The 72089-nt window shown below is 33.5% G+C and overlaps 1 protein-coding gene across 1 annotated transcript; it reads left to right on the top strand.

Moving 5' to 3' along the window:
* The first annotated feature begins 26370 nt into the window (after positions 1 to 26370).
* LOC136041720 (uncharacterized) lies at positions 26371 to 39105 on the top strand. The gene is made up of 2 exons (XM_065726464.1): positions 26371 to 27474; positions 39085 to 39105. Exons 1-2 carry the CDS (start codon positions 26371 to 26373, stop codon positions 39103 to 39105), a joined length of 1125 nt encoding a protein of 374 aa, XP_065582536.1.
* Positions 39106 to 72089: the final 32984 nt, after the last annotated feature.

The following is a 72089-nucleotide window of genomic DNA, read 5'->3' as shown; positions in this document are numbered from 1 at the left end:
AAAGTATTACTAAAAAGTAATAAAGTAAATAAAATATAAAAGTAAAAAGTAAATAGATTAAATAATAAACTTAATTTTTATTAAATATTAGTTACTAGTAATAACCAAATACTAATACCAACTAGTACTAATTACTATTAGTACTATTATTAGTAATTAAATTATATATATATATATATATATATATGAATAGTTAATTATATATATATATTATAGTTAATATATAGTTAATTATAGATAATTATAGTTTATAGATATAAATAATAATAATAATAATAATTTATTTCTTACCCACAACAACACTATAAAAGTATTAAAATGTGGAGTACAAACAATTAAATACACACAAAAAAGCAAAACATACAAAAAATGAAAAGTAATGACAATAGAAATTTTTTACGTTAATGCAAAAAATTAAATAAACACACAAAATAACGAACTATGAAAAAAAAATGAACATTAGATACACACAAAAAATGAAATTCAAAAAACACAAAGAGAAAAACAAATACATACACAAAGTCAACGAAAAAACGGATAAGACGGTGGTGAGGGGATAGGCGCGCAGAAGCTGTACCGGAGAGTTGTCTGTGAAGAATCTCCAACTTTAAAGTTATGTCAGGAACTGAGAATTTTTTAACAAGAGTCCAGTTTTTTGTCCAAGGTGGAAGATACAGAAGAAATTTGCAAAATTTGAAATAATTTATCCGAATTCTTTTTAAATTACCATCATTAAGAAGGGGGAAAAGACCTGAAGCATAAAAGACAGAATGATCACAGAAAGTAGAATAAAGTTTAGCCAGCGCACGTCTATTATACTTCCCTCTATTTGCAACAATTTTTGCATAACCAATCTGAATCTTTTTACTTATATCACAAACAGTACGCTGACGTAAGCTCGAAAGATTGTTATTAATAGAGATACCAAGCCAACGAATACAATCAACAAGCGGGATAGTGAAGTTATTACAGTGAAGGGGAGTAGCGGTAATGCAGTTATAGGGAAGAAACTCACATTTATCTATATTAATTGAAAGGCCAATATCAGAGAAAGCATCAGAAACTATAGAGACCATATTGGAAAGACCCTTTTTGGAACGGCTAATCAGAAGCAAGTCGTCAGCATACGCAAGATAAGAAACATCCGCAAGACCAGAAAGGTATGTACCTGAAATCTTAGCCAGCTCACTAGAAATACAAATCTTAAAAAGCGTAGGGGACAGAACACCACCCTGCCTAACACCTCTTCGCATTCTTATAATAGTGTCTGGTGCAGATCCTAATTGAAGAAACGAATTTGAATACCAAAACCTAAGAAGTATTATAATAGAGAGATTGACCCCGGAATTATACAAGGAAAAAATGAGCTGACTATGGACCACACTATCAAACGCTTTCGAAAGATCCAAAGCACAAATATAAAGACCATTTCCCTTGGAAGAATTATCAGCCAATAGAGAAGACAGAATCTTATGCGCATGCTGACAACCCACCCCACTCCGAAAACCAAATTGGGTCTCATCCTCAATAATATTTTTAGTCAAAAATGGTAGAAGGATATACTCAAAAACCTTACTAATATTACAAGATACAGTAATAGGTCGATAGCAAGAACAATCAATCGGTGACTTTCCCCTTTTTAAAATTGACGAAACAGTGCCACACAGAAAACTCTCAGGTACGTATGAAGTACATAGACACATTTGAAAAAGAAGCTGAAAGTGAGATATAAGGGGGGTGCATTCAATCGGCATATGTATCTTAGAAATACCATCCTTATCTATTGAATTAGATTTTAAACTTTAAACAGCATTAATTACGGAAGAAAAAGATATGGGCACTATATGGCGTTGCGAAAACGTTGTACTAAACAGGGGGGTAATAAGGCGAGTATACACAGAATGCACTGAATAATTAATCACTGAAAAAATCGAAGAATAATGTTTACACCAAGCTGAAGTTGGAAGGCAATTACTTGTCATAGTTTCATCATTTATCTTGTCAGAATTGATCACTTTTCGCCAATCCTCCCTACTTACAGGGAAATCCATACCGCGGTAACGTGCCGACCTAAGATAACGTTTATAATTGGTTTTAGTTTTACGTTTGATATCAGCGACACACCCAGAATTTGGCCGACCACATTCATTCCATATCTGTAGCCATAATTTTGCTTTATTTTTCATCGACTTTAAACAAGGGTCCATTGACCAGATAGGTTTTTGTGTTCTTTGACGAATACGTTGTCGAGGTACGGCAGCTTCTTCTGCCCTTTTCATACACATCACAAGTTGGTTATAATAACAGTCAATTTCGGCTTTACCATTCGTAGGTACCTGGCTCTGAAGAAGATGATATGGAACACGTATGGTAGAAAGAAGGGTTGTCAAGGTAGAGATGTAGTGTGGTATATTGGCTTTGCTCCAATTACTTTTTTCAAACCACTTCGATTTTTCTCGCGAGCAATTGGTTTCCGATAGATCAATATCCATCGTAAATGTCGCTGAAATTGGCATGTGGTCTGTATCTTGCTCGTTAACATGAACAGAAGCAGAAGAAGAGATAATACCAGGAGAGCAAATAATATGGTCAATATCGCTTGTGCTTCCAGAATGATGAACATATGAAAAATTGTGGGATTTGGGCACAACGCGGTATGAAGGAAGACACTCAAAAAGTAGTTCCCTTCTCACAGAAGATCGATTAATATCAGTATTTAGGTCCCCAATTATTATATACTGTAGATAGTTTAACAGTACCTCATTCACAAGATTCTTAAGCAGACCACACGCCTTTCCGAATTTAGTTAAGGATCTGATCGAGTATCCTTCATATGGGAGATAAGAGTTTATAAATACAATACTGCCGACACGCACAGCCAAAAAAAATTCGTCGGAGTAGAAGAGTACTGGAGAAGGTAGATGAATGTCCCGTTTAAAGACACAGGCCAGTCCACCGGAAGGGCGACCGCCAGTAGCTTTTGCTGGACTCAGGAACGCAGTATGATGCTGACTTCGACGCAAAAAATTCAAACTTGAAGCAGTGAGAAGATGCTCCTGGAAACATACCAAATCGTAGGAACCGTACAACTCATCAATAACAAAATCCTTATCTTTGGTGCCATTTGTATTGAATGAAATAACTGAGATTGATGCACTCATGGTTGAAAGGTGGATTTGCACTTTATTCGATTCTTAATAACGGGGCAGGAAAAGCTATAGGAAGGGTGTTTTTGGCCGCAATTTGCGCAATTGGGATCAGCAATGCATGGCTCATCTTTTGTTGATACGTGTGGCCCTCCACAACGAGCACATTTTGGGAGAACGTTGGGACAGGAGTACTGTAGATGGTCTAGTGATCGGCATTTAAAACAGCATTTGGGTAGGTCCTTAAAATCGTAAACAGGAAAAATTTCATAGCCCACTCTGAGGTCATGCTTGAAAAACGTAGATTGCGCAAAAGAATCCAAAAACTCGATTTTCACAGACTTAGATAGACCCAATCTCTTAGCATCTATGATACCGTGTTGGCTTCCGAGTACCGTAATGTCAACGTCGGTAGGAATATTACGTGATATACCAAAAAACCGCTTGGAAACCACTTTTGTTGTAGTATAGGAGATTATGTTCTGGATTGACGAGCAGAAGTCCTCCGTAGCAGACTTGTCCATATTAATAAAGCACTTGTCATTGATGGGCTTTACGCTACGTACTAGCTCATGTCCAGTAATTTGGTCTATAGCAGCTTTTCGCTTAAGAGGGTTAGATAAGGCGTCCGGAACCTTTGAAACGATAACTGTTGCATGCGAATATAGCACTGAAGCTGGCTTGGGTAATTGGGGAAAGCTCAATTCATAATTGTCAAGTTTTGAAGAAATTCCCAAAACAACTTCATGGAGCTCATTAAATTTTGAGAATAAAGATGTGTAGGCAGTGGCAGGGAGGCAGGGTACTTCCGTAGGACGCTTTATTACGAATGTCGGAACATCAGTGTCAGTCTCGTCAAGAGATTTTAATAAAGTAATTATGTCGCTGAAATGGCTAACCAATGCATTAGTTCCCTTCCGAATAGGGCAATCTTCATGACCCGGACAAAGCTGCCACAATGACGTCTTTGCCACCTTGACCGAATTAGAGTAAAAAAACTCCACTCCATGCCTTTTAATCACGTGATCCTCTGCTCCAATTAGCAAATTGCTCTGTACAAAATTCAATACCGGCGAATAAACAAGGACAGGATTATCGTCACTGGTAACAGGCATCACGCTGGTTCAATTTTTTTTCTACAATTCATGCACAAATAGTTCTTTTGATAATCCTCTTATGTAGGTCAAGGTTACACGTCACTTTATCCTTAACCAGTTATTGCGAAACCTTGAATTATAATGAACTAATTCCCATTCGATGAGAGCTTATAGCTGAGTTTTGAAATAGTTCACAATTCTTAAGCTAAAAAGGGCTTACTGAATTAATAAGTTCATAAAATATCCAATTTAATCTATGACTATATAATATATATATTATCTACATTACTATACTTATTAACTAATAAGTTACTGTAGAATAGAATATGATTTATTGGCTAAAATAGCACACAAGCTAGCATAAGCACGTCAGGACAATTACAATTACAATGATAAAATAAATGTTAAGGGATAAACATAGTTAAAAAGTTAAATCAATTATTAAAATGCGAAACAAAATAGGGAACGAAAGAATTTTTGTACCTCATTGTCAACATTTGGGGACACAAGTCAAGTTGAGTATTTGGAGCTCTACAAGCATTTAGTCTTGTATTGGGAAGGATTGGGGGGTTTTCTTTGAAGGGGGGAAGAAGACGTCGATGATAGTCAGAACTAAGGCACTTGTGCCCAAAGTTCATGGTAAGGAAGTGACATCGTGATTCCAATGTAGTGAGTTCAAGTCTAGCCAAACCTTCATCATAAGTAGTATAGGACGTCCCCAGTATAATTTTTATAGCTCTTTTTTGAATGCTTTCAATTTTAGAACATTGGGGTTCGGTCAACCCAGGGTGCCAGACAGGCAGGCATATTCAAGACAAGGTCTTATATAAGAACAATAAATTATTTTAAGGTTCTGGATTGATATGGAGAGCCGTTTAAGAAGGGGGAAAGATCTAAGGAGAAAACCACCTGTTTTAAATAAGTGAAAAGAGTGAGATTTCTATTTAAGGTTATTGTCCAAGTGCACACCAAGTAGCTTAACCATGTTTAAATTTGGAATGCAAAGGTAATTATTGATTAGGGGTATATTTTTTAAAAAAGAGAAAAGCATTAAACTGCTTTTCAGTATGCTCAGATTGAGTTTAACATTGCCAAGATCATTCTTTAAGTTGTTAATGAGTGAGTCAAGTTTAACACCCAAAGTATTTGAGGTTTGACAAAGGTTAAGTAATGTCAAATCGTCCGCAAATTAAAAAGTGTAGTCAAAGTTTGGTAAAACCTTGTTAAAATCAATTAAGAATGCTAAAGGACCCAATTTAGCCCTTTGGGGTGCTCCACAGGAAATCGAGGTAAAACCTGATGAATCTCCGTTAGGGGGGACTACACATTGCTCACGACCAGATAAAAAACTAGCTACCATACGTAAAACAAAATCTCTTACACCTTGCGTCATCAATAACTGTCTGATGATCCAAGTTGTCAAGGGGTTTACTAATATCAGCAAAAACAGCCTCAACGTAGGAACTACTTAACTAAAGATGTTTGAAAACAGTGTCAAATATATAACATAAATAATGGATGGTGCAATGATTCGGCCTAAAGCCAAACTGATTTGGGTTAATTTTATCTTGAATATCGTCAAAGAGGAAATTGTAAATAAAACTCTCAAAAATTTTAGAGAAAATAGAGGTTTTTGATATTGGTCTTAAGTCAGAGGGAACTTTTGGGGTCTTGTTTTTCGGTATAGATGATATAATAGCTCGTTTAAAACACACTGGAAAAATACCATCTACCAAACATTGGTTAAAAATTGCAGTTAGAGGTACACTTAAATAATGGGCACATTTCACAATCAATTTGGTAGGGATTTCACCTGGGTATACTGACTTATTTTTATCAAGATTTTCGAGTTTAAGCTGGGCTGATGTATTTCAATCACAGGAATGTGACTTACTGCACTGTTGGCCGGCATATAGATGTACTAACCTACCTAGTTAGTATTTAGTAATAGTAACTAGTAACCAACTTAGTTAGTAAGGAAGTTAGTTAGTAAGTTAGTATTTAACTACTACTTAGTAAGTTGTAAGTAAGTTAGTAAGTACTTAATTAGCTTAGTACTAACTAAATAAGTTAGTACTTGGTAAGTACTTGGTAGTACTTATAGTAATATAATAGTAACTAATAATGGTTATATTAATATTACTTAGTGTATTAATATTATAGATAATATTAATTATGTAAAATATTTATAAGTAAGGTAACTATTACTTTTATTACTATTATTATTATATATAGTTAATTAATTATTATTATGGTACTAAGTTATAATCTACTTGGTACTAATAATAATTATATAATTATTAGCAACTAGGTAACTAAGTACTAAGTAACTTAGTACTACTTAAGTAAGTTAGTACTTTGTAAGTACTTTTAATTTCGGTTTTAATTTTAATTTTATTTAATTTTAATTTAATTTTAAATTAATTTAATTTTAATTGGTTTTATTTTAATTGTTTTTTTAATTTTGGTACTAACTTACTTTTTTATATTATTCTATACTAGAATATTATACTATGTATTATACTATAATATAGAATATACTGTATAATTATATAATATATTATACTATATATATTTAGTTAGAAAGTTAGCTAGTATATAGTATACACTATACTGAATATATATACTATATAGTATTTAACGCACTAGTAACTTAGTAGCTAAGTACTAAGTACCCTAGTACTAACTAAATAGTTAGTACTTGGTAGTACTTTTAATTATATAATAGTAATTAATAAAAGTTATATTAATATTACTTAGTATATTAATATTATATATAATATTAATTATATATAAATATTTATAAGTATAGTAACTATTACTATTATTACTATTTTTATTATATATAGTTAATTAGTTATTATTATAATATTAAGTTATAAGTTGCTTAGGAATAATAATAATCAATTAATTATTAGTAGCTAAGTGACTAAGTACTAAGTAAGTTAGTACTTGGTAAGTACTCGGTTTATTCATTTTAGTACTAACTTACTTTTTTATATTAAACCTATACTAGTATATTATACTATATATTATACTATTATATTATGTAAATATTATAAAATGTATATTATATATACATTTTATGTTATAAAATGTAATGTATACATTTTATATTCTAAAATGTAATATATTATGCTATATATATATATATATATATATATATATATATATATATATATATATATATATATATATATATATATATATATATATATATATATATATATATATATATATATATATATATATATATATATATATATATATATATATATATATATATATATATATATATATATATATATATATATATATATATAATATATTAAATTTGAATTTTTAAATTTAAAATTTTTAAATTACTAATCACTAACTGTACTTGGTAAGTGCAGTTGGTAGTTACTAAGCAATATACACTTATAGTAGTTACTATATATAGTACATACTTGGAAAGTACTTGGTTTTTTAATTTTTAATAACAAATTTAATAATAAATAATAATAATAAGTTAATTAGTAAATAGTATAGTAAATAATAAGTTAATAGTAAACTCAGTAACTAAGTACTAAGTAACTTAGTACTTAGTTACTTAGTTACTAATCATTATATAATTATTATTATAACAGGATATATATAATTAACATAATACTTATAACAGGTTGTAGAGCCTGCGGCGTAATTTGACTTAACACGGGAAATCTCACCAGGCCCGGACACTGGAAGGATTGACAGATCGAGATCTCTCTTTTGATTCAGTGGGTGGTTGTGCATGGCCGTTCTTAGTTGGGGGAGTGATTTGTCTGGTTAATTCCGATAACCAACGAGACTCTAGCCTGCTGAATAGACGATGGATCCTAGTGGTGGTTCGCTCTTCTTAGAGGGACAAGTGACGTCAAGCCAAATGAGAGTGAGCAATAACAGGTCTCTGATGCCCTCAGATGTCCTGGGCCGCACGTGCGCTACACTGGAAGAATCAGCGCGTCCTCCCTCTCCGAGAGGACCGGGTAATCACTGAACCTCTTCCGTGGTTGGGGTTGGCAGCCTCTGGGCCGCTCGTGGTGTGGTTGAAAGCTGTTCAAACTTGATCCTCTAGAGGAAGTAAAAGTCGTGACAAGGTTTCGGTAGGTGACCATGCGGAAGGATCATTAGCGTTTGATAAGCGAGAAGAAGACTCTTGGTCATTTCTGGTCAGTAGTTTTTTCCGAATCGTTGTTATCGATACCCGTCCCCGTGTTTGATGTTTGAGGTGCACAAGTAGGTTTCTTTTGTGAGGGGGTGGTACCCTTGTGCAGCATCATTCATGGGGGCCATTCGCTGAACAAAGGAGTGCTCAATGGAGTCTTGAGGTATGGTGGGCTTTGAGGCAGTCAATTGTGGTGGATTGCCAAAAAATTTGGTTTGTTTACTGATGGAGACACGATGAGACCATTGACTGACTGTGAGGACTTGAACTGGCTCTGTAGTTGGGGCTCTCAGAAGAGCTAGAGCATGCAAAGCTTGTGAAGGTTGCTAGTCAATGGATTCACTTTGACGTCCCTGTTGAGAGAACCCAACACTGTGGTGAGTGCTGCTGCCTATTTTTGTGGGGGATCACGAGATGATGACTGAGTGTTGTCTCGTGATTTTGGTATCTGTGGCCGTCATTCTAGGTATGATAGTGGGATTTTCGGCAGCAATACTTGTTTGGGATCTTGCTCTGCAGACGGAAGCTCTCGTGAGGAAACGAGAGCCTGCAAAGCTTGTGACAAATCTTGAGTTTTGTATGGGGGCCAAAGTCATGCCATCTTTAAAAAATAATTGACATTAGTTTACTAACACTGTGGTAGTTGCTGCCCCAGCAACATTTTGGTGGGGCCCGGGAAGCACTCTTTACGCTTCTTGAGGGCCCAAGTGGTGCGAGACGAAGGGATTGGCTTGGTCAAATGAGAGGCACGGAAGTCCTCAGGTGAGCCACAGTCTTGCACTGGGACTGCAATAATGTAGCATCGATTTTGCAAGCAATATGCCAACATGCTCTTGAAATCTCGATGTATATTTTCTACGTGTGAATTCGTAGTGAAAAATCGTCATATTGGGGACTAGAGTGGCTCTGTGATTCAAGGATCATGGATACTGCTCCGCGAGACAAAAGAGAGGTGAAGCTGAGCTTGCCCCAATAGAGCATGGCTTGAGGCGTGTAAGCGTGAAATTGCATTGGTCTTGTTAGAGGGAGAATTTGAAACATTCATTAGAATGACCCTGGAGGATGGACCACTTGGCTCATATTTCGAAGACGAACGAAGCTAGACGTGATTGTATTTCCAGCCTTTGAGCTTAGACTACGTCTGGCTGAGAGATGGATGTTTTTATCATACGGTATTTGGGCACCGTCATTGCGAGGCTCCTTGCTTCTATACGTCGGTTGATTTCAACGCCTATAGAGAATGCAAACGATCTCGTCTAGTTTTTTGTCAACTGTTAATGTTGAGAGGATTTGGTGAGAGGTATTTGGTCTTGTATACTGGTCTCATTTGCCTTTTTGTTGTGCGCTATTGGTTAAGGGAATCAATCTTACAAGGAGTGCATGTGATCTCATCGGATAGACAAGGCCCAGGGCTATGCCTCTTGTGTATCATCCTTTTACTTGTAACCCAACTGGGTAATGGTGACTGAGCTCCTTTTTGGTGGAACTAGAGGAGGTGTTACGCATTATAGGTGCCAAGAGTATTAAGGGCCCAACGAGGATAAAATCCAATTCTTCTTGGCTAAAACACTTTGACTTAATTTCTTTTTGGCACAGGAATGGACTACTATGACTTTGGTAGTAGGAAATTAGTTTATTTGATGTTGAACTGTTGATTCCAAGGGGCATGCTGGCATTACAGGTTTTGTTGTGACCAGGTGTCTTTGTTGATTGGTTTGAAAAACAAATGAACCTGTCAGCTTATGAACCCCCCCCCCCGGTCTCAGCTCAGGCGAGACGACTTGACTTAAGCATATTAGTCAGCACAGGAAAAAAAACTAACTAGGATTGCCTTAGTAGCGGTGAGCAAAGAGGGAAAAGCCCAGGACTAAGGGTAAATTATATCCTTCGGGAGGCAATTTCGATCGATGCAGTGTTTGGGAGCCTCGTAAGACTTTCGCTTGTCCAGGCTAAAGTCGTCCTGAATGTGGCCCGATTGCCCAGAGAGGGTGTCAGGCCCATAGGATGGATGAGCGCTCGGGATATCAAGGTCTCTCTAGAGTCGTGTTGCTTGAGAATGCACCGCTAATCAGGTGGTAAACTCCATCTAAGGCTAAATATGATTGTGACATCAATAGAGGACATGTACCGCAAGGGAAAGTTGAAAAGAACTCTCAAGAGAGAGTTAAATATTGCGTGAATTCCACCAGGGGTTTAAAACGGAAAGACTTTCGAAGTTCCAGCCATCTTCGGGATCAGTGTCGTGGGTAGCGAGTGCTGATGTGATTGGCCGAGGGCAGCCTTGGCTGTTCTCTAGTCATATTGGTCATCTACGTTGTTCATGGCGTGTATTCCCGGGTGAATTCGTAATCCGCACGCGGCTGGAACGGTGTCAAAGGACCCAGTGCTTTTGTTGCTTCGGCTTCAAGACGCTAGATTCCAGGCAACGATTCGGCCCGGCTTCTATTGCTGGGAGCCCTTTTGTGGGTCTCCTGGGTGAGCTTAGAGTAGGCGAGTTCCTTCCGACCCATCTTGAAACATGGACCAAGGAGTCTAACTTGTGTGCGAGTCGTAGATCAATGAGAAGACCGATGGTGAAATGAGAGTTAAGGTATTGCTTGCAATGCTGATGGGAGATCCTTCTCCTCTATAGAGGGCTCAACCCAGGGGCGTCATGATCCCCTTGCAGATGCGAAGCACCTAGAGCACAGATGATGGGACCCGAAATATGGTGCATCTATGCCCGGCCAGATCGAAGTCAGGGGAAACCCTCATGGAGGACCAAAGTGATTCTCACGTGCAAATTTATCGTCGGAGCTTGGTAAAGGGGCGAAAGACTAATCGAACCATCTAGTAGCTGGTTCCTCCCGAAGTTTCCTTCAGGATAGCTGGCACTCAAGCAAAGGAGACGGGAGTCTCATCCAGTAAAACGAATGATTAGAGGCCCTGGGGCCGTAACGGCCTCAATCTATTCTCAAACTTTCAATGGGTAAGATGCCTTGCCGACCGTGGTGTTATTAGCGGTAAGGATTTCGGATCCGAGTGCCCAGTGGGCCCCTTTTGGTAAGCAGAACTGGTGCTGTGGGATTAACCAAATGTCCAGTTAAAGCTCCAAAACCGATGTATATTCCCGATCCCACGGAAAGGATTTGGTTGGTCCAGACAGCAGGACGGTGGCCATGGAAGTCGGAAACCGCTTAGGAGTGTGTAACAACTCAACTGCCGAAGCAACTAGCTCTTAAGACGGGAGGCGCTTTAGCATTGTGCTGATATTGGACCTCCGGTCATAGAGCTCGTCGATCCTTGGTGATCGTCGCTGACGCGCCGGTGAGTAGGGAGGTCGCACTGGTTGTGTTGATGGTTTTGGGCGTGAGCCTGCCTAGAGCGGCAAGTTGCGCAGACCGTGGTGGTAATAGCAAATACTCGAGAGAGATCCTTGAGGCCTGACTTTGAGAAGGGTTCCATGTGAACAGTGGTTGGACATGGGTCATTTGGTCCTTAGCTCAACCTGTAATGGTAGCACAAGACGAGCGTTGAACGAAAGAGACACGAAGGTGTTGATCGCAAAGCGTGGGGCTCGTGGAAAGGGCGAAAAGGGAATCCTGTTTTTTATCGGGAACCTGGTTGGGGTAAAGTTCGGATCCTCGTATCCGTCTCAACAGCGAGAATTGGCCATGGGAAGCTGGTGGTAGTGCCTGGAAGAGTTTTTTTCTGTGTAAGGGGATACGAACCCTGGAATTCCTCCGCAGAGAGATAGGGTTAATCTTCCGAAGAGCTTTACACTTGAGCAACGTCTTTGTATTCTTGTTGGTTCTTGAGAACCATGGTGAGGGCCACGCCTACTCCTCCCAGTAGACCATACCGATAGTCACATCAGGTCCCCAAGGTGAACAGCCTCTAGGTGATAGATGAATGTAGGTAAGGGAAATCGGAAAATTGGATCCTAAACTTTGGGATAAGGATTGGCTCTGAAAGTTGAGGCTCTTGGCCTTGGATCAAGATGCAACTGGCTAACGAGTTGGGCTTGGGTGCTCGCAAGGGTGCTTGATCCTTTCTCAAGCTGGTCGTGGGCGGCCCAAGCAGTGCTCTTAGTGTCTTGCTTTGGCTTTGTAAGGAGCCTCAGCACCCAATGATCGACCAACTCAGAACTGGCACGACCCAGGGGAATCAGATTCTCTAATTAAAACAAAGCATTGCGACGGTGCCATCGCGTGTTGACGCAATGTGATTTCTGCCCAATCCTCTGAATGTCAAAGTGCAGAAATTCAACGAAGCGCGGGTAAACGACGGGAGTAAGTATGACTCTTTTAAGTCTTCAATTATAATTGAAAATTTTCTATTATAAGTGAAATGCATGTCACTCCACAATGCCAAACTAGAGTCAACCTGTTGCCGGTTTTAACCGGCTAATTCATGCTGGGTGAGCTAATTTGCAATTATATTGACAAGTTGCAAATATATTTGCAACTAGCCCCGGCTTGAAGGCATCCGTGCTTTAAGCGGTGAACATGGGCATTTGAAAGGACTAAATTGTTGGTATATGTTTAGCGATTGATTGCCAGTAGAGAAATAGTCTAACCATTCAATGACTTTTAACATCCATACTTTAAGCCGTGGGCATAGGCTATATGGTATCCCATGTGCAAAAAAGACTCTCTATTGTTGGTATGATTGTAGCGCAGGGGTTACCGCGAGAGCAAAGGTCTAAACTAGCCACGGCATCAGGCATCCGTGCTTTTGAGCAATGAACATGAGCGTAAAAAAAGACTTTGTTGTTGGTAAATGTATAGAGATTGATTACCACTAGAGAAATAGTCAAAACATTCAACGGCTTTAAGCATCCGTGCTTTAAGCAGTAAACAAGGGCCTGATGGAGTTCGATATGAAAAAGGAAATATACTGTTGGCCTATGTGTAACGCAGGGTTACCGCTAGAGCAACGCTCTAACTAGCTACGGGTTGAAGGCCTCCATGCTTTTGAGCGATGAACACGGGCATGAAAAAAGAACTATATTGTTGGTCTATATTTAGGGATTGATTACCGCCAGAGAAATGAATATGGATGGAAATAAGAGTCCAGTCTAAAGCCTACAAGGGCCTTCTATCTGCCTAGACTCTTATGCAAGTGAACTTGCAATTATAAACCAAGAAATTTGGGAAACAAAAAATAAACTGTCTGGGCTTGAAGACAAAAAGTGCACTTTAATTAATTAAAATTATAAATTTGCAACTGGAACCCCTGCCGATAATCCCCAGACCTTATATGAGGGGGTCACTATCGTAAAGAAAAACTAGTGAAAAATAAAATTGGCTAAGAGTGATGGACTCTGCTGAAGCAATAAATAGATACTATGTGGAAAATGATTGGAGACAGCGGGCACCCCCTCCCCGCCTATCCCGAAGAGAGAGAGAGAAGCTTGAATGCTATGCAGTGGACATGGGCTAGAGGGGAACCCCATATGAAAAAGACCATATGATTGGTATGCGTGTAGCGGATGGTTACAGCTTGAGCAACGGTCTAACCATTTACGATTTAAGCCTCCGTGCTTTAAGTGGCGAACATGGCCTTGATAGAATCCCTTATGAAAAAGGAATATAGTGCTGATGTTTGAGTAGGGCAGGGTTACCGCTAGGGCAGCGGTACAACTAGCCACGGCTTGAAGGCATCCGTACTTTAAGCGGTGAGCCCGGGCACCTTGCATAGGCACCTTGGTGTGTATAGCGCAAGGTTACCGCTAGAGCAATGGTCTAATTAGCCACGGCATCAAAGCATCCGTGCTTTTGAGCAATGAACAAGGGCGTGAAAAAGGAATATATTGTTGGTGTATTTTTTAAGCGATTGACTACCGCTAGAAAAATAGTCCAATGATACTCCAATGACACTGAAAAATAGTCTTCCGATGAGAGAGAGAAGCTTAAATGCTATACAGTGGACATAGGCTAGATGGGAACCCCACATGAAAATGACTATATTATTGGTATGTGGGTAGCGGATGGTTATTAACGCTTGTGCAGTGGTCTAACCATTGATAGCTTTCAGGACCCTGCTTTAAGCGGCCAAAAGGGGCTCGATGAAATCCCATATGGAATAGGAATTTTAGTGTTGGTATCTGCGTAGCAATGGGTTACCGCTAGAGCAACGGTCTAACTAACCTCTGCTCGAAGGCACCCGTGCCTTAAGCGGTAAACATGGGCATGAAATAGGACTATATTGTTGGTATGTGCTTAGCAATTGATTAACGCTAGAGAAATAGTCTAACCATTCAACGGCTTTCAGCATCCATACTTTAAGCGGTGGGTATAGGCTAGATGGGATGACTGCTTGTCTGTCTGGTATTTATTAATCAATTAATTAAAATTTGCAGCCAGCACCCATGCCGATAATCCACAGACCTTATATCAGCGGGTCACTATCGAAAAGAAAAAATAGTGAAAAATGAAATTGGCTAAGAGTGATGGACTCTACTGAAGCAATAAATAGACACTATGTGGAAAGTGATTGGAGACAGCGGGCACGCCCTCCCCGCCTATCCCGATCAGAGAGAGAAGCTTGAATGCTATACAGTGGACATGGGCTAGATGGGAACCCCATATGAAGATGACCATATGATTGGTATGTGTGTAGCGGATGGTTACCGCTTGAGCAACGGTCTAACCCTTCACGGCTTTAAGCCTCCGTGCTTTAAGTGGCAAACATGGGCTTGATAGAATCCCTCAACAGATTAACCCCAGCGTGAATTAACATGAGAGGTGGACTCTAGTTCAGCATTGTGGAGTGACATGCATAAGAGGAAAATTTTCAAATAGTCAACCCGTAGTCAACCTGCGGTAATCAGTTGGTAAATATATTGCCAAATTTGTCAATATATTGCTTCCCCCACCGTGAATTAGCCTGATAGAACCTCAACAGGGTCTTCGATCCCCGTGGACGTTACCAAGCCCGTTCCCCTGGTAGTGGGTTCGCTAGACAGTAGATAGGGACAGTGGGAATCTCGTTAATCCATTCGTGCGCGTCACTAATTAGATGACGAGGCATTTGGCTATTTTGTGCGTTATCATTGGTCCCCAGGCCGCAACCTAAACTAACGCCTAGGCAACGCCTAAGGAAGAGTGTCCGCGCAGCCCACTCGCCCACCTATACTTCACACCCCGTTTCATAAGCCTCATTCTCCCTTGCAAGCAAGGGAATTCTGCGCTAACGACTCAAAAGCCTTGAGAGTCGGTTTATAACATCCACGCAAGTTGGAATGGGAAAGTCCCAAATTAATATCTATCCAGTCCGGCCCAGTCAAAATGAGTGGACCGTATCTTCCTAACGCTTACATATAGAAACGAACATAGATAGGACAGAGACTATCAAAACTATATAGAAGAATGGCCTACAAAGCCGCTAGTTAGGTGAGTTGACACTGGTCGTTTCCTCCCTTCCTGGAGGATTGCCCTGTCAACTCCGCTCTCCGGAAGCTAGGTTCCGGCTATAACCTTCCAACACCCATGTGTCTACATATAATCCCACCCTGGCTACGGGCTTGACAGACGAGGACCCACAGTGAGCAACTCGACCCCTGCTCTTGGAGGTGAAGAATTATCTCCCTGGAGCTGTCCTCGAAAGCCATGGGCACTCACGCCCGAATCTCAGATCCCGAATCATCGATTCAGCCCTACCTGGGCGGTCACATATATAGGAGTGGAGCAAGCTCATAACCGGCTTGTTGGGTTTAGCGGAACAGGTTCGTATGAAACAAATCCGTCCAACATCCGGGGGTCTCGAATGAGATTCGCAATCACCTGTTGTTGCGGTTTAACTCTGAGTGAATCCTCGTTGAACACCAAGCGTACTTCGTAACTCCTGCGCAGTCCTTATTCCCCAAAAACATATGATAAAGGATATCAATCATAAACAAAATATTCGGTCTGCCCAGGGTCGCTAGTCTCTACCATTCATACCACATCACGCACCACCGTTCACACCGGCTGCATTTCGAGATGCAGGCCCAACATTCATACCATTTATACCAACATTCATACCATTCATACTACTAATGCGAGACTGTGTGTTGTTGGTGTTGCCGTATCGGGAGTTTCGTCTCTGAAGACTGCTATGCAGCCTCAACATAATGATTGATTCCTTGATTGTCTGAATGATGTTAATTTTTGCAAAACTACGAGGTAATTTGAGCACCTTGTCGAGTTTCGTATTGGCCCTTCTCCAGCCACCTCGTGCCCCAAGAACAATAGGGATGACCTCCACAGCCTTGATTTCTCCTAATCCAGGAATGTCGCCCGGAGTGAGAGCGCTGTACTTTCGTACTTTCTCTTCAGCAGCTCGTTTAAATACTTCAGGGTGGTCATAAGCAAATGTCACATCCACCACATAGGCAACCCCTTCCTTAACTATTATTAAATCCGGCTTGAGCCGTTGAGTTCCTTTTGTCAAGTAGGTTTCTTTGAGGAATTTAAGTCAATTTTGCTGCACGTACTCAGCCAGAGAATTGACCACTCTTTCGTGGCGCTTGATCCTTGCACCTTGAACGAACGGGCATGATTGCAGTACATGTTGAATCGTCTCTTGCGAGGGATATCCGTGCCTGCACATGTTTGTAGCGGAATCAGTATTATACTGAATGAGTCTAGTGGGGAACAATTGCGTCCATAATTGAACCGCCTGATTATAAAATCGTCCCTTAAAAAACTTAATCTGGCCTGGAAGCCAGAAGTTGGCTACAATATTTGCTTTGAAGGAATCCGCCCCGTGACCCTGCCAGGTTCGGGAGAATTCCTGCTGCCAATTACGATCATTAAATTTTTCTATTCGGCGCTGCAGTTTTTGTACCAACTGGGTTTGTGCTAGTGCAATGATCCATAAGTCCGACGAAGTCTGAAGGTTGCGCAACTGACCTCTTAGGAACTTCATTACTCTTTCAAAGATACAGGGCAGGCCAAGGCCACCATCCCTGGTTTTCATGTATAGGAAACTGGTAGCAGTTGATTTCGGAAGTTGCAAGACCTTCTTAGTGAAAGAGCGCAAGGCTCTATCATACTGCTCTATCCGCTTCATGTTGAGGTCCGCCACAGATACGTGATAAAACTGGCGTTGAACAAGTAACTTCGCCAGACGTGTTTCCTGTGCCCCTTTTAGGGGGTCCTTCGTAGCTTAGCTAACGAGGACGCGAACTCGGCCTCTTTGACCTCACAGTTTCCATCCGGTCGTATCTGGGTCCCGAGATAACTCAGAGACCCAGTCACGCTAACGGCCGGAACATGTACAGAGCCTTCCCCCATCGAGGACTCCTGCTCTCTATCTTCACAACAGCTAACGATGCTCCCCAAAACTTCATGGCTCTTGGCCTTTCCCTGCCATTCTAGGCACAATGACTGACATTTACTTGGGTTGATCCGTAGGTGCCGATTCGTACAAAAAGTGGTCAACCCATCCATTAATAATTGAGCCCCATGACGTGTCTCCGCAATTAGCAACAAATCATCGGCATATCCTGTAGCAGCAACTTTTACTCTACCATATTGGAATCCTATGCCCTGTGTAACGGTTGGGTCAGAATTCACGTTGGTAAGGAATTCATCTAACACCAGGTTGAACAGGAACGGACTCAACGGGTCCCCCTGCTTTACGCCATTTCGCATGATAATGTGACCTAACTGCTGGCGACCAACACTCAGCCGTGTGTCTACGTCCGTGTAGAGGTCTTCAACAATTCGACGCAAATGATCACTCGCTCCAAAACGATTCAAAGCCCTCTGCACACTAGTGTGCTGTACAGAATCAAACGCTTTTGCCAGGTCAATAGCCAGAATGGCAATTGACCTTTTTTTTCCGTGCTGCTTTGATCAATGTTCTGACTGTGTATATATTCTAGAAGCAGCCTGGTCTTCTCACAAAACCTCTTTGAGCAACACTCAACAGCTCATAGGCATTGAGCCTATTTACAAATATTTTGGTGTATAAGCGCGAAATTGCACTTCCAATGGTTATGGGTCGAAATTTCTTGCCTGGTAAACCGGGGCCCAGGTTTTTTGGGACCAAGGTTGTCCCACGTGGCTTCAGGCAACTAGCAATCTTACTACATCCCGTGAAGGCATTAAATAGAGCTGCCGAGACGTGGTTATCTACTCCTTTGAGGGTAGAATATTTGATGAGGTCCGGCCCGGGGGCCGAATTCTCATCAAAAGAGTTAAGGGTTCTACTCACTTCCTTGGGCGAGATTGGACATGTCACCTCCGTCCCCAGCTTGTTAACTGAAGGGACGAATCTTTCCTTATCCTCGAGGGGATCTGACTCGAACAGATCCTTGTATTCACCGAGAAGCGCATCCTTCTCGGTGCTTATGAGAGTCACCTCTTCTCTTTCAAACCCGTTAACGCTTAGGATTGCGTCGAGACAATCCTTCTCACTGCGGTTGAACATCGCCTGAGCTAGTCTAAATCTTTTCTCTGCAGGTCGCTCCTTCGTACTTTTCGTTTGGCTTTGGTGTCCTTAGCAGGTTCTTGTCTGTTACCAGACCTTCCCCCACCTCTACCTCCACCGCACGTCATACGCTCCTCCCTTGCACTTTTGAGGTATCTCTCCGAAAACTTCCTAAAGAGTGTATCGACAGATATTTTCCCTTCCACAGCTAGGAGGGCGGTGGTCCTGAAGCTTTTTGCTTCGAGGGTCGCGGCTTCAAACTGTGGAACTGAAACCTCGGAGTGGCTTCTAAATAGTGCCTCATCTCCATCTTCAATTTGCTCCATTACCTCGCTTGCATTCAAGGGCTCGATGGTTCTATACCTTTTATTTGGAGGAGATACTAGATTGGCACCACCGTCAGTTGCCCGACGACGCACGTCCTCTAGTATCTCAAGGTAATCATGTAGTTTGCGGAATTTCTTTACTCCCTCACCCGTCCTCCCTGGCAGTTTCGAAGCAATGTATTGGTTTACGTTAACTAAATCTCCGCATTCTATCTCCAAGTGTGCGACACGTTGCAATTCTCATCCTTTCAACGAGCCCTTTTCACTCCCGCAAATCTCTCATTATGTACGACCGGGTGCTGGTGCCGCATATGCTGCCCCTTCGCAGATGTGAAACTCCTGCCATAGCCATCAACAACACACAATAAACGTCCCTCATTATCATTCATCTCACTGGCTTGGATAGTGGGCCCCGAAGGACCCGGCGTTCCAATAACAGCAGTGCATTCATTCCTCATTCTCTTCCCATTCATCCCTTCATTCGCTTCTTCACTTTCACTCCTCATTCTCTTCCACTTGCAGTACACTCCGGGTTCAGAGGCCTATCGCGGGGAGGAACCTTTGCAGTGCGGGAGATGAACAGCTACCCCAGCCACAATGGCGAAGGTCTTTGGACATATCGGGCACCGCAAAGTCACACTCCCTACTTGGTGTCTCTGAACCATGTGCTCAACTAGGAGCTTATAACTTGAGCGTCTCGATTCACAAAATGAACACTACTTCACTCTGTAATTAAGATATGGGGCGTGGCTGTATCCGCCCTCTCTCTAGCTTCACCTCGTTCCAACAGTCCGAGCGCTTCCTCCGAAGAGAAAGCCTGTTGGCAATTATCCTCTATATTTGCTTCCATCATTTCGTACAGGTGATTTATTACGGGTGCAACACTTTTACCTGTTACAGCCGGGCATTTTAAGGTATGCCAAACCCGCCAAGCCAGACCAACGGTACGCCTTTGGTAGTTGCTATCTTTGACTGATAACATTTAACCCGCCCTCTAAGATCATTCGAACCCTTCCGGTGGACCCTTCCACTGGAAGGTCCGCCTGACTAGACCCCGGTGGACACTTCCACCGAAGATAGAGAGTTTGGGACTTCCGCGACTACCCTTCGTGGAGGACAGAGCTGGGATTTGCCACAGTTCCGGGCGTCCGGGGGGGACCATGTACCCCGACAGGCCTTTCAACCAGTCGGGGCCGCGCATCTTATGTGGAACCTTTTCCCTTGATATGAGATCCATCAATCTAGTCGCCTCGGCAGGTGAGTTGTTACACATTCCTTAGCGGTTTCCGACCTCTATGGCCACCATCCTGCTGTTTGGAGCTCCTAAACCTCAGGTTCCCGGGAATGGCTGCGCCTGCTCCTTCCAGAGAGTCTCAAGAGAGTCATAGTTATTCCCGCCGTTTACCCGCGCTTCGTTGACTTTCTTCACTTTGACATTCAGAGCACTGGGCAGAAATCATATTGCGTCAACACGCGATGGCGCCTTCGCAATGCTTTGTTTTAATTAGACAGTCGGACTCCCATGGATCGTGCCAGTTCTGAGTTGGTCGTTCATTGGGTGCCGAGGCTCTGCACCAAGCCGAAGCAAGGCACTAAGAGCACTGCTTGGGCCGCCCACGACCAGCTTGAGAAGGGATCGAGCACCTTTGCGAGCACCCAAGCCGAACTCGGTAGCCAGTGGCATCTTGCTCTAAGCCCGACACCCTCAACCTTCAGAGCCAATCTTTATCCCGAAGTTAAGGATCCAATTTGCCGATTTCCCTTACCTACATTCATCTATCGCCTAGAGGCTGTTCACCTTGGGGACCTGATGCGGTTACCGGTAAGGTCTGGTGGGAATGATTAGACATGGCCCTCACCATGGTTTTCAAGGACCGACAAGAATGCACGGACGTCGCTTAAGTGCAACACTCTTTGGAAGATTAACCCTATCTCTCCGCGGAGGAATTGCAGGGTTTGTATCTCCCTTACACAGAAAAGAAAACTCTTCCCGGCACTCCCGCCAGCTTCCCGTGGCCAATTCTCGTTGCCGAGACGGATACGAGGATCCGAACGTTACCCCAACCAGGTTCCCAAATAAAAGCGGGATTCTCTTTCGCCTTTGCCACGAGCCTCACGCATTGCGATCAACACTTCGTGTCTCTTTCGTTCAACGCTCGTCTTGTGCTACCATTTCAGGTTGGGCTTAGGACAGACTGACCCATGTCCAACCACTGTTCACATGGAACCCTTCCCAACGTCAGGCCTCAAGGATTTCTCTCGAATATTTGCTACTACCACCAAGATCTGCGCCAGTGGCCGCTCCAGGCAGGCTCATGCCCAAACCCTTCAACGCAACCAGTGCGACCTTCCTACTCACCGGCTAGTCAGCGACGAACACCAAGAATCAACGAGCTCTGCGACCGGCGGTCCAGTATTAGCACAATGCTTAAGCGCCTCCCATTTTAAGGGCTAGTTGCTTCGGCAGGTGAGTTGTTACACACTCCTAAGCGGTTTTCGACTTCCATGGCCACCCTCTTGCTGTCTTGAGCAACCAACTCCTTTCTGTGGGATCGGGAATATGTATTGGTTTTGGCGCTTTAACCGGTCATTTGGTTCATCCCTCAGCACCAGTTCTGCTTACCAAAAGTGGCCCACTGGGCACTCGGATCCGAAATCCTTGCCGTTAACAACACCACGGTCGGCAAGGCATCTCACCCATTGAAAGTTTGAGAATAGGTTAAGGCCGTTACGGCCCCGAGGCCTCTAATCATTCGCTTTACCGGATGAGACTCCCGTCTCCTTTGCTTGAGTACCAGCTATCCTGAGGGAAACTTCGGGAGGAACCAGCTACTAGATGGTTCGATTAGTCTTTCGCCCCTATACCAAGCTCCAACGATCGATTTGAACGTCAGAATCGCTTCGGTCCTCCATCAGGGTTTCCCCTGACTTCGACCTGGCCAGGCACAGGTCACCATCTTTTGGGTCCTATCATGTGTGCTCTAGGTGCGTTGCATCCGCAACGGGATCACGACGCCCCTGGGATTAGCCCTCTCCAGAGGAGAAGCATCTCCCGTCAGCATTGCAAGCAATACCTTGGTCCGTGTTTCAAGACGGGTCAGAAGGAACTCGCCTACTCTCCGCTCACCCAGGAGACCCACGAAAGAGCTCCCAGCACCAGAAGCCGGGCTGAATCGTTGCCGGGGATCCAGCGTCTTGAAGCCGAGGCAACAAAAGCACTGGGTCATTTGACACCGTTCCAGCCGCGTGCGGATTACGAATCCACCCGGGAATACACGCTGTGAGCAACGCAGTTGGCCAATATGACCAGAGAACAGCCGAGGCTTCCCTCAGCCCATCACATCAGCACAAGCTACCTACGACACTGATCCCGAAGATGGCTTGAACTTCGAAAGTCCTTCCGTTTTAAACCCCCTGGAGGATTTCACGCAATGTTTAACTCTCTCTTCCGAGTTCTTTTCAACTTTCCCTCGCGGTACTTGTATTCTTTGGGTCTCACATTCATATTTAGCCTTAAATGGAGTTTACCACCTGATTAGTGCTGCATTCTCAAGAAACACGACTCTAGAGAGACCTCGGAATGCCGAGCGCTCATCCGTCCTACGGGCCTCACACCCTCTCTGGGCAATCGGGCCACATTCATGAGGACTTTAGACTGGACAAGTGACGGTCTTACGAGGCTCCCAAACACTGCATCGGTCGAAAGTGCCTCCCGAAGGATACAATTGACCCTTAGTGCTGGGCTTTCCCCTCTTCGCTCGCCGCTACTAAGGGAATCCTTGTTAGTTTCTTTTCCTACGCTGACTAATATGCTTAAGTCAAGCGGGTCGTCTCGCCTGAGTTGAGGCCGGGGGGATTTTATAAACTGACAGGTTCATTTGTTTTTCAAACCAATCAACAAAGACACCTGGTCACAACAAAACCTGTAATGCCAGCATGCCCCTTGGAGTCAACAGTTCAACATCAAAGACGATGAGTGGAATTAAATTTTATTGAGTGAGTGCGTGTACAAATGTGGATTACAATTTATTTTGAATACTTGCTATGCTACATATATGATTTTAGAAGTGATGGAAAAAAATAAAAAGGTTAAATAGGGAACTAACCCACCCCTAAATACCTGAAATGCCAATATAAATATCATGTTGTTTATTCAACCTCGAGTGATATTTTACAAGTGACTCGACCGCTGTACAGTTGAATATCTATAAAAAAGAAGCTAATTTCCCAGTTATCGGAATTATAGTTATCTAAAGTTATCGGAATGTATAAAACTATGAAACTAGGAAAATAGCTTCTTTTCTATAGATATACAACTGAACATTGGTCATTTTGTTCTCAAAATTTGAGAAAATTCCGATAGAGTTATCGGAATGTATAAAACAATGAAACTAGGCAAATAGCTTCTTTTTTATAGATATACAACTGTAAAGTAGTCATTTTGTTCTCAAAATTTGAGAACATACTGATTAAATTATCGGAATGTATAAAACTATGAAACTAGGAAAATAGCTTCTTTTTTATAGATATACAACTGTACAGTGGTCATTTTTTTCTCAAAATTTGAGAACATTCCGATAGAGTTATCGGAATGTATAACGCTATGAAACTAGAAAAATAGCTTCTTTTCCATAGATATACAACTGAATATCGGTAATTTTGTTCTCAAAATTTGAGAGCATTCCGATAGAGTTATCGGAATGTATAAAACTATAAAACTAGGAAAATAGCTTCAATTTTTATAGATATACAACTGTAAAGTGGTTATCCTAGTTATTGGAATGTATAAAACTATGAAACTAGGAAAATACCTTCTTTTTTATAGATATACAACTTTAAAGTGGTCATTTTGTTCTCAAAATTTGCAAACATTTAAATAGATTTATCGGAATGTATAAAATGGAATGTATATTGACGATTTCTATTTCCTATGAAACAAGGAAAATAGCTTCCTTTTTATAGATATACAACTGCAAAGTGACCATTCTTGTTCTCAAAATTTGAGAACATTTCGATAGAGTTTTCAGAATGTATAAACCTATGAATCTAGGAAAATAGCTTCTTTTTTATAGATATACAACTGTACAGTGGCCATTTTGTACTCAAAATTTGAGAACATCCCGATACAGTTATCGGAATGTATAAAACTATGAAACTAGGAAATGAGCTTCTTTTTTATAGATTTACAACTGTACAGTGGTCATTGTGTTCTAAAAATTTGAGAACATTCTATTAGATTTATCGGAATGTATAAAACTATGAACTAGGAAAATTGCTTCTTTTTTTATAGATATACAACTGTACAGTGGTCATTTTGTTCTAAAAATTTGAGAACATTCCGATAGAGTTATCAGAATATATCAAACTATGAAACCAGGAATATAGCTTCTTTTTTATAAGTATACAACTGAACAGAGACCATTTTGTTCTCAAAATTTGAGAACATTCCGATAGAGTTATCGGAATGTATAAAACTATGAAACTAGGAAAATAGCTTTTTTTATATATATACAACTGTACAGTGGTCAAAATTTGAGAACATTCCAATAGAGTTACCGGAATGCATAAAACTATGAAACTAGGAAAATAGCTTCTTATTTATAAATATACAATTGTACTGTGGTCATTTTGTTCTCAAAATTCGAGAACATTCCGATAGAATTATCGGAATGTATAAAACTATGAAACTAGGAAAATACCTTTTTTTTTTATAGATATACAACTGTAAAGAGGTCATTTTGTTCTCAAAATTTATGAAAATTTCGATAGATTTATCGGAATGTATAAAACGGAATGTATATTGACGAGTTCTATTTCCTATGAAACAAGGAAAATAGCTTCTTTTTTTATAGATATACAACTGCAAAGTGACCATTCTTTTTCTCAAAATTTGAGAACAGTCTGATAGAGTTATCGGAATGTATAAAACTATAAAAGTAGGAAAATAGCTTCTATTTTATAGATATACAACTGTACAGTGGTCATTTTGTTCTCAAAATTTGGGAACATTCCTATAAAGTTATCGGAATGTATAAAACTATGAAACTAGGGAAATAGCTTCTTTTTCAAAGATATACAACTGTACAGTGGTTATTTGGTTCTCAAAATTTGAGAACATTCCGATAGAGTTATCGGAATATATAAAACTATGAAACCAGGAATATAGCTTCTTTTTTATAAATATACAACTGTACAGAGACCATTTTGTTCTCAAAATTTGAGAACATTCCGATAGAGTTATCGGAATGTATAAAACTATGAAACTAGGAAATAGCTTCTTTTTATAGATATTTAACTGTACAGAGGTCATTTTGAACTCAAAATTTGAGAAAATTTCGATAAACTTATCGGAGTTATCAGAATGTATAAAACTATGAAATTAGGAAAAAAGTTTCTTTTTTATAGACATACAAAAATAGCCCTAATTTTTATAGAAATACAACTGTAAAGTGGTCATTTTGTTCTCAAAATTTGAGAACATTTCGAAAGAGTTATCGGATTGTATAAAACTAGGAAAATAGCTTCTTTCTTATAGATATACAACTGTAAAGTAGTCATTTGTTCTCAAAATTTGAGAACATTCCTAGTTCTCAAGAGGCAGACTCAGTCTGCTGACCACTTGCCTCTGGATATGGGGTTTCTCCCCTAACTAAACACTCCGACCAGGACGGCCGCAACCTCATGTGGCGGGTGGAGCCCACCCCGGGAATCTCAGTACTTAGGTTCAACCTAGCTCTAATCAGATTCCAGGCCTAGGGTCGGTTGGGCTAGCGACCCTCCACCCGAGAATTAAGTGCTACGAAAAGTGACAGTATAGCCTCGGACCCGGATTCCCTTTTAAGACCTCGACCATCGCGCGTCAATGGACATGCTGACGACGTCAGAAAGGCTGACAGACTAAACCTTATGGACCGAAGGGGGCTACGAATAGCCACCTGGAATGTCTTGACTTTGAATGAACCTGCGTCAAAGAACTTACTCTCTGAAGAACTTCGCAAGAATAAAGTGTCTATTGCAGGTCTTACAGAAACACGTCTTACCGGAAGCGGAGAAGAGCGAATAGGTAACAGTGACTCATTGCTCTGGTCTGGAGGAAGCTCGAGAAGGAATGGTGTTGGCCTTGCACTAAATAGCCTTACAAGAAAGGCCTTACTTTTCACGAAGCTGTATCGGACAGATTAATGAAGGCCTGCTTGGGACACAAACATGGCAAGATGACTGTCATCATATGCTATTCCCCGACCAACGATTCTGATGATGCAACTAAGGAGTATTTCTACTCTGCTTTGTCCAGATGCCTTGCAACAGTTCCCCCCCATGATATAACGGTTCTCCTTGGCGACTTTAATGCGATAGTGGGCGATGATATGGGTTTATGGCGTGGCACAGTTGGTCCTGTATCCCCCGACCCACTTAACGACAATGGGCTTCGCTTACTTGAACTGTGCCGATCTCACGACCTCTACATTGCAAACACCTACTTCCAACGCAAAATTATTCATCAGTACACGTGGTATAGTAATGACGGTCGTACAAAGAAGATGATTGACTACGTCATTATTTCCAAACGCTGGAGATCATTGGTGAAGAACTGCAGATCTTACAGATCAGCAGAGCTTGGAAACGCACAACATAGGCTTGTGTGCGCCGATCTTCGGCTTCGCCTCCATGCACAACGATCGAAAAGAAAACCCGTCGCTGCAGATATTGGGAAACTAAAGGAACCAGATACTCGCCAGAAGTACAGTATCGAGATATCGAATCGCTTCGAGGCCCTTGGCTCACTTAATAGCAGCGAAGATCTCTGGAAGCATTTTAAATTGCAGACCAGTGAAGCAGCACAACTAGTGCTTGGCAAGAGGAGTTATCCAAAGAAATCGTGGCTAACTAATGAAACACTGCAAGTCATAGAGCAAAGACGGAAGGCAAGACTTCTTGGGGATATGACCACATATCGGAGGCTCAATGGAGTGCGGAACAGACTCATTCACCGGGATAGAACCCAGTTTGTTGCAAGGAAAGCCGAAGAAATTGAGCTAGCTGCAAAAAAGAAAGACATGGGCAGCCTATTCAAGCATCTCCGAGACCTCACTGAAAATAAAACTCCCACCTTGGGTCCCGTCCTGTCCAGGGATGGTGCACTTCTCTCTGACGAAGGTTCTTGTCTTGAGCGGTGGAAGGACCACTTCTGTTCGCTCCTCAACAATACTGGTCCACCTGCGCCTCCTAATGATAGTCCCAGGCAACCTTGCAGTCAAAGACCTGGAACAGATGTTCCTCCAGATGAGCCTTTCAGCCCCTCAGAAATTGGACATGCAGTAAAAAGACTCAAGAATAATAAAGCTGCGGGTATCTGTGGCTTAAACTCAGAGCTGCTAAAATATGGAGGTCCTGCAATGCTCCTGTTTCTACACACCCTGTTCTCTACAATCTGGCAAACAGAGATAATTCATGAGGATTGGCGGAAGGGTGTCATCATCCCCTTATGGAAGAGAAAAGGCTCGAGAAGCGACTGCTCCAACTACCGGGGAATAACTCTACTGTCAATCCCTGGCAAACTGTTTTCAATGGTCCTGCTGGATCAATGTCGGAGCATCATTTGAAAAATCCGGCGACCGGAGCAAGCTGGTTTTATGTCGGATCGTTCAACCATCGAGCAGATTTTCACGATTCGACAAATAGTAGAGAAGACCACAGAGTTCCGACAGAAAGCATTTATTGACTTCGTTGACTTCCGTGCTGCATTTGACTCAGTCGATCGAAAAGCTCTTTGGCGGATCCTAGACTTGACTGGCCTACCCGAGAAATATTGCAGACTTCTCAAGGCGCTGCACCGTGGGACGGAGAGCTGTGTACAAGTAAATGGTCGGCGCAGCCCGTTCTTTCAAATCACGACAGGGGTGAGCCAAGGATGTGCAGTGGCCCCAGAGCTCTTCAATGTCATCATAGATTACGTTATGACAAAATCCACTTCACGTCTCAGCTTTGGGCTCAAATTCGGAGATCGTACCATCACAGATGTCGATTTTGCCGATGACTTGGCCATTCTGGCGGACTCCATGGAGCAGCTGCTGGAAGCGCTCCAAATTCTGCGAGAAGAGGCTGCCAAAGTAGGACTGCACATAAACTGAACAAAACTAAAATTATGGCCATAGACCCGTCTTCTCCTGCTGTTAACTCTCCAGTTAGCCTGGACAGCACCACTAGCATCGAGATTGTCAAAGACTTCACCTACCTGGGCTCCGTAATTTCTTCAAATGGCTCACTTCTCCCCGAGCTGCAGGCAAGATTATGAAGCTAGGAAAATAGCTTCTTTTTTATAGATACACAATTGTACTGTGGTAATTTTTTTTCTCAAAATTTGAGAACATTCCGATAGAGTTATCGGAATGTATAAAATTATGAAACTAGGAAAATACCTTCTTTTTTATAGATATACAACTGTAAAATGGTCATTTTGTTCTCAAAATTTGTGAACATTTCGATAGATTTATCTGAATGTATAAAACGGAATGTATATTGACGAGTTCTATTTCCTATGAAACAAGGAAAATAGCTTCTTTTTAATAGACATACAACTGCAAAGTGACCATTCTTGTTCTCAAAATTTTAGAACATTCCGATAGAGTTATCGGAATGTATAAAACTATGAAACTAGGAAATTAGCTTCTTTTTTATAGATTTACAACTGTACAGTGGTCATGGCGTTCTCAAAATTTGAGAACATTCCAGTAGATTTATCGGAATGTATAAAACTATGAAGCTAGGAAAATAGCTTCTTTTTTATAAATATACAACTGTACATTTTGTTATAAAAAAAAAAACTGGTTGTCATTTCGTTCTCAAAATTTGAGAACGTTTCGATAGAGTTATAGGAATATATAAAACTATGAAACCAGGAATATAGCTTCTTTTTTATAGATCTACAACTGTTCAGTGATCATTTTGTTCTCAAAAGTTGAGAACATTCCGATAGAGTTATCAAAATGTATAAAACTATGAAACTAGGAAAATAGCTTCTTTTTTATAGATATACAACTGTACACTGACCATTTTGTTCTCAAAATTTGAAAATATTCTTGATAGAGTTTTCGGAATGCGTAAAACTATGAAACTAGGAAAATTGCTTCTTTTTATAGATATACAACGGTAAAGTGGTCATTTTTTTTTCAAAATAGCTTCTTTTTCTTTATAGCTTCGTTTTTTTAGATTGACAACTGTACAGTGGTCATTTTGTCCTCAAAATTTGAGAACATTCCGATAAACTTATCGGAAAATATAAAACTATGAAACCAGGAATATAGCTTCTTTTTTAGAGATATACAACTGTTCAGGGACCATTTTGTTCTCAAAATTTGAGAACATTTCTATAGAGTTATCAGAATGTATAAAACTATGAAACTAGGAAAATAGCTTCTTTTTTATAGATGTACAACTGTACAGTGACAATATTGTTCTTAAAATTTGAGAACATTCCGATAGAGTAATCGGAATGTAGAGAAATATGAAGCTAGGAAAATAGCTTATTTGTTATAGATATACAAATGTAATGTGGTCATTTTTTTCTCAAAATTTGAGAACATTCCGATAAACTTATCGGAAAATATAAAACTATGAAACGAGAAATATAGCTTCTTTTTTAGAGATATACAACTGTTCAGGGACCATTTTGTTCTCAAAATTTGAGAACATTTCTATAGAGTTATCAGAATGTATAAAACTATGAAACTAGGAAAATAGCTTCTTTTTTATAGATGTACAACTGTACAGTGACCATATTGTTCTTAAAATTTGAGAACATTCCGATAGAGTAATCGGAATGTAGAGAAATATGAAGCTAGGAAAATAGCTTCTTTTTTATAGGAATACAATTGTACTGTGGTCATTTTGTTCTCAAAATTTGAGAACATTCCGATAGAGTTATCGGAATGTATAAAATTATGAAACTAGGAAAATAACTTCTTTTTTATAGATATACAACTGTAAAATGGTCATTTTGTTCTCAAAATTTGTGAACATTTCGATAGATTTATCTGAATGTATAAAACGGAATGTATATTGACGAGTTCTATTTCCTATGAAACAAGGAAAATAGCTTCTTTTTTATAGATATACAACTGCAAAGTGACCATTCTTGTTTTCAAAATTTTAGAACATTCCGATAGAGTTATCGGAATGTATAAAACTATGAAACTAGGAAATTAGCTTCTTTTTTATAGATTTACAACTGTACAGTGGTCATGGCGTTCTCAAAATTTGAGAACATTCCAGTAGATTTATCGGAATGTATAAAACTATGAAGCTAGGAAAATAGCTTCTGTTTTATAAATATACAACTGTACATTTTGTTTTAAAAAAAAAGAACAAGTTGTCATTTCGTTCTCAAAATTTGAGAACGTTCCGATGGAGTTATCGGAATATATAAAACTATGAAACCAGTAATATAGCTTCTTTTTTATAGATATACAACTGTTCAGTGATCATTTTGTTCTCAAAAGTTGAGAACATTCCGATAGAGTTATCAAAATGTATAAAACTATAAAACTAGGAAAATAGCTTCTTTTTTATAGATATACAACTGTACAGTGACCATTTTGTTCTCAAAATTTGAAAATATTCTTGATAGTGTTTTCGGAATGCGTAAAACTATGAAACTAGGAAAATAGCTTCTTTTTATAGATATACAACGGTAAAGTGGTCATTTTTTTTTTTCAAAATTTGGGAACATTCCGATAGAGTTATCGGAATGTATAACACTATGAAACTAGGAAAATAGCTTCTTTTCTATAGATATACAACTGAGCATTGGTCATTTTGTTCTCAAAATTTGAGAACATTCCGATAGAGTTATCGGAATGTATAAAACTATGAAACTAGGGAAATAGCTTCTTTTTTATACAACTGTACATTTTGTTATAAAAAGAAAAAAAAGAACAAGTTGTCATTTCGTTCTCAAAAGTTGAGAACATTCCGATAGAGTTATCAAAATGTATAAAACTATAAAACTAGGAAAATAGCTTCTTTTTTATAGATATACAACTGTACAGTGACCATTTCGTTCTCAAAATTTGAAGATATTCTTGACAGAGTTTTCGGAATGCGTAAAACTATGAAACTAGGAAAATAGCTTCTTTTTATAGATATACAACGGTAAAGTGGTCATTTTTTTTTTCAAAATTTGAGAACATTCCGATAGAGTTATCGGAATGTATAACACTATGAAACTAGAAAAATAGCTTCTTTTCTATATATATACAACTGAACATTGGTCATTTTGTTCTCAAAATTTGAGAACATTCTGATAGAGTTATCGGATTGTATAAAACTATGAAACAAGGGAAATAGCTTCTTTTTTATACAACTGTACATTTTGTTATAAAAAGAAAAAAAAAACAAGTGGTCATTTCGTTCTCAAAATTTGAGAACGTTCCGGTAGAGTTATCGGAATATATAAAACTATGAAACCAGGAATATAGCTTCTTTTTTATAGATATACAACTGTTCAGTGATCATTTTGTTCTCAAAAGTTGAGAACATTCCGATATAGTTATCAAAATGTATAAAACTATGAAACTAGGAAAATAGCTTCTTTTTTATAGATATACAACTGTACAGTGACCATTTTGTTCTCAAAATTTGAAAATATTCTTAAAAGAGTTTTCGGAATGCGTAAAGCTATGAAAGTAGGAAAATAGCTTCTTTTTATAGATACACAACGGTAAAGTGGTCATTTTTTTTCAAAATTTGAGAACATTCCGATAGAGTTATCGGAATGTATAACCCTATGAAACTAGGAAAATAGCTTCTTTTCTATAGATATACAACTGAACATTGGTCATTTTGTTCTCAAAATTTGAGAACATTCCGATAGAGTTATCAGAATGTATAAAACTATGAAACTAGGGAAATAGCTTCTTTTTTATAGATATACAGCTGTAGAGTGGTCATTTTGAACTCAAAATTTGAGAACATTTCGATAGAGTTATCAGAATGTATAAAACTATGAAACTAGGAAAATAGTTTCTTTTTTATAGATATACAACTGTACAGTGACGATTTTGTTGTCAAAATTTGAGAACATTTTGATAGAGTTATCGGAATGTATAAAACTATGAAACTAGGAAAATAGCTTCTTTTTTATAGATATACAACTGTAGAGTGGTCATTTTGAACTCCAAATTTGAGAACATTTCGATAGAGTTATCAGAATGTAAAAAACTATGAAACTAGGTAAATAGTTTCTTATAGATTTTTTAATAGTTTTTATAGATATACAACGGTAAAGTGGTCATTTTTATTTCAAAATTTGAGAACATTCCGATAGAGTTATCGGAATGTATAACACTATGAAACTAGGAAAAAAGCTTCTTTTCTATAGATATACAACTGAACATTGGTCATTTTGTTCTCAAAATTTCAGAACATTCCGATAGAGTTATCGGAATGTATAAAACTATGAAACTAGGGAAATAGCTTCTTTTTTATAGATATACAGCTGTAGAGTGGTCATTTTGAACTCAAAATTTGAGAACATTTCGATAAAGTTATCATAATGTATAAAACTATGAAACTAGGAAAAAAGTTTCTTTTTTATAGATATACAACTGTACAGAGATGATTTTGTTGTCAAAATTTGAGAACATTTTGTTAGAATTATCGGAATGTATAAAACTATGAAACTAGGAAAATAGCTTCTTTTTTATAGATATACAACTGTAGAGTGGTCATTTTTAACTCCAAATTTGAGAACATTTCGATAGAGTTATCAGAATGTAAAAAACTATGAAACTAGGAAAATAGTTTCTTATAGATTTTTTAATAGTTTATACAATGGTAATAGATATACAATGGTAAAGCGGTCATTTTTCTTTTCAAAATTTGAGAACATTCCGATAGAGTTATCGGAATGTATAACACTATGAAACTAGGAAAATAGCTTCTTTTCTATAGATATACAACTGAACATTGGTCATTTTGTTCACAAAATTTGAGAACATTCCGATAGAGTTATAGGAATGTATAAAACTATGAAACTAGGGAAATAGCTTCTTTTTTATAGATATACAGCTGTAGAGTGGTCATTTTGAACTCAAAATTTGAGAACATTTTGATAGAGTTATCGGAATGTGTAAGAATATGAAACTAGAAAAATAACTTCTTTTTTATAGATATACAACTGTAGAGTGGTCATTTTGAACTCAAAATTTGAGAAAATTTCGATAGAGTTATCAGAATGTAAAAAACTATGAAACTAGGAAAATAGTTTCTTTTTTATAGATATACAACTGTACAGTGACCATTTTGTTCTCAAAATTTGAGGACATTTTGATAGAGTTATCGGAATGTATAAAACTATGAAACTAGGAAAATAGCCCTGATTTTTATAGAAATACAACTGTAAAGTGGTCATTTTGTTCTCAAAATTTGAGAACATTCCAAAAGAGTTATCGGATTGTATAAAACTATGAAACTAGGAAAATAGCTTCTTTCTTATAGATATACAACTGTAAAGTAGTCATTTGTTCTCAAAATTTGAGAACATTCCGATTGAGTTATGGGAATGTATAAAACTATGAAACTAGGAAATTAGCTTCTTTTTTTATAGATTTACAACTGTACAGTGGTCATGGCGTTCTCAAAATTTGAGAACATTCCAGTAGATTTATCGGAATGTATAAAACTATGAAGCTAGGAAAATAGCTTCTTTTTTATAAATATACAACTGTACATTTTGTTATAAAAAGAAAAAAAAACAAGTGGTCATTTCGTTCTCAAAATTTGAGGACATTTTGATAGAGTTATCGGAATGTATAAAACTATGAAACTAGGAAAATAGCCCTGATTTTTATAGAAATACAACTGTAAAGTGGTCATTTTGTTCTCAAAATTTGAGAACATTCCAAAAGAGTTATCGGATTGTATAAAACTATGAAACTAGGAAAATAGTTTCTTTCTTATAGATATACAACTGTAAAGTAGTCATTTGTTCTCAAAATTTGAGAACATTCCTAGAGAGTTATCGGAATGTATAAAACTATGAAAGTAGGCAAACAGCATCTTTTTTTATGGATATACAACTGTACAGTGGTCATTTTTTTCTCAAAATTTGTTAACATTCCGATAGAAATATCGGAATGTATAAAACTTTGAAACCAGAAAAATAGCTTCTTTTTTTTATAGATATACAACTGTAAAGTGGTCATTTTGTTTTCAAAATTTGAGAACATTACGATAGAGTTATCGGAATGTATTTATAGATATACAAATATATTACAAACATTCCATTTACAAATACATAAAGAGGTCATTTTGTTCTTAAAATTTGAGAACATTCCGATAGAGTTATAGGAATGTATAACACTATGAAATTAGGAAAATAGCCTCTTTTCTATAGATATACAACTGAAAATTGGTCATTTTGTTCTCAGAATTTGAGAACATTCCGATAGAGTTATCGGAATGTATAAAACTATGAAACTAGGGAAATAGCTTCTTTTTTATAGATATACAATTGTAGAGTGGTCATTTTGAACTCAAAATTTGAGAACATTTCGATAGAGTTATCAGAATGTATAAAACTATGAAACTAGGAAAATAGTTTCTTTTTTATAGATATACAACTGTACAGTGACCATTTTGTTCTCAAAATTTGAGAACATTTTGATAGAGTTATCGGAATGTATAAAAATATGAAACTAGGAAAATAGCCCTGATTTTTATAGAAATACAACTGTAAAGTGGTCATTTTGTTCTCAAAATTTGAGAACATTCCAAAAGAGTTATCGGATTGTATAAAACTATGAAACTAGAAAAATAGCTTCTTTCTTATAGATATACAACTGAAAAGTAGTCTTTTGTTCTCAAAGTTTGAGAACATTCCTAGAGAGTTATTGGAATGTATAAAACTATGAAACTAGGAAAATAGCATCTTTTTTTATAGATATGCAACTCTACAGTGGTCATTTTGTTCTCAAAATTTGTTAACATTCAATAGAGATATCGGAATGTATAAAACTTTGAAACTAGAAAAATAGCTTCTTTTTTTATAGATAAACAACTGTAAAGTGGTCATTTCGTTTTGAAAATTTGAGGACATTACGATAGAGTTATCGGAATGTATTTATAGATATGAAAATACATTCCATACATTCCATTTACAAATACATAAAGTGGTCATTTTGTTCTTAAAATTTGAGAACATTATGATAGAGTTATCGGAATGTATAAAACTATGAAACTAGGAAAATAACTTTTTATAGATATACAACTGTAAAATGGTTATCCGAGTTATCGGAATTTATAAAACTGTGAAACTAGGAAAATACCTTCTTTTTTATAGATAAAAAACTGTAAAGTGGTCATTTTGTTCACAAAATTTGTGAACATTTTGATAGATTTATCGGAATGTATAAATCGGAATGTATATTGACGAGTTCTATTTCCTATGAAACAAGGAAAATAGCTTCTTTTTTATAGATATACAACTGCAAAGTGACCATTCTTGTTCTCAAAATTTGAGAACATTCCGATAGAGTTATCGGAATGTATAAAAGTATGAATCTAGAAAAACAGCTTCTTTGTTATAGATATACAACTGTATAGTGGCCATTTTTTTCTCAAAATTTGAGAACAATCCGATAGAGTTATCAGAATGTATAACACTATAAAACTAGGAAAATAGTTTTTTCTTATAGATATACAACTGTTCAGTTCGAAGAAATAATAAATTTTTTAATTGTTTTATTTTTTTAGTAAATTATAACTTTATGTTGTTATAATTTTTATTAAATTGCTTTAGAAGTTTCTAAAGCAAGTTTCTAAAGAAATTTCTAAATTGATTTAGAAGTTTACTCTGTTGGCATTTTAGAGTAATTAATAGTTGTCATGCCATAAAAATAACAACAATAAAGAAGATAAATAAATAAAATATCTAGTAAATGATGATGATCATGTAAAACATTGTTATTTTTAAACTATTACATTTTGCTATTGATTCATCCAATAATTAATTTGATAAAGTGATCATATATAGATCATAAAAAAGGATAATTAATGTTTTTTAAGATCAAAAAAGTATATCTAAAATAAACAAAGATGTATTAAACTAATGCTTAAACTTTAAACCTTATTTTTTTATTCGTAAAAGCTAATTAAAGATAAAAGATTCATATTCTTGCTATTTAGGTATTTTAAGATTATTGCAATAAATATTTCTTATAATTCTGTTGTAGAATTATAGATTAGATGATATTTCAGACTTCATTACGGATTTTGTTCTAAATGATTTGAGAAAATATAAATGCTATCTAAGAGTCTGATTAAATTATTAAATTTCTTAGAAAGTTTTTAATTGATGACAACTTATTTTAATTTTTTACTATCCTTTTTATTTTTTTTTACTTTTTTACTATACATTTTTACTATACTTTTTACTTTTACTTTTTTTTACTAATAAATAAAATTACATTCCTTCAAATATTAATAACTTTAGACAAGGTAATCGTTTTCTTAGAATATTCATTCATACTTTATACTACATTATGGAAATAATGAATAGAATTAATTTTTAAAGTTTAAAATTATAATTTAAATAAGATTATTATGAATAATTTTATTAAAAAATTATCTAGAATAATAGAATATAATCTTCTATGGTATGAAGAATCAAGGTTAATGTAAACATATATCGAAAAAGAGAAATAATAATTTAAAAAAAGACAAACAAATAGAAATATAGACATGAATTAAAATGAATAGTTATTTTTTAAATCAGTTTTCTTTTATATTATTAAAATTTATGTAAGCAATCCAAATTTAATTAAACAAATAGAGATAACATCATCAGTAGAATTTCTTTATAATTGATAATCAATTTAAAAAGATACAATTATCAAGCAGTTCGTGGTAACGAACTGTAGTAAGGAGCGACCCGGCTCAATAGTAACCAAAACTCTAAAAAATGGAATTTTTATACCAATAGCTACATCATAAGAATCGCATTTTAATACTGGTTTTAAATATATAAGTTTCGTCAAGTTTAGTCTTACCCATCAAAAGTTACGAGCCTGAGAAAATTTGCGTTATTTTGGAAAATAGGGGGAAACATCCCCTAAAAGTCATTGAATCTTAACGATCACACCATCAGATTCAGCGTATCAGAGAACCCTACTGTAGAAGTTTCGAGCTCCTATCTACAAAAATGTGAAATTTTGCATTTTTTGCCAGAAGGCAGATCACGGATGCGTCTTTATTTTTTTTTTGTTTTTTTTCCCCAGGGGTGATCGTATCGACCCAGTTGTCCTAGAATGTTGCAAGAGGGCTCATTCTAACGGAAATGAAAAGTTCTAGTGCCCTTTTTAAGTGACCAAAAAAATTGGAGGGCACCTAGGCCCCCTCCCACGCTAATTATTTTCCAAAAGTCAACGGATCAAAATTCTGAGATAGCCATTTTATTCAGCGTAGTCGAAAAACCTTATAACTATGTCTTTGGGGACGACTTACTCCCCCACAGTTCCCGTGGGAGGGGCAACAAGTTACAAACTTTGACCTGTGCTTACATATAGTAATGGTTATTGGAAAGTATACAGGCGTTTTCAGAAGGATTTTTTTGGTTGGGGGGAGGGGTTGAGAAGAGGGGGATATGCTGGGGGAACTTTCCATCGAGAATTTGTCATGGGAGAAGTTAATTTCTATGAAGGGAGAGCAGGATTTACTAGCATTATTTAAAAAAAAATTAAAAAATAATGTGAAAAAGCTTTTTAAGCTGGAAGTAAGGAACAGCAATAAAACTTAAAACAAACAGAAATTATTACCCATATGATGGGCTCATCTCCTTCTAATACCTCGCTCTTTACGCTAAAGTTTTTTTAGTAATTTCAACTATTTATTCTACGGCTTTTGTGATTCAGGGGTCATTCTTAATAAATTGGGATAAAATTTAAGCTTTAGCATAAAGAGCGAGGTACTGACGAAGGGGCGAATCCCCTCATATATGTAATAAAAACATGAGAATACAAAAGTTCTTTACGTAAGCTAATTTATAAGTTACGTAAATCTTTTACCAATAAAAAGATTCGTAAAAAATTAGAAGTTCTAGTTGCCTTTTTAATTAACCAAAAAATCGGAGGGTAACTAGGCTTCGTCCCCCGCTCTTTTTTTCTCAAAATCATTCGATCAAAATTATGAGAAAGCCATTTAGCCAAAAAAAAAATATGCAAATTTCGTTGTGATTATTCCTCTGCGGAGAGCCAAAATCAAAACATGCATTGATTCAAAAACGTTCAGAAATTAAATAAAAAAACAAGTTTTGTTTAACTGAAAGTAAGGAGCGACATTAAAACTTAAAACGCACAGAAATTACTTCGTATATGAAAGAGGCTGCTTCCTCATCAACGCCCCGCTCTTTACGCTAAAGTTTTTTACTGTTTTAATAAGAAGAATTGAGAGAAAGAGTCAAACTTTAGCGTAAAGAACGGGGCACTGATGAGGAAGCAGCCTCTTTCATATACGAAGTATTTCTGTGCGGTTTAAGTTTTAATGTCGCTCCTTACTTTCAGTTAAAAAAACTTTTTTTTTTTATTTAATTAAGTCAAAAGACATTTTTTTGATCCTAATCAATATTTTATTAATCTGGTTTGTTATAATTAAATTCTTTAGATCATTTTTATTCTTTAACCAAATATTATATAATAGCGAATTTTTATAAGAAAAACCGTTCATAAGATACGAATGACACTATATTGTTAAATTTAATTTCTTTTTTTGAAAAAATCTTTATAAATTTTTCCAATTATTTGTAATTGTATAGTATTAATTTAAAATATTTCCAAGGATATTTAATAAACAAAGTATGCATTTTATATAAAACGTAGAAATGATAAATCATTTATTTATATTATTTATAATTATATTATTGCTACATTTTACAGATTGAATCGTTTCTTGATTAAAAATCTTTTAATCTCATATTTATTGAGATACTTACGCTGATGTCTAAAATAAGATTTGTTCAAACCTAAAAATTAATTATGTGGTTTTTTATCGATATATAATTTTAATTTCACTAATAATTCTTATAATTTTTACTACTGAATATGCTGAAATAAGGGATTACTTATTGCCACGTTTTTCATAGCCGTCCAGACATTTTTTTTACATTTTGTTTCGTATGTATGCTGATAGCCCTGGGAGGCTATCAGCATACCTTTGTCTTTTGCTTTATGTATGACTACCAAGTTTTTATCCTCCAAGCACTTGGATGGATTACTCTAACCGGAGGTGCTTTTGGCTTTGTTGCGAACGTAGTCTTTGGAGCGTTAGGTGATCCTCGGTACTGGATGCTTAACTACAAGCACAACTTCTTGTCCTGGTCCTTTGCTTTTGTTGTCGTTGGAACAAATTGCATGATTATGGCCCCTGTTTTGTTCTTAGTTGAAGCCAAAATCCAGAAAAGAAAAATAGAAACGACTAAATTGAATGCCAAATTTGTATTGGATCATCCAGTGAAATATTAGTGAGTCACAGCACAATGGATTCTGTGTGGTCTTATCTCTAAAATCTCTCTCCAATTTTTTTAATTGAATAAGGAGCACTAATAATGTGTTGTAAGCTTTTATTATGATCATCGTTGTATGTCGTGTGCCACTTTTACTGTTTAAAGTATTTAAAGTTGTGATGGAGAGAAATATGCAAGCAACTTGGAATCAATTTCTGTGTTTAGCTGTCTATCATTCAAAGTTTGGCTGCTTTTTAGGCACTGGTATTTCCTTTTGATTCCATGCCAAGAATTCTTTTGGTGGAGATAACGGTTAGAAGGAGATCTGCTCTCTTATATTAAAAAAAAGAAAATATCCCTGTTGCGTTTTATTCTTTCTTTCCAATTTTGCCAAAATGGTACAAAATGGCTGGGAAGCATAGTTTAAAGAGAAATGGAACAGGGACAGTCGGAATTATTACAATGGCTCTTACTGTTATACTTTCTTCTGCGGTCTTTTCTACAAACTACTGTCTTTAAAATTGGGAAGATAAATATTATGGTGACCTGTTTGAGAAATCGGGTCTTTGGGTCTAGTGCTTCCGTTGATTACCAGACCCTAAAGATAAGGGTTGTCGATGGGTATTTACCCTATTTACTACTGGATTGTCTGAAATACGGAATACTTAATATCACTGTTTTTCATTGCCGCTCAGACATTTTTTACATTTTGTTTCATATGTATGCTGATAGACCTGGGAGGTTTATGTCTTATGCTTTACGTATGACTTCCAAGTTTCTTATCCACCAAGCACTTGGGTTGGTTACTCTAACCAGAGCTGCATGTGGCCTTATTGCCGTCGTAGTCTTCAAAAAATTAGTTAATTCCTGGGACTTGATGCCTAGCTTCGGGCACAATTTCTTGTCCTGGTCCTTTGCTTTGGCGATGGTTGGAACATATGACATGATTATGACCTATGTTTTGCTCGTCTTTTTAGCCAAAATCCAGAGAAGAAAAATAGAAAAGACTGAATCGAATGCAACATTTGCATTGGATCATCCAGTGAAATCTTAGTGAGTTACAGTACCATGGACTCTATATGGCCTTATCTCCAACATCTCTGTCCAAGTTTTTTAATTGAATAATAAGTACTAATAATGTGTTGTAAGCTTTCATTATGGTTATCATTGTATGTTGTGTGCCACGTTTACAGTTTAAAGTTTTTAAGTTGTGTTCGAGAGGAGGATACAAGCAACTTGGACTCAATTTCTGAGTTTGGCTTTCTATCATTTAAATTTCAGCTGCTTTTTAAGTGCTGGTATTGCCTTTTGATTACTTGTCATGAATTCTTTCGATGGAGACAATGGTTAGAAGGAAAAAAAGAATAATCTGCTCTCTTATATAAAACTGAAAGAAAATATCACTGTTGTTTTTCCAATTCTCCGTATTAGTATAAAACATGGCTTATTTTGTATATTTTTGTCTTTGCTCAGAAGTTACATTCGAGTAATTAAAATTTAGTAGCTATAATAACCACCCGAAAATAAGCTCCTGTAAAGTACTCAAATGGAAAGAAAATTATTCTGTTTGCTAGCAACGATTTCAGGGGTGTTATAATCAAGGACCTTCTATATTTTTAAGACAAACTTTTATGAATACAGAACTGGAAAAACATTCCTCTGGATTAAATCATTAGGCTCACTACTATTTATAAATGAAAAAAAGACAATGCTTATTGATTATTCTTTAATGGTTATTTTAAAGAGATGTGTGTTAACATTACTACTGACATCATCATGATCATACCTAGAGACAGTGGTGCCCCCCAAAAAATGGTTTGAATCACTCCCTTTCCCCAGTGGGCTGTACTCATGAGTATGAATTTGAAATATTTTATGAACTACTCCATTTACATTATGCTTAAGAAATCTTAACTGGTATATATAATATAGCTAAAAAGTGAAAATCAAAAATTGGGAAGATAAATATTATGGTGAAAAGTTTGAGAAATTGGGTCTTTGGGTCCAGTGTTTCCGTTCATTACCATCCTAAAGATCCTTCATACTCAAGATTTTTCAATGTTTTTGTCAACGGGTATTTACCCCATTTACTACTGGGTATGCTGAAATAAGGGATTACTTAATGCCAGCGTTTTTCATTGCCGTTCAGTTATTTTTTACGTTTTGTTTCACATGTATGCAGATAGCCTTAGGCACTGCGGCCTGTATCTTGTACTTTACGTATGACTACCAGGTTTTTGTCTTCCAAGCACTTGATGGGTTACTCTAAACGGAGGTTCTTGTGGCTTTATTTCCATCGTAGTCTTCGGAGCATTAGGTGATTCCCGGGACTGGATGCCTAACTAAGAGCTCAATTTCTTGTCTTTCTTGGATCCCATGTGGCTTTATATCTGTTATCTCCGTGCAAGTTTTTAACTGAATAAGATGTAGTAATAATGTGTTGTAAGCTTTTATTATGATTATCATTGTATGTTGTGTGCCACTTTTACTGTTTAAAGTGTTTTTTGTTGTGTTGAAGAGAAGGATGCAAGCAACTTGGACTCCATTTCTGTGTTTAGCTATCTGTCATTTAAAATTCAGCTGCTTTTTAAGTGTTGGTATTGCCTTTTGATTCCTTGTCAAGAATTCTTTTAATGGAGACAATGGTTAGAAGAAGAAAAATAATAACCTGCTCTCTCATATAAAAATAAAAGGAAATATCACTCTTTTGTTTTATTCTTTCTCTCCAATTTTAGTAGAAACTTGTAATTTGGCACCACAAGAGCATAAAACAGAGCTTATTTAGTATATTTGTGTCTTTGCTCAGAAGTCACATTCAAGTAATTAAAATTTAGTAACTATAATAACCACCCAAACATATGCTCCTGTAAAGTACTTAAATGGAAAAAGAAGTATTCTGTTTGCTAGCAACGATTTCAGGGGTCTTCTAACCAGGATATTCCAAACTCTTAAGAGAAACTCTTATGAATACAGAACTGCAAAAACATTCCACTGGATTACATCACTAGGCTGACTATTCTTTCTAAATGAAAAAAAGACAATGCTTATTGCCTATTCATTAATGGATATTTTAAAAAGATGTGTGTTATCATTACTACTGACACCATCATGATCATACCTAGAGACGAAGGTGCCCACCCCCCCAAAGGGTTTAAATGACCCCTTATCCCAGCGGGAGGGACCTGAGCCTACCTCTGATCCTGGTAATAACAATAGTATGATCAGGAAATTATTCATGAGTATGGATTGAAATATTTGAACAGTGACAATTCAAACTACAGTGAAATATTTGAAATATTTCATGAATTACTCCATTCACATTATGCGTAGATATCTTAACTGTTATCTATGCAGTAATTATAAAGTAAAAATTGAGAATTGCGGAAATAAATATTATGGTGACAAGTTTGAGAAATCGGGTCTTTGGGTCCATTGCTTCCATTCATTACCACCGTATAGATCCTTCATTATCAAGATCTTTCAATGTTTGTTGATGGATATTTACCCCATTTAATACTGGGCATGCTGAAATAAGGGATTATTTAATGCCAGCATTTTTCATTGCCGGACCGTTATTTTTGTTATTTCAAGTTATTTAATTGAATAAGAAGTAGTAAGAAGACATGGAAAAAGACATGGTAAACATGAAATTTCCAATTCATTTGTAATGTGAATATAACATATGTTGGTATTGAGGTTAAGACTATAAGATGGAGTTTCGAATTTTTCAGTAACACCAATAAACAAATTATACCGTTTATAAATGTAAAAAAAAGATAAAACAATCACTATTTTTAGGGAATGATTTACGATATAAAGAATATTAAGACTCAAATAAACAAGAAATGTTTTGTTAAGCTCTTGGAAAAATATCTATTCCCTAAAGATGAGAAACTCTATTCTATAAAGTTGGATTAATGTATACAAAACTGCTAACCTGCTTTCAAGAAGTAATAAAGTATTTTATGAAAGATTATAGCAAAGTTGTGACTTTTAAGAGCCTGTAGATATTTCTTTATACAGAAGAATATATACTTCTACTGAAAGTATTGATTAACACTGAAGAGAACTTCCAGGTGCTTACAGAGACTACATGAGGAAGAGAGATAATCCGTTAGTATTTCATTATTGGAGTATCATAGTATCTATTTTACGTGTAAGTTGTGTAGATTCATGTTTTGCAGTATAAGTGACAATAAAATTTTTGCACATTGTTTTCTACAATTGATACTGAAACTTAAAGCTTAATTGTGACTTTAATTTTATTTCAGACACTCTAGGCCTGATGTGATGAAATCCGATCATTCGATGACTAGTGTGAATCTATAATTTTTTTTGTTGGCATGTATTTGATATTTCTCCTACATTAGAATTTTTATGTTTTATTCGATGAATAATAAATCCACTTTATCAATAATTTCTGGACTTTAAATAATTAATTTATTTTTAACTCCAACATAATCTAGAATAAATCCATATTTATTACCAATTATCATAATTTGCTAATTATCAATCAATTATTGCTTTACTGAAAGGAGTGTTAATTAATGGCATTCCTTTTGACAAAATGAAACTGAAACTTTGACAAAATGAATGTCATTTTTGGCACTGAAAAATAAAGTTATCTCTACTCAATTAAAATCAAAGAGTCTATATAATAATAATAAAAAGAATAGTCACAATGTTAACCGTACATGCGCATATCTAAAATTCGAATAAGGGCGAAATTCCTTTTCATGATTATACTGAGGGAGGCTCAATTGCCAAAAAGTAAGCTTCAATTTATTAGACTTATGGGCGTTCTCAGGATTAATCTTTGAAGATTGCACAAATCCATCTTTGCGTCTGGATGTATTCATAAGCATACTAAAACCTATAAAAATAACACTACTTTTCTACGCTGCAAGAAAAAATTACTTTAAATAAATCAGATTTTTCTTTGTTTGTCAAGATACGCAAAACAATATATTAAAAATACCCTGGCTATATAATTATTCGCCAGCTATACAAACCCACGCAAAATAACAGATACCTTCACTCTAAATCCAATCATCCTTCACGAGTCGGAGAAGGCAAATTTTATTTCCGAAGTAAATCATTATTTTCATTTCTCCTCGGAGCCAAATATTAAAAAGTTAGACTTAATTCAGGTATGTGCATAAGATTTTTTTTTGGGGGGAGCCGGGATAATACCATTGTTCCAAGAGGCGAATAAGAAATCGAATCTTATTTGAAAATTTGAATTAGAGACTCCCAGGAATCTATGAAAAACTTAGGATTTCAGGAGGGATCTGAGCCCAGTCTCTCTCCAAATACACCCCTGACTTAATTCGGGACACTTTCTCAAGGATTTCTACTACGTAACAACACATGGCAGCAACAAATTGTCTGAGACTAACACAACAATATAATTGCGGAAGGAGTTATTATGGTAAGGCTCACCAAAACGTTAAAAAGAGTAGCAGCGGCAGCATTTGATAATAACTGTCTTAGACACATGATTGGAATATGTTGGTCCAACAAAATTCTACACTCCATCTTTTACGTATACATTTTTGACGGGTAATGAATTAATTTTATTTACAAGTGCAAAAAGTCCTAAATCAAAAAAAAAATAACCTGGATTTTCTGACTAAGTTCTGAGTGAAACTATTTTAAACAGCCTCAATGTTAAGAATATCCTGACTCAGGTAAAGTTAAGGCCCCACCAACTTATTCAAGAAGGATATGCGAAATACCACGCAGAGACAGTTATATCGAAGATTCCATCGAAAAGTTAGCAAAGCTTCAACAACAGCAATGGCTGAACACTCTATAGACAGTCTTAGTTCCTTTTAAAACTCCCTTTGAGACTTAGATATTGCAGTAAAACTAATAAGCACCATATTCCCTATCCCTTTCCAATGATCTACAATTTTAGAACATTCAGAAAATTCATTAGAAAATTAAACAATGATTAGGATATCCTGAGCTGATGTGACTAAATGCGATCATCTGTGCACTATTGTGATTTCAAAGATTTTTTTATGGAGTGCATTTAAATTCCCTTTTTGTTGGAGTCTTTTTAATATATACATTTTTTTAGAGGTAATAAGAAAATTTTAATATTTGCATAAGTCTCAAATGTAGATAGAGACTCTGAATCTGTAGATTTGGTTTTGATTGATACTTCTGAAACCCCTCATCACTTTTTTCTAGACTTACTTTTCTTAAAAAGCAATTTGTTTTTAGCAAGCTAAAAACTAAGCTAGAAATCGAAAGAACAATAGAAATAAGACGGAATTTTTTAAAATAGTTTCCTTAAATAGAGATATGGAGGAATAAATTCAAGGCTGTGTCCAGAATTTTTTTGGACAGGGGGGGGGGGAGGAGATTACAGAAAGAAACTACACAAAACGCGTCACAAATTTGGTTACATGCATTTTCATTACATTTTTTGCGATTCGAAAAAAACTCATATAAGAAATTTATTTAAATTCATTTTTGTTACCTTTTTACCCCCCCCTTCTCTTATTAAGGTCTTGCTCCAGCTCATCTTACTATGTAGGTTATTCCAAAATATGATTGGTTGCCCTTACACAACGATTAAAATTACGTAGGCTAGTTTTAATTAACCCCACTACGTCTGTTATAATTTACAAATGATTGAGCCTTAGCTTTCTAAGTAACTCGACTAATAGCTAAGTTGAGCTATACTTAGCTTTTCTGGAAGACCCTAGAAGGTAAGGCATATCTAGGCACCCGATCCTTCTTTCATTTCAGAATTAGCGCCAACTAAATTCGAATCTTCAAGTCGTCTACCCAGTGGGGATTTCAAATCTCGCTTGAATGTCTTGGAAATTATTTCACTCACCTCAAGATTACGAAAAAGTTGAGAACAAGTCGATTTCAACCTGAAATAAGATGGGTAATCCTGGTAATTGTACCATAATATAATCAAAATTACCATAAATAATTAATCTCACCCTAATTAGCTATCATAACGAATGAATACAACTTAATAACATAATTACCATAATATTAGTAATCAACTAATACTACCATACACATTCATTGAATAACTAATTATGGTAATCAAATATATAATGGTAATCTCTTGAAGAAAACGATAGTGTATATGGAAAAGTATTTTGCTAACTGTTGAAAAGTATGCATAATGAGAGTCATGCTAAGGAAATAACTTCTGGATTAGTTGAAATTCTATTTCTCTATTTATCATTTATTTCTACTTAATATAATTATTTTTATTATTTTTATATATATTTATGTTTATTGAATATTCAGCTTCCGCTGTGTAATGTTCCTATAGACTAAAGACTGTAAGTATAACTCCCCTGTATTGTTTTAAAACGATAAAAAAAACATACGGCAGGACTTAACCCAGGGGTGGCTAATATATGGGCCTAAACAAGAGTTGAATGTTATAATTCTGATAGAGTTACCGGAATGTATAAAACTATGAAACTGGGAAAATAGCTTCTTTTTTATAGAGATACAACTGTACATTGGTAATTTTGTTCTCAAAATTTGAGAACATTTCGATTGAGTTATCGGAATATATATAACTATGAAACTAGGAAAATAGTATATTTTTTATAGATATACAACTGTACAGCAATCATTTTGTTCTCAAAATTCAAGAACATTCCGATAAAGTTATTGAAATATATAAAACTATGAAATTAGGAAAATAGCATCTTTTAATAGATATACAACTATACAGTGACCATTTTGTTCTCAAAATTCGAGAACATTCCTATAGAGTTCTCGGAATATATGAAACTATGAAAATAGCTTTTTTTATAGATATAAAGCTGTAAAGAGGTCATTTTGTTCTCAGAATTTGAGGTCATTCCGATAAAGTTATCTGAATGTATAAAACTATGACACTAGGAAAATAAGTTCTTTTTTGTAGATATACACCTGTACAGTGACCATTTTGTTCTAACAATTTAAAAAAATTCGGATAGAGATATAAGAATGTATAAGAATATCAAACTAGGAAATTAGCTTCTTTTTTGTTGATATACAACTCTACAGTGACCATTTTTTCTCAAAATTTGAGAATATTCCGATAGAGTTATCGGAATGTCTAAAACTATAAAACTTGGAAAATAGCTTCTTTTTTATAGATATACAACTGTACAGTGGTCATTTTTTTCTCAAAATTTGAGAACATTCCGATAGAGTTATCCGAATGTATAAAACAATGAATCTAGGAAACTAGCATCTTTTTTACAGATATACAACTGTAAAGTGGTAATTTTTTTCTCAAAATTTGAGAACACTCCGATAGAGTTATCGGAATGTATAAAACTATGAAACTAGGGAAATAGCTTCTTTTTTATAGATATAGCACTGTAGGGTGGTCATTTTGTTCTCAAAATTTGAAAACATTCCGATAGAGTTATCGGAACACATAAAACTATGAAACTAGGAAAATAGCTTCTTTGTTATAGATATACAACTTTACAGTGACCATTTTGTTCCCAAAATTTGAGAAAATTCCGATCGAGTTATCGAAATGTATGAAACTAAGAAAATAGCTTCTTTTTTATAGATATGCAACTGTAAAGTGCCCATTTTGTTCTTAAAATTTGAGAACATTCCGACAGAGTTATCAGAATGTATAAAACTATGAAACTAGTTAAATAGCTTCTTTTTTTATAGATATACAACTGTAAATTGGTCATTTTGTTCTCAAAATTTGAAAACAATCCGATAGAGTTATGGGAATGTATAAAACTATGAAACTAGGAAAACAGCTTTTTTTTTACAGATGTACAACTATAAACTGGTCATTTTTTTCTCATAATATGAGAACATTCCGATAGAGTTATCGGAATGATTAAACTATGAAACTAGGAAAATAGCTTCTTTTTTATAGATATACAACTGTAGAGCGACCATTTTGTCCTAAAAATTTGAAAACATCTCGATAGCATTATCGGAATGTATAAAACTATGAAACTAGGAAAATATATTCTTTTTTTATGGATATACAACTGTAGAGTGGTCATTTTGTTTTCAAAATTTCAGAACACTCCGATAGAGTTATCGGAATGTATAAAACTATGAAACTAGAAAAATAGCTTCTTTTTTATAGATATGCAACTGTACAGTGGTCATTTTATTCTCATAATTTGAAAGCATTCCAATAGAGTTATCGGAATGTATAAAACCATGAAACTAGGAAAATACCTTCTTTTTCATAGATATACAACTGTAAAGTGGTCATTTTGTTAACAAAATTTGAGAATATTCCGATAGAGTTATTGGAATGTATAAAACTATAAAACTAGGAAAATAGCTTCTTTTTCATGTATATACAAGTGTAAAGTGGTCATTTTGTTCTCAAAATTTGAGAACATTCCGATAGAGTTATAGAAATGTATAAAACTAGGAAACTAGAAAAATAGCTTCTTTTTTATGGATATACAACTGTACAGTGACCATTTTGTTCTAAAAATTTGAGAACATTCCTATAAAGTTATCGGAATGTATAGATTATGAAACTAGTAAAATAGCTTCTTTTTTATAGACATACAACTGTACAGTGGTCATTTTGTTCCCAAAATTTGAGAACATTCCTCTAGAGTTATTGGAATATATAAAACTATGAAACTAGGAAAATAGCTTCTTTTTTATAGATATACAACTGTACAGTGACCATTTTGTTCTCAAAATTTTAGAACATACCGATAGAGTTATCGGAATATATGAAACTATGAAACTAGGAAAATAGCTTCTTTTTCCATACAGCTGTAAAGTGGCCATTTTATTCTCAGAATTGGAAATCATTCCGATAAAGTTATCTGAATGTATAAAACTATGAAACTAGGAAAATAGCCTCTTTTTTTTAGCTATACAACTGTACAGTGGTCATTTTGTTCTCAAAATTTGAGAACATACCGATAGAGTTATCGGAATGTGTGAAACGTAATCAGTTTTATTAAAATGTAATAAATAATATAATTATCGGAATACAGAAGAATATTCTGTTAATACTAAATTATATTGTTAATTAAATAAATTATATTACACAATAAGTATTCAAATGTTAATAATATTTGTTATAATATACAAATATATTTAATTATTTAAAAATATAAAAAACTTCATAACACAGAAAATAAATTGTATAAAATAGATGATAGACATATTTTGAACATAATAAACACTATTCTTATATATTGCAATTGATATCAAACTAATAAATAACTTAATATTATATTTTTTATATAAACAACATATCTTACACGCTAAATAACAATAAATATAGAAATTTGTTAAAAAAGGTTTATTAAGCTTTAGGTATATCTTTCTTAATATCTGATAACATTGTCTTATATAGTCATAATATATTTCTTCATAATTAAGAAATCTTAAAGAAGAAATATAATTTAAACGAATAAAATCAATTTTACCGAACACGCAAATATATAAGTGAAAGTTTTATGGTAGATGTCTAATTTCTTAGTGTAAGAAATAATACATAAAAATTAAAAACAAGAAATATTATAAGTAATTTCATCTATTTTCATATATTTTAATAAATAAAATTATATTCTTTCAAATTTTAATAACTTTAGACAAGGTAATCGTATTCTTCGAATATTCATTCATACCTTATGCTACATTATGGAAATAATGAATAAAATTAATTTTTAAAGTTTAAAACTGTAATTTAGGTAAGCTTATTATGAATAATTTTATTAAAAAATTATTTAGAATAATAGAATATAATCTTCTTTGGTATGAAGAATCAAGATTAATGCAAACATGTATCGAAAAAGAGAAATAATGATTTAAAAAAAGACAAACAAATAGAAATATAGACATTAATTAAAATGAATGATAATTTTTAAAATCAGTTTTGTTTTACATTATTTTAATTTATGTAAGCAATCCAAATTTAATGAAACAAATAGAGATAACATTATCAGTAGAATTGCTCTATAATTGATAATCAATTGTAAAAAGATATAATTATTAAGCCAAAAGACATGTTTTTGATCATAATAAATATTTTATTAATCTGATTTGTTATAATTAAATTCTTTAGAACATTTTTATCCTTTAACCAAATATAATAGCTAATTTTTACAAAAAACCCCTTCATAAGATACGAATGACACTCTATTGTTAAATTTAATTTCTTTTTTGAAAAAATCTTTATACATTTTCCAATTATTTGTAATTGTATAATATTACTTTAAAATGTTTCCAAGGATATTCAATAAAGAAAGTATGCATTTTATGCAAAAAGTAGAAATAATAAATCATTTGTTTATATTATTTATAATTATATTATTGCTACATTTTATAGATTGAATCGTTTTTTGAATAAAAATTATCTTTTAATCTCAAATTTAAGGACATACTTAAGCTGGTGTCTAAAATAAGATTTGTTGAAACCTAAAAATTAATTATGTTATTTTGTATCGAAATATAATTTTAATTTCACTTATAATTTTTATTACCTAACATTTTATTAATTTACATATTATTTTATGATTTTTCAAGAAACACTAATCTTTATTTAATGTATATTTATGTAATTTACATCTGAATAAGAAAATACAATGTCTGAAATACAGTTTTAAATTTCTTAAAAACTTGAAATTAAATTGTTACAACAATACAGTTTTATCAAATACTGATTTTAAGAAATAACAGGTTATACAATACAGATATACCACTGTACAATGGTCATTTTGTTAGCAAAATTTGAGAACATCCCGATAGAGTTGTCGGAATGTATAAAACTTTGAAACTAGGAAACTAGCTTCTTTTTTATAGATATACAACTGTACAGTGGTCATTTTGCTCTCAAAATTTGAGAGCAATCCGATAGAGTTATCGGAATGATTAAACTATGATGCCTGGAAAATAGCTTCTTTTTTATAGATATACAGCTGTACAGTGACCATTTTGTTCTAAAAATTTGAAAAGTTATCGGAATAGTATAAAACTATGAAACTGGGAAAATAGCTTCTTTCTTATGGATTAAATAAAAAAAAAACTAGTTTTTTGTACTGAAAGTAAGGAGCGACATTAAAACTTAAAACGAACAGAAATTACTCCGTATATGAAATGGGTTGTCCCCTCCGCAGTCCCTCGCTCTTTACGCTAAAGTTTGACTCTTTGCCACATTTCTACTTTTTAAAACAATTAAAAACTTTAGCGTAAAGAGCGAGGGACTGCGGAGGGGACAACCCATTTCATATACGGAGTAATTTCTGTTCGTTTTAAGTTTTAATGTCGCTCCTTACTTTCAGTACAAAAAACTAGTTTTTTTTTTATTTAATTTCTGAACGTTTTTGAATTAATGCATGTTTGATTTTGGCTCTCCGCACATAAATTATTGAAATAAAATTAGTATATTAATTTTTTTTTTTGGCTAAATGGCTTTCTCTTAGTTTTGATCAGACGATTTTGAGAAATAAGGGGTGGGGAAGGAGGCCTAGCTGCCCTCCAATTTTTCGGTTACTTAAAAAGGCTACTAGAACTTTTAATATTCAACGAACGTTTTTATTAGTAAAAAATATACGTACCTTAAGAATTAACTTACGTAACAAACTTTTATATTCTTATATTTTTATTATGTGTACGAGGGGGTTTGTACCCTCGTTAATACCTCGCTCTTTTCACTAAATCGTAAGTTTTGCCCCAATTCTTTAAGAATGACCCCTGAATCAAAAAGGCCGTAGAATAAATAGTTGAAATCACTAAAAATATTTTAGCATAAAGAGCGAGGTATTTATCTCCTCCTAAATAACTCGCTCTTAACGCTAAAGTATTTTTAGAACCCCTCATATGCGTAATAATCTCTGTTCGTTTTAAATTTCAATGCTATTCCTTACTTTCATTTGAAAAAACGTTTTCATGTTTATTTTTTCATTGTTTTTTTTTACAGTAATGCTAGAAAATCCTGCGCCCTTTTCATTGAATTTTTCTTCCCCCATGACATATTCCTCAAAGGAAAGATCCTCCCACAAAGCCCTCTCCCATCAACCCCACCCCCCAAACCAAAAAATCCCCATGAAAACGTCTGTACATTTCCCAATAACCATTACTATATGTAAACACTGGTCAAAGTTTGTAACTTGCAGCCCCTCCCTCAGGGATCGTGGAGGAGTAAGTCATTCCCAAAGACATAGTTATTATGGTTTTCGACTATGCTGAACAAAATGGCTATCTTAAAACTTTAATCTGTTGACTTTTGGAAAAAATGAGCATGGGAGGGGGCCTATTTGCCCTCCAATTTTTTTGGTCACTTAAAAAGGGCACTAGAACTTTTCATTTCCGTTAGAATGAGCCCTCTCGCGACATTCAAGGACCACTTGGTCGATAAGGTGACCCCTGGGAAAAAAAACAAAAAAAAAAACAAACAAACAAATAAACACGCACCCGTGATTTGTCTTCTGGCAAAAAATACAAAATTCCACATTTTTTAGATAGGAGCTTGAAATTTTTGCTATAGAGTCCTCTGATATACCAAATGCTATAGTGTGATTTTCGTTAAGATTCTATGACTTTTAGGGGATATTTCCCCCTTTTTTCCAAAATAGGGCAAATTTTCTCAGGCTCGTAACTTTTGATGACAAAGACTAAATTAATTGAAACTTATATATTTAGAATCAGCGTAAAAATTCAATTCTTTTGATGTATCTTTTAGCATCAAAATTCCATTTTTTGGAGTTCCGTTTACTATTGAGCCGGGTCGCCCCTTACTACAGTTCCTTACCACGAACTGTTTGAAAAGAAAATAATTCGGTATTTCGGGGCTTCTGACATTATTACTCCTTTGCGGAAGTTAGGCTCAAAATTGAAAAAGGATTTCATTTTTTCTCTGGGCCCCTTCCACCTCTTAGTTCGTTTATTTTCCCGTTAGTTTTCACCTGTTTTCGCTTTATAGTTGTGTTATCTCTTAGCAGTTCTTTCGTTAGTTGAGTTATGATTGTGGTATATATGTCTTATCGCTCGTATAGTTGTGTTATTTTCAAATTATACTCCATAATAGAGAGGCCGAACACCCAGCATTGTATATTAAACTCTTAATTTGACGTTTTTTTCTAACGTGACCAGATTCGTCCTGCGCCCTTTTCATTGAATTTTTTCCCCCATGGCATATTTCTCCAAGGAAATATCCTCCCACATAGCCCCCTCCCTCAACCCTACCCCCAAAACCAAAACAATCCCCCCTGAAAACGTCTGTACACTTCCCAATAACCATTATTATATGTAAACACTGGTTGAAGTTTGTAACTTGCAACCCCTCCCCCAGGGACTGTGGGGGAGTAAGTCATCCCCAAAAACATAGTTATTATGATTTTTGACTATGCTAAACAAAATGGCTATCTCAAAATTTTGATCCGTTGAATTTGGGAAAAAAATGAGCGTGGGAGGGGGCCTAGATGCCCTCCAATTTTTTTGGTCACTTAAAAAGGGCACTAGAACTTTTCATTTCCATTAGAATGAGCCCTCTTGCGACATTCTAGGACCACCTGGTCGATACGATGACCCCTGGGAAAAAAAAAAAAAAACAAAAAAACAAACAAATAAACACGCACCCGTGATTTGTCTTCTGGCAAAAAATGCAAAATTCCACATTTTTGTAGATAGGAGCTTGAAACTTCTATAGTAGGGATCTCTGATACGCTGAATCTGATGGTGTCATTTTCGTTAAGATCCTACGACTTTTAGGGGGTGTTTTCTCCTATTTTCCTAAATAAGGCAAATTTTCTCAGGCTCGTAACTTTTGATGGCTAAGACTTAACTTGATGAAACTTATATATTTAAAATCAGCATTAAAATGCGATTCTTTTGATGTAGCTATTGATATCAAAATTCAATTTTTTAGAGTTTTGGTTACTATTAAGCCGGATCGCTCCTTACTACAGTTCGTTACCACGAACTGTTTGATATATATCTGTAGAGTGGTCATTTTGTTTTCAAAATTTCAGAACACTTCGATAGAGTTATCGGAATGTATAAAACTATGAAACTAGGAAAATAGCTTCTTTTTTATAGATATACAACTGTACAGTGGTCATTTTGTTCTCAAAATTTGAGAGCATTCCGATAGAGTTACTGGAATGTATAAAACTATAAAACTAGGAAAATAGCTTCTTTTTCATATATATACAAGTTTAAAGTGGTCATTTTGTTCTCAAAATTTGAGAACTTTCCGATAAAGTAATTGAAATGTATAAAACTATGAAACTAGGAAAACAACTTCTTTTTTATTGATATACAACTGTACAGTGTCCATTTTGTTCTACAAATTTGAGAACATTCCTATAGATTTATCGGAATGTATAAGTTATGAAATTAGGAAAATAGATTCTTTTTTATAGACATACAACTGCACAGTGGTCATTTTTTTCTAAGAATTCGAGAACATTCCTATAGTGTTATCGGAATGCATAAAACTGTGAAACTAGAAAAATAGCTTCTTTTTTATAGATAAGCAACTCTAAAGTGACCATTTTGTTCTCAAAATTTTAAAACATTCCGACAGAGTTATCATAATGATAAAAGTATGAAACTAAGTAAATAGCTTCTCTTTTATAGATATGCAACTCTACAGTGACCATTTTGTTCTCAAAATTTGAAAACATTCCGATAGAGTTATCAGAATATATTAAACTATGAAACTAGGAGAAATAAATTCTTTTTTATAGATGTGCAACTCTACGTTGACCATTTTGTTCTCAAAATTTAAAAATATTCCGATAGAGTTATCAGAATGTATAAAGCTAGGAAATTAGAAAAATAGCTTCTTTTTTATAGATATACAACTGTACAGTGACCATTTTGTTATCAAAATTTGAGAACATTCCGATAGAGTTATCAGAATGTATAAAACAATAAGACTAAGAAAATAGCTTCTTTTTTGTAGATATACAACTGTACAGTGATCATTTTCTTTTAAAAATTTTAAAAAATTCCAATAGAGATATAAGAATGTATAAGACTATCAAACTAGAAAAATAGCTTCTTTTTTGTATATATACAACTCTACAGTGACCGTTTTGTTCTTTAAAATTTGAGAACATTCCGATAGAGTTATCGGAATGTATAAAACTACAAAACTTGGAAAATGCTTTTTTTTATAGATATACAACTGTATAGTGGTGATTTTGTTCTCAAAACTTGAGAACATCCCTATAGAGTTATTGGAATGCATAAAACTAGGAAACTAGGAAAATAGCTTCTTGTTTATAGATATACAACTGCACAGTGGTCATTATGTTCTCAAAATTTGAGAACATTCCAAGAGAGTTATCGGAATGTTTAAGACTACGAAACTAGGAAAATAGCTTCTTTTTATAGATATACAACTGTACAGCGGTCATTTTGTTATCAAAATTTTCGAATATTCCGATAGAGTTATTTGAATATTTAAGACTATAAAACTAGGAAAATGGCTTCTTTTTTTTAAATATACAACTGTACAGTGACAATTTTACTCTCAAAATTTTAGAACATTCCGATAGAGTTATCGGAACATATAAAACTATGAAACTAGGAAAATATCTTCTTATTTTAGATATACAGCTGTAAAGTGGTCGTTTTGTTCTCAGAATTTGAGAACAATCCGATTCAGTTATCGGAATGTATAAAACTATGAAACTAGGAAAATAGCTTCTTTTACAATACAGACATACAGCTGTACAATGGTCATTTTGTTAGTAAACTTTTAGAACATTCCGATAGAGTTGTCAGAATGTATAAAACTATGAAACTAGGAAAATAGCTTCTTTTTTGTAGATATACAACTGTACGGTGGTCATTTTGTTCTCAAAATTTGTGAACATTCCGATAGAGTTATCGGAATGTATAAAACTATGAAACTAGGAAAGTAGCTTCTTTCTTGTATATATACAACTGTACGGTTGTCACTTTGTTCTCAAAATTTGAGAACATTCCGATAGAGTTTTCGGAATATACAAAACTATGAACTAGGAAAATAGCTTCTTCTTTGTAGATATACAACTATACAGTGACCACTTTGTTCTCAGAATTTGAGAACATACCGATAGAGTTATCGAAATGTATGAAACTAGGAAAATAGTTTCTTTTTTATAGATATGCAACTATAAAGTGACCATTTTGTTCTCAAAATTTGAGAACATTCCGATAGAGATTGTATAAAACTATGAAATTAGGAAAATAGCTTCTTTTTTATAGATATACAACAGTAAAGTGGTCATTTTGTTCTCAAAAATGAGAATATTCCAATGGAGTTATCGGAATGGATAAAACTATGAAACTAGGAAAAAAGCTTCTTCTTCATAAATATACAACTGTAAAGTGGTCATTTTGTTCTCAAAATTTTAGAATATTCCGATAGAGTTATCGAAATGTATAAAACTATGAAACTAGGAAAATAGCTTCTTTTTTTGGATATACAACTGCACAGTGTCGATTTTGTTCTAAAAATTTGAGAACATTCCTATAGAGTTATCGGAATGTATAAATTATGAAACTAGGAAAATAGCTTCTTTTTTATAGACATTCCGCTTTACAGTGGTCATTATATTCTCAAAATTTGAGAACATTCCGATAGAGTTATCAGAAAGCTTTAAACTGTGAATCTAGAAAAATAGCTTCTTTTTCATAGATATACAACTCTACAGTGACCATTTTGTTCTCAAAATTTGAAACCATTTCGATAGAGTTATCGGAGATCATATATAGATCATAAAAAACGATGATCAATGTTTTATAAGAGCAAAAATGTATATCTAAAATAAACAAAGACGTACTAAACTAGTGTTTAAACTTTCAACCTCATTTTTTATTCGTAAAAGCTAATTAAAGATAAAACATTCATATTCTTGGTAATTAGGTAATTTAAGATTATTGTAAGAAATATTTTTTGGTAATTCTGTTATATAATTATTTACTCAATATCTTCAAATTCCTAGTAGCTATATGATTCATAGCCTTGCATTACATATTCTTTCTCTTGATCCATTCTACTATTCAATATTTTACATTATTCATTACTGCTTTTAATCAAACCAAATTTCTAAAAAGTACTATTTTATTTAATTATCAACTTTTGAGTCTCTACAAATTAGTGCTATATACTATAATAACTACATGTATAATTATTGTTGTAGACATTAACTAAAGGCTCTTAAGCTTTAGTTCATTTAACAAAAATTCAATATTAATTTTTTTTATTTTAATCAGTAATATAATCAATGAATAAGTCTTTATTATTTTTATAATATTCATCATGTGCTACCAAGCTTAGTTGTTCATCAACCACTTTTTGCTAATAAGATTACCATCCTCAATGTATAATAAATAAACTAAAAAATAATTGAAGCAAAATAATTGTTCTAATATTTCAATGTTACTTATAAGTTGAGCTATACTTAGCTTTTCTGGAAGACCCTAAAAGGTAAGGCATATCTAGGCACCCGATCCTTCTTTCATTTCAGAATTAGCACCAACTAAATTCGAATCTTCAAGTCGTCTACCCAGTGGGGATTTCAAATATCGCTTGAATGTCTTGGAAATTATTTCACTCACCTCAAGATTACGAAAAAGTTGAGAACAAGTCGATTTCAACCTGAAATAAGATGAGTAATCCTGGTAATTGTACCATAATATAATCAAAATTACTATAAATAATTAATCTCACCCTAATTAGCTATCATAACGAATGAATACAACTTAATAACATAATTACCATAAAATTAGTAATCAACTAATACTACCATACACATTCATTGAGTAACTAATTATGGTAATCAAATATATAATGGTAATCTCTTGAAGAAAACGATAGTGTATATGGAAAAGTATTTTGCTAACTGTTGAAAAGTATGCATAATGAGAGTCATGCTAAGGAAATAACTTCTGGATTAGTTGAAATTCTATTTCTCTATTTATCATTTATTTCTACTTAATATAATTATTTTTGTTATTTTTTTTATATATTTATGTTTATTGAATATTCAGCTTCCGCTGTGTAATGTTCCTGTAGACTAAAGACTGTAAGTGTAACTCCCCTCTATTGTTTTAAAACGATAAAAAAAACATACGGCAGGACTTAACCCAGGGGTGGCTAATATATGGGCCTAAACAAGAGTTGAATGTTATAATTCTGATAGAGTTACCGGAATGTATAAAACTATAAAACTGGGAAAATAGCTTCTTTTTTATAGAGATACAACTGTACATTGGTAACTTTGTTCTCAAAATTTGAGAACATTTCGATTGAGTTATCGGAATATATATAACTATGACACTAGGAAAATAGTATATTTATTATAGATATAAAACTGTACAGCAATCATTTTGTTCTCAAAATTCAAGAACATTCCGATAAAGTTATTGAAATATATAAAACTATGAAATTAGGAAAATAGCTTCTTTTAATAGATATACAACTGTACAGTGACCATTTCTTTCTCAAAATTCGAGAACATTCCTATAGAGTTATCGGAATATATGAAACTATGAAAATAGCTTTTTTTATAGATATAAGGCTGTAAAGAGGTCATTTTGTTCTCAGAATTTGAGGTCATTCCGATAAAGTTATCTGAACGTATAAAACTATGACACTAGGAAAATAGGTTCTTTTTTGTAGATACACACCTGTACAGTGACCATTTTGTTCTAACAATTTAAAAAAATTCGGATAGAGATAGAAGAATGTATAAGAATATCAAACTAGGAAATTAGCTTCTTTTTTGTTGATATACAACTCTACAGTGACCATTTTTTCTCAAAATTTGAGAATATTCCGATAGAGTTATCGGAATGTCTAAAACTATAAAACTTGGAAAATAGCTTCTTTTTTATAGATATACAACTGTACAGTGGTCATTGTTTTCTCAAAATTTGAGAACATTCCGATAGAGTTATCCGAATGTATAAAACAATGAATCTAGGAAACTAGCATCTTTTTTACAGATATACAACTGTACAGTGGTAATTTTGTTCTCAAAATTTGAGAACACTCCAATAGAGTTATCGGAATGTATAAAACTATGAAACTAGGGAAATAGCTTCTTTTTTATAGATATAGCACTGTACGGTGGTCATTTTGTTCTCAAAATTTGAAAACATTCCGATTGAGTTATCGGAACACATAAAACTATGAAACTAGGAAAATAGCTTCTTTGTTATAGATATATAACTATACAGTGACCATTTTGTTCCCAAAATTTGAGAAAATTCCGATCGAGTTATCGAAATGTATGAAACTAAGAAAATAGCTTCTTTTTTATAGATATGCAACTGTAAAGTGCCCATTTTGTTCTTAAAATTTGAGAACATTCCGACAGAGTTATCAGAATGTATAAAACTATGAAACTAGTTAAATAGCTTTTTTTTTATAGATATACAACTGTAAATTGGTCATTTTGTTCTCAAAATTTGAAAACAATCCGATAGAGTTATGGGAATGTATAAAACTATGAAACTAGGAAAACAGCTTTTTTTTACAGATGTACAACTATAAACTGGTCATTTTTTCTCAAAATATGAGAACATTCCGATAGAGTTATCGGAATGATTAAACTATGAAACTAGGAAAAAGCTTCTTTTTTATAGATATACAACTGTACAGTGACCATTTTGTCCTAAAAATTTAAAAACATCTCGATAGCATTATCGGAATGTGTAAAACTATGAAACTAGGAAAATATATTCTTTTTTTATGGATATACAACTGTAGAGTGGTCATTTTGTTTTCAAAATTTCAGAACACTCCGATAGAGTTATCGGAATGTATAAAACTATGAAACTAGAAAAATTGCTTCTTTTTTATAGATATGCAACTGTACAGTGGTCATTTTATTCTCATAATTTGAAAGTATTCCAATAGAGTTATCGGAATGTATAAAACTATGAAACTAGAAAAATACCTTCTTTTTCATAGATATACAACTGTAAAGTGGTCATTTTGTTAACAAAATTTGAGAATATTCCGATAGAGTTATTGGAATGTATAAAACTATAAAACTAGGAAAATAGCTTCTTTTTCATATATATACAAGTGTAAAGTGGTCATTTTGTTCTCAAAATTTGAGAACATTCCGATAGAGTTATAGAAATGTATAAAACTAGGAAACTAGGAAAATAGCTTCTTTTTTATGGATATACAACTGTACAGTGACCATTTTGTTCTAAGAATTTGAGAACATTCCTATAAAGTTATCGGAATGTATAGATTATGAAACTAGCAAAATAGCTTCTTTTTTATAGACATACAGTGGTCATTTTGTTCTCAAAATTTGAGAACATTCCTCTAGAGTTATTGGAATATATAAAACTATGAAACTAGGAAAATAGCTTCTTTTTTATAGATATACAACTGTACAGTGACCATTTTGTTCTCAAAATTTTAGAACATACCGATAAAGTTATCGGAATATATGAAACTATGAAACTAGGAAAATAGCTTCTTTTTCCATAGACATACAGCTGTAAAGTGGCCATTTTGTTCTCAGAATTGGAAATCATTCCGATAAAGTTATCTGAATGTATAAAACTATGAAACTAGGAAAATAGCCTCTTTTTTTAGCTATACAACTGTACATTGGTCATTTTGTTCTCAAAATTTGAGAACATACCGATAGAGTTATCGGAATGTGTGAAACGTAATCAGTTTTATTAAAATGTAATAAATAATATAATTATCGGAAAACAGAAGAATATTCTGTTAATACTAAATTATATTGTTAATTAAATAAATTATATTACACAATAAGTATTCAAATGTTAATAATATTTGTTATAATATACAAATATATTTAATTATTTAAAAATATAAAAAACTTCATAACACAGAAAATAAATTGTATAAAATAGATGATAGACATATTTTGAACATAATAAACACTATTCTTATATATTGCAATTGATATCAAACTAATAAATAACTTAATATTATATTTTTTATATAAACAACATATCTTACACGCTAAATAACAATAAATATAGAAATTTGTTAAAAAGGGTTTATTAAGCTTTAGGTATATCTTTCTTAATATCTGATAACATTGTCTTATATAGTCATAATATATTTCTTCATAATTAAGAAATCTTAAAGAAGAAATATAATTTAAACGAATAAAATCAATTTTACCGAACACGCAAATATATAAATGAAAGTTTTATGGTAGACGTCTAATTTCTTAGTGTAAGAAATAATACATAAAAATTAAAAACAAGAAATATTATAAGTAATTTCATCTATTTTCATATATTTTAATAAATAAAATTATATTTTTTCAAATTTTAATAACTTTAGACAAGGTAATCGTATTCTTCGAATATTCATTCATACCTTATGCTACATTATGGAAATAATGAATAAAATTAATTTTTAAAGTTTAAAACTATAATTTAGGTAAGCGTATTATGAATAATTTTATTAAAAAATTATTTAGAATAATAGAATATAATCTTCTTTGGTATGAAGAATCAAGATTAATGCAAACATGTATCAAAAAAGAGAAATAATGATTTAAAAAAAGACAAACAAATAGATATATAGACATTAATTAAAATGATAGATAATTTTTAAAATCAGTTTTGTTTTATATTATTTTAATTTATGTAAGCAATCCAAATTTAATGAAACAAATAGAGATAACATTATCAGTAGAATTGCTCTATAATTGATAATCAATTGTAAAAAGATATAATTATTAAGCCAAAAGACATGTTTTTGATCATAATCAATATTTTATTAATCTTATTTGTTATAATTAAATTCTTTAGAACATTTTTATCCTTTAACCAAATATAATAGCTAATTTTTACAAAAAACCCCTTCATAAGATACGAATGACACTCTATTGTTAAATTTAATTTCTTTTTTGAAAAAATCTTTATACATTTTCCAATTATTTGTAATTGTATAATATTACTTTAAAATGTTTCCAAGGATATTCAATAAAGAAAGTATGCATTTTATGCAAAAAGTAGAAATAATAAATCATTTGTTTATATTATTTATAATTATATTATTGCTACATTTTATAGATTGAATCGTTTTTTGAATAAAAATTATCTTTTAATCTCAAATTTAAGGACATACTTAAGCTGCTGTCTAAAATAAGATTTGTTGAAACCTAAAAATTAATTATGTGATTTTGTATCGAAATATAATTTTAATTTCACTTATAATTTTTATTACCTAACATTTTATTAATTTACATATTATTTTATGATTTTTCAAGAAACACTAATCTTTATTTAATGTATATTTATGTAATTTACATCTGAATAAGAAAATACAATGTCTGAAATACAGTTTTAAATTTCTTAAAAACTTGAAATTAAATTGTTACAACAATACAGTTTTATCAAATACTGATTTTAAAAAATAACAGGTTTACAATACAGATATACCACTGTACAATGGTCATTTTGTTAGCAAAATTTGAGAACATCAAGATAGAGTTGTCGGAATGTATAAAACTTTGAAACTAGGAAACTAGCTTCTTTTTTATAGATATACAACTGTACAGTGGTCATTTTGCTCTCAAAATTTGAGAGCAATCCGATAGAGTTATTGGAATGATTAAACTATGATGCCTGGAAAATAGCTTCTTTTTTATAGATATACAGCTGAACAGTGACCATTTTGTTCTAAAAATTTGAAAAGTTATCGGAAGAGTATAAAACTATGAAACTGGGAAAATAGCTTCTTTTTTATGGATATATATCTGTAGAGTGGTCATTTTGTTTTCAAAATTTCAGAACACTTCGATAGACTTATCGGAATGTATAAAACTATGAAACTAGGAAAATAGCTTCTTTTTTATAGATATACAACTGTACAGTGGTCATTTTGTTCTCAAAATTTGAGAGCATTCCGATAGAGTTATTCGAATGTATAAAACTATAAAACTAGGAAAATAGCTTCTTTTTCATATATATACAAGTTTAAAGTGGTCATTTTGTTCTCAAAATTTGAGAACTTTCCGATAAAGTAATTGAAATGTATAAAACTATGAAACTAGGAAAACAACTTCTTTTTTATGGATATACAACGGTACAGTGTCCATTTTGTTCTACAAATTTGAGAACATTCCTATAGATTTATCAGAATGTATAAGTTATGAAACTAGGAAAATAGATTCTTTTTTATAGACATACAACTGCACAGTGGTCATTTTTTTCTAAAAATTCGAGAACATTCCTCTAGTGTTATCGGAATGCATAAAACTGTGAAACTAGAAAAATAGCTTCTTTTTTATAGATAAGCAACTCTAAAGTGACCATTTATCATAATGAGTTATCATAATGATAAAAGTATGAAACTAAGTAAATAGCTTCTCTTTTATAGATATGCAACTCTACAGTGACCATTTTGTTCTCAAAATTTGAAAACATTCCGATAGAGTTATCAGAATGTATTAAACTATGAAACTAGGAAAAATAAATTCTTTTTTATAGATGTGCAACTCTACGTTGACCATTTTGTTCTCAAAATTTAAAAATATTCCGATAGAGTTATCAGAATGTATAAAGCTAGGAAACTAGAAAAATAGCTTCTTTTTTATAGATATACAACTGTACAGTGACCATTTTGTTATCAAAATTTGAGAACATTCCGATAGAGTTATCGGAATGTATAAAACAATAAGACTAAGAAAATAGCTTCTTTTTTGTAGATATACAACTGTACAGTGACCATTTTCTTTTAAAAATTTTAAAAAATTCCAATAGAGATATAAGAATGTATAAGACTATCAAACTAGGAAAATAGCTTCTTTTTTGTATATATACAACTCTACAGTGACCGTTTTGTTCTTTAAATTTGAGAACATTCGGATAGAGTTATCGGAATGTATAAAACTACAAAACTTGGAAAATACTTTTTTTATAGATATACAACTGTATAGTGGTGATTTTGTTCTCAAAACTTGAGAACATCCCTATAGAGTTATTGGAATGCATAAAACTAGGAAACTAGGAAAATAGCTTCTTGTTTATAGATATACAACTGCACAGTGGTCATTTTGTTCTCAAAATTTGAAAACATTTCGATAGAGTTATCGGAGATCATATATAGATCATAAAAAACGACGATCAATGTTTTATAAGAGCAAAAATGTATATCTAAAATAAACAAAGACGTACTAAACTAGTGTTTAAACTTTCAACCTCATTTTTTATTCGTAAAAGCTAATTAAAGATAAAACATTCATATTCTTGGTAATTAGGTAATTTAAGATTATTGCAAGAAATAATTTTTGGTAATTCTGTTATATAATTATTTACTCAATATCTTCAAATTCCTAGTAGCTATATGATTCATAGCCTTGCAGTACATATTCTTTCTCTTGATCCATTCTATTATTCAATATTTTACATTATTCATTACTGCTTTTAATCAAACCAAATTTCTAAAAAGTACTATTTTATTTAATTATCAACTTTTGAGTCTCTACAAATTAGTGCTATATACTATAATAACTACATGTATAATTATTGTTGTAGACATTAACTAAAGGCTCTTAAGCTTTAGTTCATTTAACAAAAATTCAATATTAATTTTTTTTATTTTAATCAGTAATATAATCAATGAATAAGTCTTTATTATTTTTATAATATTCATCATGTGCTACCAAGCTTAGTTGTTCATCAACCACTTTTTGCTAATAAGATTACCATCCTCAAGGTATAATAAATAAACTAAAAAATAATTGAAGCAAAATAATTGTTCTAATATTTCAATGTTACTTTTTCTTTAACATCGCATATTAAAAATAGATTTCCACAATACCAGTTAAATTAGATTCAAAACTTTTTTACATCTTTCCTTGATTTCTTTATGTATATATTATAAATTGAAACATTTCAATGAATTGCAAGTTGTTTCATAACTAACCATTAAATTATCATTCTATAATATTTCTATTTCTTTGCTATCGTAATTAGTAAAAATAAAACTTTTTAATGTTATTTATTTAATTGGCTTATTTAAATATTAAATTTCTTTTAATGAATTATAAAAATTATTTGTTAATAACTTACTAAGTAAACATAATTAGTGAAGCATTAATCGTATTTATTTAATAGACAATCCCAAAAGATGATCATATCTTATTCACAATAAACCGAGTTTATCATGGATCGTGATATCAAACAAATCCAATGACTTTTTATCGGAATAAACATCACATCTGTTGAATTTTGGTGATAATCACAAAATAAATTTTGTATTTAACATAATAGCAGTTGAATATGGGTACTACGATCTATGTATTCTCAATATTAACTATTTGAAATTTAACCACCTATTCAAAATAGTCGTATCTTGAGGTTAGTCAAAAATTCTTAATGATCAATCAACTAAGTTGTATAAATCTAAGTTATTTAAAATAAAAATGCAATGAAATATAATATAGAAAATCAGTTTGACCATAATCCTCTACTATTCTACCATGTATCTCTTCATGGGAATCAAAGGAGAATAAAAGTTATCCATCGCTATCTTCTATAAAAATAAGTAGTGTCGAATGATAAACGATTACCAATTTTGATTAGTTCTTTTAAGATTTAAAATACTTCCTATATTTATGAATTAAGCTGATTTTCTTTCCATATGAATTAACCAAATAGTCATTGATTATTTTTAAAATTAAACTTTGGAAATACAATGCTATTTTCACTCCTTTTGACAAAAACATTTCATTTGATCTGTTGTAACCATCTTTTTTCATTGAAATATTATCAATAATTAAAGACGTTAGTTAGTTAGCTATTAATAAAATCTTTATAGTTTTAATACATTATTTCCTTATAAAGTACAGTTTTCTGATGTATTCTTTTATTATGAATGTGGTGAAATTTATATTCATAAATTAATTTAGTAGTATATGTTGCACGTTTGCAGTAAATAAATAATATTTTAAATTGTTTATTAATAAAATATTCTTTTTAACCAATCATTATGATGGTTTTTTTTTAAAGATTTTAAATATTTAACTAAAAACAAACCAATCATTTTAAAAAAATATTAAGTTACATTTAAATGATAATAATAATTTATTTTATAATTAATTGTAAGTTATTAACACTTAAAAGAGTATTTGTAATTGAATTAAAAACATTCATTATCAACCTTAAAATATCAGAAAATTCTTACATAATATAACAATTAAAATTGTTCTGATCATTCTTTAAAACAATAACATATTAACATATACTATATTTAAATTTTATACCATTGTTTTATGCTAAACTCTTTCTATTCCTTAAGAAATCAATCAATTTTTTGATTGCTTTTGAATATTCTGACTGTATAATATTTATCGAATATCAAAAGGCTTTATTTAATCTAAGGTTAATTTAAAATATTTAATTCCCACTTTACAATGTTACATAGCTTCAGTTAAATGCAAATTAGCTCACTTTTGTATTTATCTTAAAAAAAAGGGAGAAAAATCTTGATAAAATTTAAATCGTAAAAGATTACTGTTATATAATTTGTTAAGAGTTAATAATCTCTTAATCAAATTTCCAATGTTATTTTTAAGATATTTTTCTTCTATTCAGCATACAAATTTAACCATGTTTTCTTTGCACGATAAAAGATATTTTGTAATTTTTCAATATTTATGAATTCTACTTCTTAGATTATTTTGAGCTGTCTTATTGTACTTTTCTTATATATGTGTAATGCTATACATTTTTTTAAATCAAAATCTTTATCATACAATTGAAAAAGTCTGAATTATATGCGAGGTATATTAAAATTAATACCTAGACGACTTTTATTTCATTTTACTAAACATGTTAAAACTAGATTAGAATGTCATTAGTAAGGTTAACATGATTCTAACAAATTCATTTTAATTCTTCTAAAAAAAAATACGATTTTGAATTTATATTTCTAATAATTTAGATTATATAGCATTAATTGTTATGTTTTCAATATTCTTATATCATTTTTAATATCTCTTTAATCATTATTAATCTATAATGAATCATTTTCATAGAGTTTTGGTATATTAGTTCTTCTAAATTAGATAAATCTCATTTTTTTTATTATGCCATTCACTTTTTTAAGACGAAAATTGCTTTTACTATGTTTATTCCCAAATCATAACATTCTTAGTAAATATTATTGTCCAAAAAATTAACGTGTCTAACTCATCTTATATTCTTGTTGCATACAGACAATGTATCTCTAATTTAGGTTGAGGATATAATATTGTGTTGTGATGTTAAATATAACTGCCTTCTAATTATAATATGCTCACATTACTTCCTAAAGATTAGTTTTGATACCAAATCAAGCTTTGGTATTGACTATAATACTTTTTTTGATAACAGTTTTTTGGATTTGTTTCCCTTCTGGCTATAAACATTTTTTAGATTATAATTAAAACTAATTTTATATTTATATTTAATAAAAAAATATAATAATAAATATTTAATACTATTTTATTGTTTTAAAATTACAGAGGAATATAAAGGAACATGTAATCATGTTTACTTCTTAAGGGTTGAATAACCGTAAAATTGTATTTGCAATTTTTAGTTTATATATTATATAAAATATAATTATATTTACAATATATTATTACTGAAGATTGAATTAATATTTTAAAAATTTATTAATAGTATTCACTAACATGTACAAGAGTAGCAATAAATATCTAATTTCATTACAAGATGTTAAATTATATATTAAGATAATTAGTAGATTAATCTCAAACTAGATATATTAAAACTTAAGTTTTAAGTGTTAAGTGTTAAGTTCTTATTGTAAAGTCAGTAATTATGTAAATTATACGAATTATTGTTTACAATCTTTTATTTTATAAAGATTATCTAGAATATAACCATTTATTCCTTAAATCATTTTTACATAGAACTTTATTATCGAACAATTTGATTTCAAGCAACTCAAAACTATATTTCAAACATTGTATTTTCTTATTCACATGTAATTCGCATAAATAGATATAAAATAAAAATAGTAATTTTTGAAAAGTTATAAAATAACACGTAAACTAATTATGCGTTTGATAATAAACATAATAAGTTTAATGAAAATTATATTTCGGTACTAAGTCACATAATAAATTATTAGTTTTTAACAACTCATATCATCAAGACATTAGCATAAGTATGTCAATAAATACGAGATTAAAATATAATCTTTAACTAATTTTTTATCTAAAAATGATTTCACAATATAAAATATAGCTATAAAAATAATGCAAGTTTTTCTACAATTAAAAACTAATATAATTATGAAAAAAAGATTTATCTATTCTACTTTTTACATTAAATACATACTTTATTTATTAAAAATCCCTAGAAACACTTAAAATTAATATTATAAGATTACAAATTATTGGAAGTATGTATGAGGATTTAATTAAAAAAAATCAGATTTAACAATATAGTGTGATTTGTATCTTACTAAACGGGTTTTTATATAAAAATTAGCTATTATATTATATTTGGTTAAAAGATAAAAATGTTCTAAAGAGTTTAAATATAACAAATAAGATTAATATAATATCAGTTATGGTCAAAATGTTTTTTTACTTTATAATTTAAACTTTTTACAATTGATTATCAATGGTAGAAAAAAATTCTATGGATGATATTATCTCTATTATGTTTCATTGAATTCGGATTGTATCCGTTTCCTATCAGAACATCTTTTATATAATCAAGTTCAGCCTTCACCTCAAAATCAGAGGAGTACACCAAAAATGCTCTATCAACCAAAGAATAGACTACAGAACTTTTGACTATTGGGTGGTTATAGGAGTTATATTTCAGATATCTATCACTATGAGTTGGCTTTCTATACACGCTCAAGTCCAACCTAGTTTCTCGTTTTGCAATGAGAACATCTAAGAAGGGTAAATTGTAGTTATTTTCAAGTTCAATGGTGAACTTAATATCTGGGTCCTGCTGGTTAAAAATATTGACAAAGGATCTTAATTTGTCCTGTGCCCTATTCCAAACTATCAAACAATCATCTCCATGACTCATGTAGAGTCGGAAATTCTTGAAGTCTTTCTTGAAGATATTAGTTTCAATATGCTGTAGAAACACCTCACTAAAAACTGGTGCCAAGGCTGATCCCATTGGTATGCCCCAAATCTGTTCATTAGTTTGATGCCTGAAAGTGAAGTAAGCATTGCTGAGACATAAGGACGTAAGTATAATAATTCCTTTGGAGTCCAAGCTAGTCAGTTCTCTCCAGGAACCATCCTTTTCTAAAGCTGATTGTAAAGCTGGTATAAGACGGGGAGTTGATAGGCTATTTAGCCTATCAACTACTTCTTTGGTATTTCTTATTCTGTGTTTGCTGCTGAGGGTTATGGATCTTAAAATACCAGCAAAATACCTTTCTAACTTCTGTGTGGCTGAACTTGCTGTTGAAATAGTAGGTCAAAGGGGTATATCTGGCTTATGAATCTCGGGTGCACCATAAAATCTAGGAATGACTGGTTTGACAAGGAGGAGTGTCCGGTAAAGTTTATCATTAATCCTATTGGTAAGACTGAGGTTATGAAGAGCTTTTTTGACATTATCAAAGTCAACCTTTACAGAAAATAATGTCAACAATTAATGTCAACCATCTATCATTATTTTCTTATTCACATGTAAATCGCATAAATAGATATAAAATAAAAATAGTAATTTTTGAAAAGTCATAAAATAACACGTAAACTAATTATGCGTTTGATAATAAACATAATAAGTTTAATGAAAATTATATTTCGGTACTAAATCACATAGTAAATTATTAGCTTTTAACAACTCATATCATCAAGACATTAGCATAAGTATGTCAATAAATATGAGATTAAAATATAATCTTTAACTAATTTTTTATCTAAAAATGATTTCACAATATAAAATATAGCCATAAAAATAATGCAAATTTTTCTACAATTATACACGCTCAAGTCCAACCTAGTTTCTCGTTTTGTGATGAGAACATCTAAGAAGGGTAAATTGTAGTTATTTTCAAGTTCAATGGTGAACTTAATATCCGGGTCCTGCTGGTTAAAAATATTGAAAAAGGATATTAGTTTGTCTTGTGCCCCATTCAAAACTATCAAGCAATCATCTACATTTCTAATGTAGAGTTGGAGATTCTTGAAGTCTTGCTTGAAGATATTAGTTTCAATATGCTGTAGAAACACTTCACTAAAAACAGGCGCCATGGCTGATCCCATTGGTATGCCCCAAATCTGTTCATTAGTTTGTTGCCTGAAAGTGAAGTAAGCATTGCTGAGACATAAGGACGTAAGTATAATGATTCCTTTGGAGTCCAAGCTAGTCAGTTCTCTCCAGGAGCCATCCTTTTCTAAAGCTGATTGTAAAGCTGGTATAAGACGGGGCAAGGGTATGCTGGTAAACAAAGATACAACATCCAAACTGCACATTATGGTATTCTCCCCAATGTTGATGCTATTTAGCCTATCAACTACTTCTTTGGTATTTCTTACTCTGTGTTTGCTGCTGAGGGTTATGGATCTTAAAATACCAGCAAAATACCTTTCTAACTTCTGTGTGACTGAACCTACTGTTGAAATAGTAGGTCTAAGGGGTATATCTGGCTTATGAATCTTGGGTACACCATAAAATCTAGGAATGACTAGTCTGACAAGCAGGAGTGTCCGGTAAAGTTTATCATTAATCCTATTGGTAAGACTGAGGTTATGCAGAGCTTTTTAGACATTATCAAAGGCAACCTTTACAGAAAATAATGTCAACAGTTAATGTCAACCATCTATCATTATTATGCATAAAAGTCAGGTTGGCTTCAGAGAATTTATTATGGAATATATAGAACTATGAAACTTTGAAAATAACTTCTTTTTTGTAGATATACAACTGAACAGTGACCATTTTGTTCTCTAAATTTGAGAACATTCCGATAGAGTTATCGGCATGTATAAAAATATGAAACTAGGAAAATAGCTTCTTTTTTTTATATGTACAATTGTAAAGTGGTCATTTTGTTCTCAAAATTGGAGAACATTCCGATTGAGTTATTTTAATATATAAAACTATGAAACTAGGAAAATAGCTTCTTTTTTTTTAAATATACAACTGTACAGTGACCATCTTGCTGTCAAAATGTGAGAACATTCCGATAAAGTTATCAGAATATATAAAACTATGAAACTAGGAAAATATTTTCTTTTTTTTTTAGATATACAGCTGTAAAGAGGTCATTTTGTGTTCAGAATTTGAGAACAATTCGATAAAGTTATCGGAATTAATAAAACTATGAAACTAGGAAAATAGCTTCTTATACAATACAAATATACGACTGTACAATGGTCATTTTGTTAGCAAAATTTGAGAACATTCCAATAGAGTTTTCGGAATGTATCAAACTATGAAACTAGGAAAATAGCTTCTTTTTTATAGATATAGAACTGTAAAGTGGTCATT

The sequence above is a fragment of the Artemia franciscana genome, unplaced genomic scaffold, assembly GCF_032884065.1.
Source record: "Artemia franciscana unplaced genomic scaffold, ASM3288406v1 PGA_scaffold_330, whole genome shotgun sequence".
Classification (NCBI taxonomy): Eukaryota; Metazoa; Arthropoda; class Branchiopoda; order Anostraca; family Artemiidae; genus Artemia; species Artemia franciscana.
Note: the sequence above shows the minus strand (reverse complement) of the source record. Positions and strands in the feature narration are given on the sequence as shown.

Excerpts from the sequence above, each read along its gene's own strand:
- LOC136041720 (XM_065726464.1), top strand. The coding sequence starts at position 26,371 with ATGACTGTCATCATATGCTATTCCCCGACCAACGATTCTGATGATGCA. Across the intron at positions 27,475-39,084 it reads CCTCAGAAATTGGACATGCA|ATTGAATCGTTTCTTGATTA; the intron begins GTAAAAAGACTC and ends TACATTTTACAG.